At 43.7% G+C, this 72,089-nt stretch overlaps 2 long non-coding RNA genes across 23 annotated transcripts; one reads left to right on the forward strand and one right to left on the reverse strand.

The window, feature by feature from the left end:
- Positions 1-18,679: 18,679 nt before the first annotated feature.
- On the reverse strand, positions 18,680-22,089 carry LOC102546992 (uncharacterized). The gene is made up of 2 exons (XR_015625295.1): positions 21,955-22,089; positions 18,680-19,418 (listed from the first exon to the last, which is right to left on the reverse strand). It is a non-coding gene; the product is annotated as an uncharacterized LOC102546992 (long non-coding RNA).
- A 96-nt stretch (positions 22,090-22,185) lies between these two features.
- LOC100912143 (uncharacterized) lies at positions 22,186-48,499 on the forward strand. Of its 22 annotated transcripts, none has more exons than XR_015625293.1 (8): positions 22,186-22,341; positions 22,651-22,792; positions 24,167-24,255; positions 26,699-26,853; positions 37,474-37,768; positions 39,334-39,487; positions 46,766-46,844; positions 47,655-48,499. It is a non-coding gene; the product is annotated as an uncharacterized LOC100912143 (long non-coding RNA). The 22 variants fall into 22 exon arrangements; XR_015625279.1 differs by having other exon boundaries at positions 22,186-22,291; XR_015625281.1 differs by having other exon boundaries at positions 22,186-22,291; positions 22,654-22,792.
- Positions 48,500-72,089: the final 23,590 nt, after the last annotated feature.

Consider the following 72,089-nt stretch of genomic DNA (forward strand, 5'->3'; position numbering starts at 1 on the left):
TATGCAGGGAAGATAATGAAGACCAGAATAACTCTGAATTCACACCCTGCGAGCCCTCATCCGTAACGGTTATCACATTTATAATTTGCTTTGTGCCATCTAACTGGAACATCAGCTTCTTAGGGGACAGTGTCTCGTTCGTGTATTGGCTCATATGGCTAACATAAAGTGGTTTCAATAGCTGTATTTTTTTTCAAAACATAATGCTGTTCTGTTCCTTAATTGTAAGAAATTCAACTTTTTGAGTTCTGTATTTCTTTTTTCAGCAAACTAGCATCATCATAAAAACACTCAGATCCTAAAAGAAAAAAAACAGTGAAGGTTAACCACTAACCATTAATGTCACTGTATGTCATACACAGGCACCCGATAGCTGCCTAGACACCCGATAGCTTTTATTACAATTACAGAGATATCCACTCTGTATCTTTGCCTTAAAGTGATATTCTTGGCAAGTCATAAAAGGGAAATAAATTACACTGTGTTGTATATGATTGTAATTTATAGATTTCAAAGTATTGTGATTGTTTGCACACGATTTGGATTCTATTAAGAAGGAGTTTAAGGTACAGTTCAGCTGCGACGAAGAGGGCGTTTGCAAATGGCATGCTTCATACATTTCTCATTCGGTGACTGTCCTTTTAAAATGTAACAAGATGGCTGGAAGGTGGTGGCACATTCCTTTAATCCCAGTACTAAAAGGCAGAGGCAGGCAGATCTTGTGAGATTGAGTACATAGCAGGATAGCCATGGCTACAGGGCAAAACCTGTCTTGAAAAACCCAAAACAAACAAGCAAACGAAGGAATGAAATAATTTTTTTCTGTTTTCAAAACAGTCCTTACTTTTTCAGAGTCATTGTTTTCGTTCTCAAAATAGAGTTGTCAATGCCTTAAAAATAAATAGCTTTGCCACAGGTTTTATTTCATTTAGGTTTTGTAAAATTTCGTTCTGAAGAGCTGTCTCAGCCATTAAGAGCATGAACTGCTCTTCCAGAAGAACTCAAGTTCAATTCCCAGCATCCATGTCAGGTAGCTCACCACTGCCTGTGACTCCAGTTCCAGGGGATCTGAGGCATCTAGCCTCTACCGCCAGTGCGTCTGCACTCACAGACACACTTAGACAAATGGTTAAAGATACAAAATAGAAAAAAAATAGAAAAAAAGATACAAAATAGATATTTTTTAAAGACTCAAAATGAAAAAAGCAGCCTATCTCTGCTATAGAAAATTAGTAAATGCAGTTAGGCATAAAGAAGGGAAATGCAGATGTCTGTGATCCAGTGTCATCCAGAGGTAGCCCTATAGAGTCTCCCTAAAACTTCGTCAACGTGCGTTGTTTCACGATGATGAAGTTAGATCATAGTTTTCTTCTTTTGGAGTTGGTTTTTCACACAATTATCACAGATGTGATGATGTACTAATAAATACTCACCAACAATAATATTTTTAAAGATTGTATATTTATTTATGTAATATGTATATGTGTTTGCCTTCGCGAGTTTCTGGTGCACAGTGTGTGTAGGACCCTATGCAGGCCCGAAGAGGGCACCAGGTTACTAAGAACAAGTTCTTGACCACTGTAGCCTTCTAGTCCTACACAATAGTCGTCTTTCACGAAAGGATGTTGGAAGCATCACTCACTTGAGCTATCCCTATTGGAAGTTTAATATATTTCACACAACCCCATTGTTCATGATGCTGCTGGGCATACATGGAGAGATACAATGACTTCACTCAGGCCTTGGGAAGCAATCATTTATCAGTGTGTAGTAGTTCAGAGTACAACAGATTGTTATCTAAGCACTCTGCTACTTCTCTTGAATTTTTACTGAGTTCAGGACCATGTTGGAACATGGACAGGCGGTAGCAGGATCACACTGGGACAAGAACATTTGAGAAAAGGCTTCCCCATCTTCTTAATGGTAAATCTACAAACCAGGTCCCATAAACTTGCACCTGACTCCAAATAGCAAATAGCAAAGATGGAGAGTTCTGAAAACAAAGCCAGGGAGACAAAATGAAGTCCAGAAGCCCGTGCTTCTCATTCTCTGGGCCTACAGTGGCCAACTGTGCCTTGATGAACACATTCCCCCCTTCATTATATTTCTGGCACAATGAATCTATCACTGTCATTTCACAGATGCAGGCCTGGGAAGGCTGACTCAAGGGCCCATGGTCCTGTGGTGAACGAGTAGCTCAGGATCTGAGCGTTTGTGTCTTGGACCACAGTGAGGATGCTTTTCATGTTCTCATGGTTCTCCGTAATTCTGGAGATGACTAATTCTAGTCATGGTTAAGACTAGAGAGTAGGAGGCAACATATCAGGGAGACGAGGGGCAGTACGATTCTCCCCAGAGACAGTGCAGCGACACCTGGTAGCCATTCGACACATGCAGAATGTCTTCAGTAGCAATAAATTCTCTCCACCTCAGGGCAATCTGAGCATGACTGCTTATTGATTAATTTTTCCTTGTAAGAGCATGGGGATTTCAAAGGAAAAATGCTACTAATTAGAGTATTTTCTTATCTTCTTCTCTGAAAATGAGGGAAAAGGAGGTTTGGTTCTGTTGAAGGAGTTACTGGTAGATACAATACATTGTGGAGGGGGCGTTCAGGACAGGGTTTCTCTATGCATGTAGAGAATGTCATGGAATTCCCTCTGTAGACCATGCTGGCCTCGAACTCAGAGATCCACCTGCCTCTGCCTCCCAAGTGCTGAGATTAAAGGCCTGTGTCACCACCTCTTGCTGACAAGTATATTCTTTACTGGAAAGTCTACACTCATGAAATCCTTGAATAGAAGTGATATTAGACCAGACACACCTTGTGTGTGTGCATCTTACTAGACAGTAAGAGAAATTCTTAGCACTATGAGTTAAGAAACAAAAAGGCATCATTACAACACATGTTTATAAGGAGGAACGATTATAATTGCTCATGGTTTTGGGAATTTCTGTCCAAGGCCAGTTGGCTTAGTTGCTTTTTGGCCTGTGGTAGGATTGCACCACAGGGCATGCAGAACATGGTTTAGCAAAGTGATCACCATATCTTGGTCAGGAAATGGAAGAGGCAAGGCCTGGAGTTCCAGAACCCTTATTAAGGGCACCTGTCAATAACCCAAACATTTCCCACTAGCTCCTACCTCTTAAAGCTGCCACCACCTTCCAATAACACCAAGCCAGGGACCAGGCTTTTAATATGCTGCAGACCAAAATTACAACACATTGAAAACATCATGCTTTAATTGTACCCTTAATACACACAACCGCATTTACCAGCCTTCACTATAAGTTCACGGCAATGGTCTAAAGCCACAGTTTTAACCCAACCCATATCTGTGAGAACTCATTTGTCATTTTCAAACTCGGGAGTGAAATCATCCTCACAATCTTTTACCATACATATTTTAACACTGGTGAGTCTTTCCAAGGCATTTCAGGAAAATATGATTTGGTACTGTTATAATAACTCACTCTTTATACTCCTATGTCATTATGTAATTTTAATAGCGAGTAAATACAACATGGAGAATTCTGGCTTTGAAAAGACACAGAACTCAACTCTCGGTTGCAGGGCTATGTGGCAGAGGCAGAGTTGATGGGACACCCTGTGGGGGATGACTTGAGTCAGAGCACAAGGTTCATCGATGCCTCATACGTAGCTTGGATGCGCAGCCTGAGGGGGTGATATTCATGTTTGAAAGATGAAACCCACATGGGGCATCATGTGGGTGACCAAGAAGTTTGACATTTGGGACCAGTTCATGTTTTTAGACTTGGAGATCAAATAACTGTCCTGTAAATCAGTGGTTCTCAACCTTCCTAACACTGTGACAATTCCTAACAGTTCTTCACATTATGGTGACCTCCAAGCATAACATTATTTTTGTTGCTACTTCATAACTGAAATTCTTCTGCTGTTGTGGACTGTACTGTAAATATGTGATATGCAGGACATCTGATATTCAACCCCCATGCAAGGGTTGTTTGACCCCCAAAGGGTTTGCCTCCCACACATTGAGAACCATGGCTGTCATGCATGACGTTCATACAGCGCCCTTGCTTTAAATGTCCCTCCTCAGGCAAGGATCAACCCTTGATCTCTGTGACAGTAGCACATTCAGAAGGTTTTGCGTCAGAGGCAACGAAACAAGTTAACTTTAGTTGCCCACACATCTTTCTGGAATGGAGGTCAGCTATTTTATACACAGAGAACAAGACCAACTCATCACTGAACGTGAGGGAATGTCTAATTCGGCCACTTTATGCTGTGAAAGATGATCTACTTGGTCAGAGACCTTCGGTCATGTTATAGGAATAGTTCCTGTTTATTTTTACCCAGTGCTACAGGATGCATTCATTTGCTTTTACACGTGCTTGAGATGAATGCCTGAACGGACAGGTGTGAGCACAGGAGTTGGCCAAATATAAACTTGTCTGAGTTCATGAGTTCAACAATCAGCTCCTCCTCTCCCCTCCAAAAAAAAACAAAAAAACAAAAAACAAACCCTCTCACCCAGGAAGAATCTTCCAGCACACATGGCCACTGCCCTCTGAGTGATCTCTGTTCCTGCTCTGCCACATAAAACTGCTTTAGTTTAATTTAAGGGTGTTTTTTTTTTTAATCAGCTGGTAAGAGATTAAATAGAACTTACCACCTCCATAATGCTTCTCTGGTCTGGAGTCTGTTTTCCCTTTTATTGAAGGCTCAGTTTCATAATGTTGAGGATTTAAAAGAGAATCGAGATTACATTCTTCCTGAGAATTCTTATTTTTCTTGTTAACAAAGCAGAACAAAGACAAAAAGGCAAAAGTCCTGTGAGCTAGCTCACAGTAAATCTTATTATAAAGCATAAACCACCTCATAGGAATCTGGGGGCTCTACAGAAGGTGATGGATCTTTCACGGTTGGGTGAGCATTCTACTTGGTTACATTACTGTAGTCTGCTACTCAGTTTTCTGGAATGCATTTGAGAAAGGCTTCCGAGTTCTGATTTCCTCTTCTGTATTTTGACTCTTCTTTTGGGAGATGATTGAAGCAACTGTAGCCCAGGCTTGCCTCTAACTGCTATATAGCCTAGGATGTCCTTGAACTCCTGATGAAGATGATAAGCTTCTATGTACTTTTCCTGCCCTGTTGGTATTCTGCCTCATTCTGAGGAGCAGCAGCATTTGGGGGGACAGTCCCTACTCGATTCCCGAAGTGAAAGGCAAGTATTTGTTGCCTTGCTTGTTAGAAATGAATATTATATGTGTGATATATATATATATATATGACATATATATATCCTAATTGCCCTAATGCCAGTCTTCTAAGGAGTAAGAAATTTACTTGCTTGTTTGCCTGTCAAAGTGTCATACAGTTGGGGTTGGGGATTTAGCTCAGTGGTAGAGCGCTTGCCTAGGAAGCGCAAGGCCCTGGGTTCGGTCCCCAGCTCTGAAAAAAAAAGAACCAAAAAAAAAAAAAAAGTGTCATACAGTGCATTGTTGAAGTGTCCTGTAGTACAGAGGCACTGATCTCCACAGGTAGATTTGTGGAGCCTCTGTAAAGAGAACGAAAGGTAGATCAAGCTTGGGTTTCCTTCATCATTCACAGATAATGTCGTTTCTAAATAGGCTATCTTTGCATAACTAAGAAGAAGTTGATTTACTTAGTTTTTCCTTCTGAGAAAAAAATGGAGTAGAAATATTATTTTCATTGTGGTTCGCTTCCATCCAGAGTCTCAAATAGCCTAGGCTAAGCCTCAGTCTCTTTCTATAGCAGGGGATAAACCTGACTCCTGATCCTCCTCCCTCTATCTCCCCAGTGCTGGGATGATAGACATTGCTCACAACCCTGGGCAAATTGCAGCTTTTAAATGTTTAAATAAGTTCAACCAATTAAAGGCTGTTGCTGCAGTGGCCACATGAGTAAACTCGTTTTGATGAACATTTCTCATCGTTCTCCTTTTCCTCATGGAACTGGCTTACTTACCTAAGCTGACCAAACTTGTGCTTTTGCCATACACCCAAATGTGTAATAGCGCTACAGCCCCAGTCCACCCGAGCACGGGAAATTCAGAACTTTAAACATCAGCTGGTACCATTTTCTTCAATCTAATAGGACTATATCAGATCACCATTTTCAGGATAGCATGGGATTTAAATTAAATCTTACTTTTCAGGCTGTCCGATTAAATCATGTAGTTTTACATACTTTGACCTAGTATGTCATTGTGAGAAAATCTAAAGTTTAAAAGATATGACTACAAGTTTTTTTTTGTTTGTTTGTTTTGTTATGTGGATGTTTAAAATCTGTCATAATGGGCTCAATCCCCATTCTTTCTCTACACGGGGTGTTTGTAAAATTCAAATGGTGCGACCATCAAGGATGCTCTTTTAAAAACTCTAAACTGTGCCTTAAAAATAAACTTCAGGGCTAGAGAAATGGCTCAGTGGGAAAGGGATGGCTTTCCAAGAGTGAGGACCCAAGTTTGGAACTTAAATAGAATCTCCAACCTTCATGCTCACCTCTCATACCAGCACCGGCGAGCATGTGCGCGCGCGCACACACACACACACACACACACACACACACACACACACACACACACACAGACACGCACACACATGCACACACGCACACACACACAGTCATTTGTCTTCTCCGCATGAATAAGTATATGTACTCTATGAATACACGCACAGAGGGAGGGGGAGAGAGAAAGGAGGAAGATCTGAATAGATGGAAACATTTGTGTATCTTTGATATGCAAATATGTTCATTTCCCTCAAAAGTGGTCTATAAATACAATGTAATTTTAGAAAAATGATGACAGTTTTTTTTTTCTGGATCTCAATGTGCCTATTTTAAAATTTATATGAAGGAACGACACTAAATCTACTTAAAACAGAGAAACAAAAAGGAGGGACTCACCCTCCCACACACACTAGTTTGGAACTGGTAAAAAGTCAGACAGACCCAAGGAAAAGTGCCCGAAGCCAGAAATAGAGCCAAGTTTATCTGGGAGGCTGCTCTATAATATGGTACCATGTTCCAGGATGAAGGATGGATTGCCTCAAGCCATTGCTGTGAGCCTACTATGACAAAACCATAGATCTGTTTATGTTTTTACAATTACAGAAGTTACTAGCAATCAACTCAACCTACACATTGGTTTTGTTAGTTGACACTTGTCAAATAGTCCCAATTTCCCTTGACAGTCTGCTGTTGGCAAATTGTTTAGTTCAATCCGAATGACTAAGGACTGATGACTCAGTGGGTAGAAGTGCTTGCAATGCAAGCATAAGGACCAGAGTTCAAATCCCCAGACTGATATTAACTCTCAGGTTACACACTACCCATCATCCTTTAATTATATCTTTCTATACTGAATAAAAAGAGCTACAACAGGGCTGGAGAGGATGCAGGGTTCAGAGAGTTCAAAGAGACCATACTGATGTCAGGCAGGATGCTTATATATACACAGAGTTGCCTTGGGTGATTAGATGATATACTAACAAACGAGCTTGGGGAGCTGCGGGAAGGTAGCAGAGTACAGCTAGACTTCAGGGTTAAGCCAACCTGTGGAGGCGTGGTGTGGGGACAGGACGAAGGATGGAGAGTGAGAGGCAACAGAATCACGTGATGAATCCCAGGAATCCGACTTCCGGGACCAGCATCAGGCTGCATGCAGATCTGAGTTTATTACCCAGCCTATAAGCTTATATACAGTGTTTGAGCCAATCCCAAGTCCCTAAATCCTTAGCCAATCATATCTCGCCACACCATTACCATGCTCCAATGAAAGCCCTGCCTGATGAGGTAACTCAGAAAGAGCAGGGAGATCGTCTGTTACCTGTAAGAACTTCCTTGAAGATGAGGGGAGGCAGCCAATACTTTGGCCTCGGTTTCTTTTTGTGGGCTCACTGGTATTCTCGGAGCCATCTTAGATCTAATGCTGTGTATGGAAGATCAGGATTCTAAGGATTTGTAGGAGCTGTGGCATTGACTTCCACATTCCCCGCAGCATTGAACCTTGGGGATGGGTACACAGCCCTAGAGGTAAGGTGCAGAATCATAAGGCACAGGAAGGGGTCTGGATAGAGGAATGACTGGACAGATGGACAAAGATTTGAGTGGGCCATGTTAAGCAATGGGACCCAAGTACCGGTGAAGCCTTGGGTACAGTGGAAAGTTCTCTGCCTGTTCCTCCCATGATGAACACACTGAGGACAGGCTGGTACAGTCATTACTACCACAGTCACCTTGTCAGTCACCTTGTCAGTGCCCATTAAGTTCTTGTGCCAATTTTTTTCTGATATGGTTTTAACCCAACACGTGCTCCTGTGTGCCCCAGTTCACTTTGATAAACTTATCCGTGGCACCTGTCCACTTTTAGGAAGCTTGTTTACCACCCTGGGCTTCATGGGTGGTGTTTTTGCGCATGCCTGAGATGTAAAATCATTCTGCCTTTGTGTTTGTGCTCCAAATGAAGCCAGGAGCATTCAGGGCAAGGCACAGCCTGAAAGCTATTGCTTCATACAATCCTGGGGAAACCTAGGGCAGGGAGCAGCCCTGTTGGTGAAGGGGACAACAGTACATCATAGTTCTGTAGTTTTTCCAGTAGCTTGGGCCACGCCCCACCTCAGGGATACTAAGATCTGCCAATGCCCAAATCCCTAGTAAGAAATGGTATTCTGTGTGCATATAATAACCTGATCACATCTTCCGGTATACTCCAGACTATCTCTCAATTGCTTATAATACCTAAGTACATGCAATAAATATAATATGTAAAAACACAAGACAGTGCAAACATTACAAGCACTTTTTAGGAAGCAACGAGAAGAGCACAAGGTCTAACACACACACACACACACACACACACACACACACACACACACACACACACACAGTCCATGAGGTGACTCAGCAGTTAAGAGCAATGGCTGCTCTTACAGAGAATCCAGATTCGATTCCCAGAGCCCATGTGGCAGCTCACTATTGAACCTCCGGTTCCGGGGGATCTAATGCTCTCTTTGGCTTCCATGGGTGCTAGGTACACATGTGGTTCCCAGACATGCAGGCAAAATACCCACTCGCATAAAATAAAATAATATCATTTTTGTGGTGCATGCTTTTAATCCCAACACTTGGGAGGCAGAGTCAGGTGGATCTCTGTGAGTTCGAGGACAGCCTGGTCTACGGAGTGAGTTCAGGGACAGTCAGGGCTACACAGAGAAACCTTGTCTCAAAAATCCCAAAATTAAAATATAAAAATGAAAGCCTATTTGTGTGATCTTGGATGATTACAAGACAATATAGATTTCAGTGCAGATGAAAATTCCCCAGAGGTTCTGGGGCTATGCTTGGTTGTATCCTTAATTGACGAACCTGTGTAGAGAGAACTCACTTTCCATAAATCCAAACAGATTGGTCAGCTGTCTAAGAAATAAATCATTTGGTCCATTTCTTAGTGTGAGGTATGCTTTGAGTTCATTGGAGTTCCAGGTAAGCAGGAAGCAATAGACACTCTCTCTCCTAGCTGGCGGCTGACACATGTTTGGTTCAGAAAGCTTGAGAATTGTAAAGTTATAGCCTGTCTGTTTCATGACTGAGTTCATGATCAGAAAAAGGGGCAGTCCCCAGCCTCAAATTATCCATTTCATCTTTATGTCTTAAACCAGTAAGATGGGGAATCTGGGGAAGGGTCAAGTCTAGTCTTTGAGAAAAGAGGACATGATTTTCTCTAAATCGGGGACCTTAAGGACCATTGCTTTGTGTAAATGAGCACGCCGGCCGGTTTTGCCCTTTTTCTATGCCATGTCTCCTGGATTTGGATTGCCTTATTCCCCACCACTATATTTGCTTCACATGGCGAGAAAAGAAAAATCCAGTGCAGAAGTAGAATTCTGAAGCTGTTAGATGCCAAAAGTACTAAAGATACATCGTCAAGGCAAAAGTGGTTAAGTGGGCCTTCTCATAGATTTAACACTTTAAAAATTAAGACTGTTAAAGGACTGGGACCTTAGGTCCAGGTGATAAAAAGCCAATGGAAGATATTTATACCTTAATTCTACAAAGTATTAATGTTCAGAATGTGTACCCCAAATCCCAGTCTGTTGTTATAAGATAGGAATGACCATTATGATGTAAATAATAAGACAGTGAAGTGCTTGTCACAGAGCCTGACACATAGCTTGTGCTTACTGTTTCCTGGTACTCGTTTTTATCCCGTGATGAAACAAAGTGGTACTAAGCCATGGTTCACAGACCCCCACTCTCTGGTTTCTGTCTATCTCCATATTGCTGACTTCTGGAGCTACAGAGCAGTGCATATACAAAGGTCCCACCACTCCCAGTAGTCACAAACTCTCTTTGATCAACGTCCCTGAATAGATCCAAGGTTTCAAAACTGACAAGGAGGTGGGGACTACACAGCCTGTACCACTGTAGGGGAGGAAACCACTGCCAAGGACCGGCTGGGTGATGAAGCAAGATCACATTTCATGGCTTGAGGTGCGAATCTTGTGACTGTCACATTCCAGCCCTCCTGAGGCTGGGCCCCAAAGACACCCCATCCAGAGAACAGAGTGGAACCATAGTTTCCTCGTTAGCCCTTCATCCTGGTGTAATGTCTGATGAGGTGCATGGGAGAACCAGCCTTCTCCCTGCTTTCCAGAGGACTCCCGTGCCCACAGGCAGGCTAGCCACAGAGATGACTGCTCACGGCAGACCAAACCTGTGCTCTGAAAGCTTTGTCTTATCCTGGGTTATGACCTCAGCTTTGGGAGAGGCTCTGGCTTCCCATGTGTAGCTTTAAGACCTGCATGATGATGCACTAGGCAGAAGGTAACACGTTGAACTCTGTGTCGGTGACCTGAGCTGGGTTCATAACTTGGACTTGAAGGAGAGATAAACAAGTCATCTCGAGGGCCAAATGGCTGATAAGAAAGGGAGGGAAGTGAAAGAGAATTCTATTTGGTACTAGCAAACACACTGATTCCTGTCCCCAGCAGACCCGGGATGCACACATTCTATCTCAAGTCTACCGATGCAAAAACCGAAGCCCAAAGAAAGAATATTGCTTGCCCAACCTATTCATTTTATGAATGGCTCCTTGGGCTCTGAACTCTAGGTCTTGTGGACTCCAAAAACTATTACGTGTTTGTTCATGTGATCGGATGACTTTCGGTGCATTTTTTTTTTAATCTCTAGATGCAGACATAGGGAAGGATGAAGGTGGAGAAAAAAATCTAGATGGCTGAGCAGACTCTCTGGAGGCATACCTGTTCAGTTTCATCCTTACCTGGTCTTGGCCAGGTGACTTCCTACCACTGTGTTTGAACACTTGCTCCTTTGGTTGGGTTTGGTTTTGGTTTCTCAGAAGTCCTGTTCCCATGGGATGTTGGCATCCTTAAAGTACCGTCTCTTTTTGTCATTTGGGGAAGGCTGCTTTTCTAGGAAATACACTATACAACATGGGTGGGTCCTCTGTCCAGAAGGGACATCAGACAGGGCGTTCACAGCAGGAGACAGCTTGCTTTCTGGCTTGTCAGCCAGGTGGAATTTCATCTCCGAGCTGCTTGGAGCTTGTGCCTTGACAGACTGGTTTTATTAGCTATGAACAGAAACGCACTTGTCCAAACATCTGCAAATGGAGTGCGTGTATGTGTGTGTGTGTTTGTGTGTGTGTGTGTGTGTGTGCGTTCACACACATACACACACACACACACACACATGTTTAAGAGAATACAAGTAGTATTCTCCATTTCACCTTTGTTTCTACTTTATCCCCTCCAGATTCCACAAATGAGACAAAGCACTCAATACTCGTTTGTAACTCTGGCTTCTTTCACTTAGCACCATGTTCTCCCGTTCTATCGCTTCTCATGCGAACAATACGATTTCCTTCTTCTTCACGGATGAGTAACACTCCACCACCTATACCACCTGTTCTTTCTCCAATGATCTGTCGGTGAACACCAATCTAGCCATTACGAACAGCGTGTTGGTGTGGAGGCATTTCTTTGCTTCTTAAGCGTGAGCATCCTCATGTCTGCAGCAGGTCTATCTGAGACCAGGAGAACACATTTTGCTGCCAAAGTCCATGTCAGTTATTAAAAAGTTTCAACATCACATAGTGATCATAGCAACCATGCACAGTGCCTTGGGTCTGTGCTGGGCACAGCAGTAATCTCATTTTTTTTTTGTTGTTCCTACAGCACTCTCCTGTGTGTCATTTAACATGGTTGGACTGTAAGTAGCAGAGACCCCATTTTTGTGGCTTAAAATACTTCATAGGAAGTACTTCAGTGTGAGTTTTGGCCGCTTGCTGCCCTCAGTAGCCTTTCACAGAAGAATTTCTTTGTCACGTTTGCCACAGGCTATTTTATTTCATGTGTTGCCAGAAACGTCTAAGCACCAAGTAGGGACTGGGGAAAAGGCGAAGTGGAAAACTAACGAGGTAAATTCAGACTGAATATCCGCCTTCTAACAAGCTTTCTTAAAGCCTCCATGGTTCCTGGACTTGCGACTCACGTCCACACCTCCCTGCCTGACCATGGCCAGCCGGTAATCCAGGAGTGTTCACATGAGTTCCTTGGTTAGTAAGAAAGGGAGGGTGAGCGGATGCAGGCTGTTTAACCGGCACCGCCGACCTCAAATAGTTAATGCTTGTTTAAAATTTATGGACAAGGAAAGTGAAATTAGCGAACACGTTGCCAAAGGTCAGCTACGGAGGGAGTGCCCGGCATGTCTGAGTCTAAAGTCACCACTCTTACAGGTTGTTGCTGATGCTGGGCAAGGTTGGGCAGGAGAAAGCAGACTTCCTGGATTCTCTCAGACTCAGAGGGGGAGGCATTGACCTTTCGACCTCCGTTTCTTCCTCGGGCAATTGTGGGGCTGAATCTAGAGCTTGGCACATGCTAAGCCCTGTGCTCTTTCTTCGAGCTACACCCCCAGTGTTTCCTCAGCTTCTTAAGAAGAACACCAGGATCAGCATACAGAAGATACCAGAGGCTCAGTTTGATGTGGGCAAGGAAGCATTTGCTAACAGCCTGGAACCCAGTGTTAGATGGGTGAAGTATCAAAAGGCAACCAGGAATGTTTGTGTACGGCTGGGGCGCCCCTCAGAGGAGTTTCTTGAGAGCTCTAGGAGTTAGGGTCACTTGTGAGTTTAAGATGCTTTGGTGTATGAAACTAAAGTGTCTGTGCTAGGAACTCTTGAGGAGAGGAAGGCCGGATACAGCCCAAATAACTCTCCCTATTGGTCAGAGCCAGAGGACTATATAATTAATTTATGGGATTTTTGTTTTTGCTTTTAGGAGTAAAATAGGGTTTTACTAACAATTCTGTAGGATAAAAGGAGGACACCAGCAACCAGAAGCTGTAGCTATGCTAGCCATAGAAGAATATGAGGGGGCGTGGAGAGAGAGGGAGGGAAGGAGGGAGGGACAGAAGGAGGGAAGGAGAGAGAGAGGGAGGGAGAGAGAAGGAGGGAGGGAGGATGAGGGAGGGGGAAGGAGGGAGAGGGAGGGAGGGTGAGGGAGAGAGAGAGAGAGAGAGAGAGAGAGAGAGAGAGAGAAGAATGACCAGAAATAGTAGAACTCTATTCTAGACCATTCCACTTCTTAAAGCTAGACCTTCAAAGAGGTTCTGATTGTGACAGGTTTTGGTGACAGTTGTTGAAATCTAATGTGCAGGGACAATTCTTGACTCTTAAAGACAAGCATCTGGCACAGCCTGTGTACCTGGGTCTTCTCTATGTGATCCGTGTTTAAGAGTCGTGAGCCCAGCCCACCTCGGGCTGAAAACAGACCTGTGTTTGAAGGACACATTGAGCATTTTTCTCAACTTTTAAAAATGCTGTTCAGGTTTGCTCAGTGACCTTGGGAAAGTCACACTCTCTCAGTGTGGTTTGATTTTGGTTTTTTTTTTTTTTCCTTTGGCGGAGATAAAATTAGAAGTGAATAGTTATACGGGAGGGGAAAGGCGATTCAAGCTCTACCACAGACTCCTCACAGATCTGAGCGATACTACGTTTATGACTGTTATTAGCAGAGCTTGCCTCTTGTCCTTCCCGCCTCCCATTAGGCCATAGGGCACGACATAAACAGGTTTGGCCCATGACCGGTATTTGATGATACTGGCATGAGAATTGAAGGGCGGGGATTTCTCTTGGGCTTGTAGTTCACCATTAACCTGCTGTTGCCTGAATCTCAATGCCGTTTAGTAAGAAGCTGGAAACGAGGGGTGTCACAGGTACTGGTTCCACTCTATTCAGGAAGGACTGACTGAGCCCCTGTGTGCCAAGTCCTATTTCCCCACGGTAGAGCAAGATATAATAAGCATTGGGCCCCTTCGTGTCTATTAGAGCAAGGGCTCTGTGAGACTACGGGGTTTGGAGAGCTCATCTGTCACAATTTTGCGTCTCTCGCGGACACCCGACTGACAGAGATAAATGTCAAACTGCTGTCATATCCATTTCCAGAGGGAACGAGGCCAACAGCCTTAGATCGGCCCAGGGTTTGGTCAGGTTCACCTCTCTGTCTCATGTTGCACCACAGAGTCCTAGCTGTTTGGACTTTCCTACAGTGGCACACACATCTTGTTTTTCCATCCCTGTGGGCAATGGGTGGGCAGAGGCTTTCTGTGAAGCCACGGACCACACTTGTTCTATAGCATAAAACTCTCTGTTGTGCAGCTTCTCAGTGCTCTTGTTATCATGGGGAAGGTGCCATAAACAAAATGTAAATAACTGCGTAGAGATGTGTCCAAATAAAACTTTATTTATAAAAACAGCAAGGGTCCAGATTTGATGGTTAGTGCGTACTCTGCTGCGGTCTGTTCTAGACCTTTGCTGCTGCTTTGGGCTTCTACAAATTTGCATCAAACACTCCTTCCTCCCTACTCATCTGATGATCATTACTGGTCCAGTTATCACCAAAAGTTCCAACCCTTTTGCTGGGAAAGGAGTCTGGTATTATTTATTCCGACATCGAGAAAATCTCTGTGCCCTGCGAACTAGTTACCATCCGGGCACGGGCATTGCCATGAATATTGTAGAGAATCCTCCCCAGTTATCTCTGATTGGTTAATAGAATTCTGAACAGCCAATGACTGGGAAGAGGAGATAGAAAGGAAGGACTCCAATCCCAGCCAGCAATCCCAGAGAGAAGGTGTTCTCTACTGGGCAGGTGACAGTCCAGGAGAAGAAGGGCCACCAGGTAGAGGAAAAAATGGTCGCCTTGAGGATCAGCATGAGAAAAAGTAACCAAGGGAGTGCTCCATGAGAGCAGACAGCTACAGCAGAGCGAGCCAAGAGGAGAGTAAATATGGATTACTCAGGGGGTGTGGCTGGGAAGTAGCTAGATATCGTAGAGGGTTAGGAATACCAGCTCAGTTATTGTGCTTAAAACTTGTTGAATTAATCAGGCCTCCGACTCAATTATTTGGGAGCTGGCCAAGGTAGGAAAAAATTACCTCGTTAAAAATTCAACCTATACTCTTTGTCACTATTCCAGGTTGGGGACTAACTGGAAATAACAGTTATGCAAGAGGAAAAAAATGTATCTTGCTCTATACATGGGAAACAGAACCTGGCAAATGCAAGCTCTCGGTGACTATTAACTGAATAGAACATCCACGAACATCTAAAACATACATGGCGTTTTTAGAAAGTGTTTTTTTAAGGTTACTTCAGTAGACTGCTTCTGCTATATAACACACAGCTGTAATTCCTACTTGTTTCCAGTTCTGCCATTAACCTTATATTGTACATGACTCTCCACAGGTTTTAGAAAGTTCAGCTTATGCCTTCTTCCTTAACCCAATGGTAAGCTTCACTCAGCGACATTTTAATTTTTGTGGAGTACTTAGAAAGTCTGTCCCCTGCAAAAGAAGGAAAGATAGAGCTAAAACAAAGATGTCCATTGCCAAAGATATATTTGCCTCCTTGCTGTCAGTGTGGAGTGGTGAAGAAATCTTTTTCTTGACAGATACCAGAACCGCTGTTCTGCTGGGGTGCGGTCAGCAACTCTCTCCAGCCTTCCTGTCGCCTCATCTGGAATAGTTTGGAGACTCCCACAAGTCATTTGTTTTTACCTTTTTTTTTTTTTTTTTTATGCCAGGGTCACCTGATTTCTGGTGTCTTCTTGTGGTGGGACCAAAAATAGTTACACCCATTTCCCAACTTCCACCTGGACAGGTCATGTGACTTTGTGGGTCACCAATAGACATCGTGTAGAGTGCCTCTCTTCTTCTTCTTCTTCTTCTTCTTCTTCTTCTTCTTCTTCTTCTTCTTCTTCTTCTTCTTCTTCTTCTTCTTCTTCTTCTTCTCCTCCTCCCCCTCCCCCTCCCCCTCCTCCCCCTCCCCCTCCCCCTCCTCCCCCTCCCCCTCCCCCTCCTCCTCCCCTTCTCATCCTCCCCCTCCCCCTCTTCCTCCTCCTTCTTCTTTGCGTTTTTATGTTAAAAAAATAAATGTGTGGGTTTTTTGTTTTCTTCTTCTTTTTGTTCCCCCTACTCCCAATTCCTCCTTGAGAGAATTGTGCTCTCACAGGATGGGGATATTGAAGTAGTTTCCCTGCAGAGTCTAAACTTTTTTCTTTTAAGTATTTATTTCAGTTTATTTCTTTCTGCTTCTCTGTCTCTGTACCTCTCTGTCTTTTTCTCTGTCAGTCTCTTTGTCTCTCGATCTCTGTCTCCATCCCTCTGTCTCTGTCTTTCTATGTCTCTGTATCTTTCTGTCTGTCCTTTCCACTGTTTGTCTGTTTTTCACTGTCCCTGTTCCCATCCCCCAATTCTCTCTCTCTCTCTCTCTCTCTCTCTCTCTCTCTCTCTCTCTCTCTCTCTCTCTCTCCACAAGCACCAGAAGAGAATATTAGCTGCCCCTGAACTCGAGGACCTGAGCAGAGTATTAGGTCCCCCAGAGATGGAGGTTCAAGCAGCTCTGAGTGGACTCTGGTCCTGTGAAGGAGTAGCTAGCATTTGTTAAGGGGTGAGCCACCTCTCATTCAAACCTTGTTTTCTTAAAAAGCCAGACTCTGGTCCTTTGACAATCTTGCGGTTGCAACGGTGGGGTCACCAGACCATTGGAAGACATAGATATTTACATTACAATTCATATCAGCAAAACTACAATTATGAAGTAACAGTAAAAATAAGTTTATAGCTGGGGGTCATTACAACACGAGGAACTCTATTAAAGGGTCGCAGCATCAGGAAGGTTGAGAACCACTGTCTGGAGGCTTAGAACCCTTCTAAAGCAAGCAGAAGGGACTGATTTTCAATATGGGAGTAAAATGACCTCACTCACTTTCAACCTGGTAAGATGTAGCTTTTCTGTGGTAAGCCGGGAAGATAATGTGTTTATGTCAGCAGCGGAGAGAAGAAAATGGCTACATTTGGCTACAAAACAAACACCAAACCTGCACAGAACTTCTCATCTTACCTAAACAAATAGCAAAGACCGCAGGCTGGGGGCTGACCACAGTGTGTTGCATAAACACCAGGGAACCAAGAATGTTCAGGGTGTGCTCCCCTCCCCTGAAACCCTCAAGGTCTGGAAGGGATTCTGCTGCCTGAAGAGGGAGAGATTACCGGATCCGGTGGTCACTTACTCACCCATGTGGCTAACAAGAAACTGAAAATTCCCCTTGCCCATGTCCTCCTCACAAAAGTTTCAGTCCCTTGCTTGAGCCCAAGCTGCAAAGAGTGGCCACTGAGGGAAACAACAGAGAAATGACTACCTGTTTACGGAGGAGGGGGCAGGGTCCCAAGATGACTTTTGCTTGTAAAAGAAGGGTAAGAGATGCTAAGGACAGGGACCACAGATGTATAAAACTGAGAAGGCAAAAGTCAGTGTGTTGTATCAGTCAGCCGACCTACTGACAACAAGCACTCATGTGTTTTGGTGGTCAGAAACGTCTGCCCTGTTCCTAGTCAGTGAGATCTTGCAACAGCACGTTTTGAATTTACATACTGTGTGTGTGTGTGTATGTGTGTGTGTGTGTGTGTGTGTGTGTGTGGTGTTGTATGTAGTATGCATGTGTGTTGTGTTGTACATGTAGTGTGTGTGTATGTGCGTGCACGTTTAGGTAGGCAAGACTGACAAACGAGCTTCATAAATAGATGTGCTGATTGTGTGCCTGAACTATTAAAGTTTAAAATAAAATACTATCTTATTGTCTCCAGTCCTCTTCTTGGAAATAACACTTTGCTTTAACCGTTTGTATCAAAAGTCAAGTGTTGTTTGTCCTCAGTGCATAACCGAATCTGATCTCTAGGTCCTTTGACTCTGCGATTTCACTTTAAGGAATTGCTCTCCCAGTCCTAGTCATACAAAAGAATGTTAAAAAAAAAAAGGAAAGCAACCATTGTCTGTCAGAAGGGGCGAGATAGATGATGAGATTCATACACAGTGAAGATTGAGACACAGTGAGTGAGGACGCGTCACAACGCTTCACAGCGTATTAAGCACCACTAAGGAATCCAAGGATACCGGGAAGGGGTGGGCCTAGGTAGACACAGGATTACACTATATCCATAGATTGCTTCTAGGAAGTTACCCCAAAAATGTAACACTGCATGTCTCTGTGCCCAAGACAAGAAGACAGGCTTCTAGATGCCTCCAGAAGGTTGCCTTTCACTCCCCTACTGTTTTTTTCACTGTTTGAGAATCCTGATTGACCAGGTGTGTAAACATTTTCTAAAAGAATTTTAATGAAAATGTCACTCTTCCCAATTAATTGGGGTTTTTTTCTCCCAGTGGCACTGGCGTTCTATGGACTAGATGACATAATCCTGATTTTTCCCACCGACAGTCTGGACACTTGGATAGCTGCATTGGGAACCCGGCCTCTCTCTCCTTCAGGAAACCACACCAAAGGCCTTTTCGAATGGAGGGGTTGCTCTGCCTCTCGCCTCCTGTTTATTTCAATTCCTCAGCTCTCAGGTGTCATCAGTGCCTCCTCTTTACCCATGGAAGATGAATGTTTGGAGGGATAAACACATACTGATTGATTTACAGTAAATAATACTCTGCTCCCTCTCAGTGGCCTTTAGAGAGCAGTCACGTGACAATGACCTAGCAATGTTTGTTTGATATCAAGCTTTCGGGCAGAACAGTGTCAAGGAGAGGCCAAAACATTTTTTTTTTTCTTTTGTGAGACTTGCCACTCATTCAGCACTGGATGTCTAGAAAAAGGAACACGGAAGATGTCCACATTTAACAGTTTGCTATCCTGGCCTTTCTCCTGTAATGCTTGGTTCATTGTAACTGAATCTTCCACTTGCCAAAGTCTTCTGTCTTCTCTCTGTTCAGACTGGGAACTCCTTAGGTCAGATGTGGTGGCACATGTCTTTAATCCCAGCTCTCTGGAGACGGAGACAGGTGGATCTCTCCCAGTTCCAGGTCTTCCTGGTCTTGACTTCCAGCCTGGATAGAAATACATAATGAGATTTTGTCACAAAAAAGCAAATACCACTAAAACACCAAAGGCTGGATAAGTGTAAGACCAGTGTCATCTATCTATGCATGAACGCATCCATTCATGCATGCAGCTATCCATCCGTCCATGCATGCATGCACCCATCCATCCATCCATTCACCCACCCACCCATGCAGCCATCCATACATGCACCCATCTGTGCATGCATGCATCAATCCATGCATGCACGAATCATGCATCTATTTATGTATCCGTCCATGCATGCATGCATCATCTACCCATGCATGCATCTATTCATCTATGTATCCATCTATGCATCCATCCATCCATGCATTCATCCACCCATCCATGAATCCATGCATCCATCAATTCATTCATTCACTTACGGAACAAATACTTAATGTTTGCGCATGTGCAGTGTTTTGCTATGTTCTAGGGATGCAAACAGGAGTAAGATACATCCCTTGCTTTCAAGATGTTCTCGACCTTCTAGTATCTTTGAAGTGAGCTGATCTTTACAATAATATGTGTCTCCCTAAGTGCTGAACACAGAAGAGATTCATGAAGGTGAGGAGAAAAGGTGGGCAGCCCGAGAGAGTGCTCCGGCCGTGAACCTGAGTGGTTGGCATGGTGCTGTGGCTTGTGTTCCAGTTTTTGCTGAAGGGTGTTTAGAAGAAGCACCAGTTTCTCAAGACCTTTTAGCGGTAGCTTTCAGGAAGGCAGTTCCTTTCTTTCTTAGAATGGAACTTTCTGGACCCGGAACCTCTCTCTCCTAAGGGTGACCCCGAAGACAGTACTTGTTCTGGTTTCACAACGGTCTGGGCTACCTTCTCTTCAGGAAACAGGTTCACTTTTTGCATGGACAAATGACCACTCACTGAGAGGGGACGTAGAAAGAGGGCAAGAAACTGGGGGAGGTAATGTTTCCTGGGTGCAGCTGAGGGCCTGGAACTTCGCACACTTCCCTCACGTAGTGAGCAATTACTCAGAGGTATTGGAGGTTAGTAGGCGATCCCCACCTTGTGTGCTTTTATAATTTTAAATTAAATGATTTCTAAAACACTGAGTCCTAAGCTGGTTCCCCAAAGAAGCACGACCCAGTCATTTCCCTCACAGAGACAAAGAAAAAAAAAATTAAACACACACCAAGTCAGACAATCACTGAAAAATAGAATAACAATAATGGAAAGGATTTTAGGGCCCCAGAGTTTCCTAGGATGCACTCCAAGGATTCCAAGTGAGCTGACCTAAAGACAGCCTAAAGGAATGCATTGTGAAGCACCAAGGATAGGAAGAGGACACAACGTGGAGTCTAAGTGTTATTTGAATGGTCTGAGACTCAGGGGCCGAGAAATGACGTTTTGTTTTTTTGTTTTGTTTTTGTTTTTGTTTTTGTTTTTTTTCTCCAGGAGACAGAGATGTTATGTTACCCATGCTCAGAAGAGATCAGAGACCAGAACCTGGGTCACCTGACTTTGCCCCAACATCCTTGTTCAACTTCCTACTCTGGGGAAGAGGAAACAGCGGCTTGGCTAATTAGCCATCTGTTTTGGACAGAGACTCCCGTGAGAATCTAGCAGCAAAGTAAGACAGCACAGACTTGATTTAGTGTAAAAGTCAGCACTTACAAGAGTGCTTACCGTGTGCCTCAGTCTTACACGGAGATGTCACGCATATTAATGCATGCTAATCCCCAAACATCCAGGTAGGTGCTATTAGGCAATGAGACATTTCCATTGTCTTTCTTTTCACGGGAGACAAATGAAGGAATGAAGATGGTTATGGATTGTGTATGCTTGGCCCAGGGAGTGGCCCTATTAGAAGGTGTGGCCTTGCTGGAGTGGGTGTGGCCTTGCTGGAGTGGGTGTGGCCTTGGAGTGGGTGTGGCCTTGCTGGAGTGGGTGTGTCACTGTGGCTCTCAGACCCTCATCCTACCTACCTGGAAGCCAGTATTCTGCTAGCAGCCTTCAGATGAAGATGTAGAACTCTCAGCTCCTCCTGCACCATGCCTGCCTGGATGCTGCCATGCTCCCACCTTGATGATAATGGACTGAACCTCTGAATCTGTAGGCCAGCCCCAATTAAATGCTGTCCTTTATAAGAGTTGCCTTGGTCATGGTGTCTCTTCACAGCAGTAAAACCCTCACCAAGACAAAGATCAAGTGCTTTTTAAGCCTTAACTTGCTGAGCTGAGATCTGAACCTACCTAGGCCAGCTCTTGAATGTGTCCCCTTAACCACTACACACTCAGATCACAAATACATGAGGGGGTAATGGAGGCGTCTCCATCTCTGATGGGATTGGAACGATTCTACTCAGTGTGGGACCTCCTCTCCGTTCCCCACCTCGAACTCACCAATCAGCCCTAGTTCATTCTGTAGAAGACATAATTTTTTTTTGGCCGTCCACTTTTCTTTTTCAGCAAGCTTCCGCTCCATAGCCCGGCCCCAGGCTGTCCTGGAACTCTTGATTCTCCTGTAAATGCTGGAATTGCAGAAACCCCCCAGAAAGAACCATGCTTACCATCGTTTCATGGGAATTTCCATCCCCAGGAAATCCATGCGCAATTGCATTTCACCATATGCAGTGATGCAAAGAAAGACCTCCAAGGCTGAGAGGGACAGCACCACAATCTGCGGGCAGCATAGTGTGAGTCACATGGGTTCATGGCAAACCTGCCGGACGGGGTAGAGGCCCAGGGCACTATGGGTAGTCACCGGGTGCCGCAGAAGCCCTGCCCGCCTGCTGCTTGGTGTTTAGCACAACACCCGGTGCCAAGCAGGTGTTCAGAGCTGAGAACGGTTGGAAAACTGGATGGAAACAGCCGGGCCTCGAAGTGGGCAGTGGTGTGGCGATTGAGGTGAGAGGGCAGCTGACACGAGTTTGACCTACTTTATTATCTTGCTCCAGGTAAGCTAGGAGCAAAGCAGAGGGCCAAGTTCCCAGCCCACGGGGAAGAGAACAATGCCCGGAGCGCGCAACATGGCTAGCGTTTCCAGGCTTAGAGGGAAAGATTCTTTCGCCCTTGTCCTCCGTTGGAGCAGGCTTCTGGCTTCTGCCTCCTTAGACGAAGGGACCTTGTTCTCCCCCATATAGGGTGTTTGGTTGGGGAGGGGGAGGCCATCTGGGTCCTGTCACTGGCCTCCTCGGTATTGGTGCTCAAAGAGGATCAGCCTATGGGTGCTTTTTTTTTTTTTTTTTTTTTTTTTATCTCCCCAGCAGGTGCTGACAGCTGAGCCATTCCACACACCTTTGGGGCAAAGAAGTGCCGGAAGCCAGGGCCAAGGTCAAAGACCAAACATTCTTTCCAAGGCGACCAGAAGCACCCTGGAGGGCTGGCTCCTAGTTACATAAACCGCAGGTTAGCAGGTCCCCCACTGATGAACTCAGCCTGAGCCTCCCGGACTTACTTACGCAACTGTTACGCAGAAGCACTTGTTTCAGTGTGGCAACAGATGTTGTGTTGCTATCAAATACGTGGTGTCTCCGCCCATCCTCACTTAGACAACACTAAAGCTCTTCACCACCAGGTGGTTAAGGCTGTCTGATCGGGCTGGCAGGAGGGAAAGGCATGACTTACTGTAGCTCTTGGCCCAGGCCACCGAACACTCAGTACCTTGTACCCCGTTAGCCTTGGGCAGTAAACCCTCTGATAAAATGTTCTTTTTTGGTGTTTGTTTTTCCTGGCAGTCTCATTTTGGGATATAAATGGTTCATTATTTCCATCCCATAGATTCATTCTTGCTTCTGGAAAAAAAAAATGGAAAGATTGGTTAAAAAAAAAAAAGCATCATTGGGGCGACCTCTCCTCTTCCCAAATGTTCTGACCTTGAACAGGGGCCTAGTTTCCACACGGCTCCAGCCATCTACAGCTGAGCCAGTGTGGGAGAGGTTGACTTAGGGAAGGCAGCCGTGAACAGGGGATATAAATATATTACACCAAAGCGCTTGATGCTATTAAATGCCAGGAAGTGGTGCAGACCTTTACCCCCGCTGGAACCCCTGCAACCTTTTCAGAGGACACTGGGCGAGCATCAGCGGTTAGGAAGTTGGAACAGGGTCCCTCCCTCTCCAGCTAGGTCATTTTCCCTGCAGGGCAGCCTGGAGGCAAATTTTATTAAGGATCAAGTAGCTGGCCCAAAGCAGTATAAATAGTGAGAGAGCATATGACAGCCTTAGCAATGAATGTGGCTGGAGCTCAGGCGAAAGGAACCTACTGTGTTTGCTGCTGCTCTGAAACTTATGTGAAGCCCTCCTCCCAGAAGGCGACCAGGGAAGTTGGACACAGACTTGCTAAAGCTTACTATTCAAAAATTATTCAAAGTGACTTCTCCTTACTTTTGGAAATCAGCGGGCCACACAGTTAACTCAGGAAAGGAACCTAAGGCTGGAGGAGATTAAGTTTGGAAGCAGAGGCTGTCCCTGATTGAGGTTCCCCAAGTCATTGAGGTACTACTAAGGGCAAAACCTTGAAGCACCTCTAAATACTGTGTAGGAACTAACATGTCAGAAGCAGACCAGAAAGACCTCAAAGTTGAGTTTTACAAGGACAGCTGGGGTGAGTTTAAGCTGCCCCACCCCCACCCCATTGGTTTCTTCTACTGATGTCTCCCTTTGCTTTAGGGTAGACCCTGAGAGTAAACCAAGCTTTAGTGAAACAGATCAAGACCTGAACAACTGAGAGATGGGAATCACTATTACAGAACAGTTTCTTAAACTAGCTGTCTTTCGGCAGTCCCGTCCCACTGTCCCAGAGCTGTTGAGGAGACGCTGAGGATTGAAAAGGTGCAGACCGTTCCTGCTCGTCTCCGACACATTTCCCAGGTACCCCTGGCTTCTGAGACAACACATCTGCTTCATTCTGACCTAACTTCTCAATGTACTCCGAGAGACGACAGTACATTGTACATTACACATTGTACAGTACAGGCGTCCTACCCTTCTGGAAAGGACAGTAGCCACCTGAACGTGCCATGTTAAAAACCAGCATCTCTATCTCTACTTTCAAGGGCATTGATCACGAGGGGCCAATGCCTTCAGAATCATCCCCCCCCCCAGAGGGTATGAGGACATGAGGGAGGCTCTGTTGCCTTCTTCCTGACTCCCTCTCATTCTGGCAAAGACATTGACCCCTTAGTCAATATTTACTCTATTTTTTTTCCCTCTGTAAAAACAATTTTAACATGGCAAAATTCCTGGCTAAGAGATGACATTTCCCAAACTCTCTCATAGTAAGAATGTCACAGGGCAGGGTGCTTACATAAATTTGAATTCTGGGAAACAAATAATTTTTAGTTACGCACGCGCGTGCATGTGCGTGTGCGTGTGTGTGCGTGTGTGTGTGTGTGTGTGAGTGTGCCTGTGCCTATGTGTGTGTGTACTTGTTATAGTAGTTTTATATTTTTATTTATTTATTTTTGTTTTATGTGCAGTAGTGTTTTGCCTGCATGCATGTGCGTGCATACATTGATAACCATGGAGGCTAGAAGAGGGTGTTAGGTCCCCTAGAACTGGAGTTACCGACTGTTGTCAATTGCCACGTGTACACTGGGAGCTGAACTCAGGTCCTCTGCAAGAGCAGTCAATACTCCTAACCACTGAGCCATCTCTCCAGCCCCCAATGTTTTTGTACTTTTTAATTTCCAAATATGGCAGCTCTTTGCACAGGGCTTTTGGAATGAACATACATGTTCTCTTTGCCCTCCGTTCTCTCCTAGAGGGTAACTGAGAAAGCTGGAATTTCGGCAGCCACCTGGAGATATGTTTAGGAGGAACAGAAGTAAAGGACTCGGGTCTCCAGTGACTGTATACTTTCAGAGCTCCTTTTGTGTGAGGACAAGCCATTGGTCCACATTAGCTGCCATGCTGTCTCTGCGATTTGTACCTAACAAATGCTAGATATCGTAGATATTCATAGGATATGGCCTTAACATAGCTTAGAGTAGTGTTACTTTTGTGCCTGGCAGAGTCTGTCTTACTGTGTACCATTTGCTTTGGCTTTTGTTTATCATACACAATTATCTCTATTATCTCTCTGTCTACATATACACTGTATTTATTATATTATGAAAATAATATACTCATATACATTATTTATCACTACTATATATTAAATATACACTATACTGCGTGCACACACACACGTGCACACACACACACTCGCACACACGCGCACACACACACACACACACACAATGTATCCCAGAGTGGCCCTGAACCCTCTGCATATCCAAGGCTGGCCTCGAACTCATGATCCTCCTGCCTCTGCCTCCTAAGTGTTGGGATATGGCTATGCACCACCACACCCAGCTTAGTCACTCTACATGTAAGGTCTCTGAGGGAAGTGGAGAGCATTCCTTCCATCCTTTGGAAAGGCAGCATGAAACCCACACACCGCTGGTGCCCGTCTGCCTTACATGCTGCCTTTGTGCATTCTGAGCACTTGCTCCGGATCATAACATTTCTAAAGCAATATGATTTTTCTTTTTAACCTTCACACAAGCATTCTGCCCTAAACTCAACTCATCTACACTGATGAGTCAAAACCTCAGAGTCTTATTTCAAAAAGTTATTGACAGATTCCCTCGTATGCCACAAAGGTTAGCTAGGGACAGTCATGCGTTCAGACAAGGCTTATTCATTTATAAAGCACATCGATAACTTAGAAAGCAGGTGTCATATTCCTATATTGTCAGCACTCAGGAGGCGGAGGCAGGAGGACGTCAGTTTTAAGGACAGGCTAGGGGATATAGCGAGTTCGAGGCTGGCTGTAGCTATGTGGTGGGAACACAAAGCAACAACGACAAAATCAGGAGCGATATAAAATACACCTCTTTCAGCAGGCCATGACCTTGAAAACCCACTGCTCGGCATTCTAGTAAAGAGAAGGGGTCAAGGGCGAGAGCATCTAGCTTGGCTGCGAACTGTACGAACAGTTGGCTCCCTTTTTTCAGTGACATCTTCTGAACGTTATGTGGTAGAATATTACCAGCCATGTTCTCTCACATTAGCTGCCTTAACTTTTCTCCAAAAGAATTCCATGCTTGCCCTCTGTGGAGACGAAGCACCATGCAAAGAGAAGAGAGCAGTATTTCCTTACAGGACTCCCTCTTCAAACACTCGTGAAACAAGATCAGGCCTGGTCCGGCTGTCACAGACAGCCCTGAGGAGGTGGCTAGACTTTGTGATGTGGTGAGGGCTGAGGGCTAGAATTTAGCAGGAGAGAGAGTGAGAGGCCTCTCACACCATTTTGTATGTTTCTATACAGGACCCCCAGCTCCGCCTGTCAGCAAGGAAGGGTGCGATCAGGGGTACTTGGGAGCAGGGGAGCCAAGCCTCTAGACACAGGCAATGTCAATAACAGCAACGGATAACCAAGAGGAATAAGCCAAACACGGACGGAGAAGGATCAGGATCAGTCCGGTGAGAGGTTGTGACGTCATCACTGGCAGCCCCAGGGAGATGACGGATGAGCCGTCTGTATGCATCGAAACTACAGACATAAATAAAAGTTGTACAGACTTGAGTTAGGCAGATAAAACCACATCACGCGTTAATTGGTATTTTCCTTATCGTGGAGAGGGAACATATCTTCCAGACATTCAGGACCAGACACATGACACACACTTCAGCAGGCTGAGAGGCAGGAAGATCATGAGTTCGAGGCCAGCCTGAGCTATAAAGTGAGTTTCGGGCCAGTTTGGATTATATGGTGAGTGTCCGTCTCGGAATACAACACAACACAACACAACACAACACAACACAACACAGCACTCAGGTCCATTGATTGAACATTTTTTAGGTGCCAGGCCTTGTTGTCAGGGTCGCATCCAGTTTTATAGTGCTATTGAGGCAGGGTACCAATGCCTTTCAACTTCCCAAGAATGAAAACTTCCCAAGCTCCTTTGCTTCCCTGCTGTAAGACCGTAGCTGAAGCCAGCTGCCTCCTCTGTACTGTGATCTCTTTGATGACCATTGTTTTAACCCAAGGGCAGAAACATGCTGGTAGGCAAGTTTATGAAATACTCCTAGTTTTAAAACAGGCTTACGGTAAGACCTCTCATAAAAATCAGCAGACTGCCTTATGTTCAGTTTTCCTCTGCTACTAAATCATCTTTTCTTTCCTTTCTTTACAACTAAGCTTAGACATTTACCAAACAAGCTTCAGAAAGCAGGACGGGAGACTGAGTGGCTCCTGGGTTCACATAGGCAGGGAGCAGAGGCCAAGATCCGCTTCCCTAGAGCCCTTCAAACCGAATGGACTTGCACTTGTTGCTAAAGTGTCTTGAGGCCTCTGTTTCCACATCTGAGAAATGGGGAAATTGTGGTATTTGTTGTGAAGATAATTCGATTTAAAGATTGGGTAACTGGGTCACTGAAGGCCACAAAATGCCCCAGCAAAGGTAGCTTCTTCGTGTGTGTGTGTGTGTGTGTGTGTGTGTGTGTTTGTGTGCGTGCATGTGAGTGTGCGTATGTGTGTGCATGTGCGCGCGCGCCTGTTTTTGTATGTGTGTGTGTGCGTGTGTGTGTGAGTGTGTGTGTGTGAGTGTGTGTGTATGTTTGTGTGTGTGTCTGTGTGTGTTTGTATGTGTGCGTGTGTGTGTGTGTGTGTGTGTGTGTGTGTGTAGCTATTGATAGATCCACAGTCTAGTCAGACTAGGGTGGTTGAGCATTAGAGGCAGGCGCCTAAGGGATGGTGACCCAGTGAGTCATTGGAAAGCCTGATAGGCCTGACACCTCCCTCGGCTCCATCCAGAGCCTCTATCTTTGCAGCCGATGATGCATTGTGCGGCCCATCTGTCTGGTATCTACTGACTTGCCTTCATACTTACGTGTCACTTGTGGATGTTTTCTCGGTACTCTGAGAGGTGGTCTATTAGTTGGTTGCCCTTAACAACTCATACCTTAAGTAAACAATCCCATGACACTTCTTTACTTCTCTATGGCTGTCCCCACCTCCACCGAATGTTGTTTACATACTTCTGTGGGTTGCCACATCAGACAGGAAGCTCTTCTTGATTGCATTTTTCTGTTTTCTCAACTGTGTTGTGAGTACCTGGAGTCGAGGACCGGGCCTTCTCTTGCCGAGTGACTTGAATACAGGCTTGTACAGTTTTGACAGGTGACGTTTTTGCCACTATTTCTCAATTACCTGATTCATCCTACAAACCTGTCTGTGATTGCTCCATTGTGTACAGGAACCCAGCAGTGGCCCTCACAACATCGCTGTCTGACAGAGACAGAGATGAGCTGGTGGTGCCATCTGCTCTTCCTGTAGGAGGAGAAGCCTCTCTGTTCCATTTCCTGTCCTTCTCCCTGTCTGCTCAGTATCAGGATAGACAGCCTAAAAAGCAGAAGCTGCCATAATGAAAACTTAAACATGGACAGGAGACAACTTTCACACACTTATTCATTTTAGAGATCTGTGTGGCGAGGTCAGGGTGGAGGACCTGCGTGTTGAGGGTCAGGTAGAGGGCCAAGGACAACTTGGGAGAGTCATTTCTTTCCTGTAGCCATTCTTTACTTCCTGAACCATCTCATTGGTCGGATCCAGGAACTTGTGTTTATCACCCATTTGACAGGAGTTTCTCAGTGTGGAACTCCAGCCCCTACCTCATTTCTCTTCCCGTTTACTTTCTTAGCTTTCTCATCGGCTGATGAACTCATCTGGTGTTCCTTAGACCAACACCTCTAGTCCCATTTCACAGAGTCCAAATCACAAAGGGGGAAATGGTATTTATTTGGCGAATTCCATATTGAAGGTATTGCGCTGGGCACAATAGATACATTGAAGAAGCCCCGCTTAGGAAGCTGAGGTGGAAGATGGCAACTTTGATGCCAGCATGGTCCTGACTGCCTGTCTGAGACTGGGGAAGAGGCTGAGGGAGGAGAAGGAGGAAGAAGGGGAAGGATAAGTTGCTATTTTTGCTGGTATGTTTTTATTTTTCCACCAATAAAGTGGCAAGTCTTTTAAGGAAGAAAACATCTAGTGTTTCTTTATGTCATGACTTTTCCCTCTTGTATTTTGGTTAGAACAAGTAACTCTTATCACAGGATAAGAGCTCTGGTCATTGCCTCCCCCAACACCCTTCCCCCACTGAGGTCAAGCAAGCCACAATGCCTGGGCTTGCAGCCCAGTCAGCCTACAGCACTAAACCTTTCTATGACGCTCTTACAGAAACGTGGTCTGCACCAGTGACCCTGTGGTCTGCACAGCTCACCACTCTGTTTTCTACACAATTCATTAAGCTGTGCCTGCTAACGCCCCGAGTGACTACTAGCCAGTAGCCACATCTGGCGTGTGGCCTCTAGTCCTTTACTTGTTTACCTATTCATCTTTATCACCATCACCATCACCACCACCACCACCACCACCACCACCACCATCATCATCATCATTATAATCATCATGGTTTTACATTGCCCCACACCCTGCTTCTAAATCCCATTACAATACCCCTTTCTCTTATCGTCTGCTGAAATGAGATCATTCCCCCAGCACCCCGACTTGACTCTATCATTCTATACTTGGTTGCCAGGAAGTCTCTTCTGTGGTCATGTCTTCAGCTGTAACCCATATTCTGTAGTTAGGACAGCAATCTTGATCACTCCATGAGAGCAGAGACCTCATGATCTAGTCATCCCGGAAGTGGCTCACTTTTCAATGCCGCTGCACTGGAGAGTGTCTTTGGTTGTTTTCTGTTGCTATAATTGGATGCTAGAGACTTGGTAACCTGTAAAAGAAACAAGTTTATGCTGGCCCACCATCCCATAGTCCAAAAGTTGAAATATTGGTCTGTCTGACTTCCATGCAGGGCCTCCTGATGCTTGAACGCATGACTGAAAGCAGAAATAGGAAACGGTACTCGTGGGATACAGAAAGGGGAGCCGAATACATGAGTGTAGACAGACAGACAGACATACAGACAGACAGAAACACGCACACACAGGCCTTTCTGCCCTGACAGAAGCTTCTTATTCCTATTATTCTGGATGTGTGTTAAATGAATGTTCTAGAACGAGAATGCATTCTTTCATTTTAGGAAGCACTTAATGCATCTATGATGTTTTTAACCCTGGAAACAATACAGCATAACAAGGCTAGAGAGATGGCTTCGTGGGGAAAGTGCTTACTACAAAAATCCAATGACCCGAGTTCCATCCCTGGGACCCGTGTGGTAGGAGGAGAGAACTGATACCCATACGTTGTCCTTTGACCTCCACAGGAGTGTTGTGGCATGCTCAAACCAGCATACCGCACACACACACACACACACACACACACACACACACACACACACACACGCAGACACACACAGAATAAATAAATTACATTAAAACATGGTATATTTTTCCTAAAGCACACAAATTTTACGTGCTCACCTTAATGAATTCTTATGTATGTGTCCATCTAGGTATATCAGTGCTATTGTGATATGCAAATTTGAAGTATGTTTCCTTTGTACATGTAACTAACAACCTATGTCCTTAATGTTGTGTTATGGTTTATATATGTTTGGCCCAGGAATGGCACTATTAGGTGTGGCTCTCCGCCCATTGATGCCAAATAAGGCCATCCTCTGCCACCTATTCGGCTGGTCCATTCCTATGTACTCTTGGGATGGTGGTTTAGTCCCTGGAAGCATTGGGGGGGGGTCTTGTTGGTTGATATTGTTGTTGCTCTTATGGAGTTGCAAACCCCTTCAGCTCCTTCAGCCCTTTCTCTCCTCCATGGGGGACCCCATTCTCAGTTCAATGGTTGGCTGTGAGCATCCTCATCTGTATTTGTCAGGCTCTGGCAGAGCCTCTCAGGAAACAGCTCTATCAGGCTCCTGTCAGCATGCACTTCTTGGCATCTGCAATAATGTCTGGGTTTGGTGACTGTATATTGGATGGATGCCCCAGGTGGGGCAGTCTCTGGATGGCCTTTCCTTCAGTCTCTGATCCACACTTTTTTTTTTTTTTTTTTTGGTTCTTTTTTTCGGAGCTGGGGACCGAACCCAGGGCCTTGCGCTTCCTAGGCAAGCGCTCTACCACTGAGCTAAATCCCCAACCCTTCTGATCCACACTTTATATCCATTTTTCCTCCCGTGAGTATTTTGTTCCCTCTTCTAAGAAGGACTGAAGTATCCGCAGTTTAGTCATCCTACTTCTTGAACGTCGTGTGGCCTATAAATTATATCTTGGGATTTCCAAGCTTTTGGGCTAATATTCACTTATCAGTGAGTGCATACCATGTGTGTGCTTTTGTGATGAGGTTACCTCACTCAGGATGATATTTTCTAGTCCTATCCATTTGCCCAAGAATTTCATGAAGTCATTGTTTGTAATAGCTGAGTAGTACTCCATTGTGTAAATGTACACTTTCTGTATCCATTCCTCTGTTGAAGGACATCTGGGTTCTTCCAGCTTCTGGCTATTATAAATAAGGCTGCGATGAACATAGTGGAGCATGTGTCCTTGTTATATGTTGGAACATCATTTGGGTGTATGTCCAGGAGTGGTACAGCATGGGTCCCTAGGTAGTACTATGTCCAATTTTCTGAGGAACCTCCAGACTGATTTCCAAAGTGGTTGTATCAGCTCGCAATCCCACCAACAATGGAGGAGTGTTCCTCTTTCTCCACATCCTCGCCAGCATCTGTTGTCACCTGAGTTTTTGATCTTAGCCATTCTGACTGCTGTGAGGTGGAATCTCAGGGTTGTTTTGATTTGCAGTTCCCTGATGACTAAGGATGTTGAACATTTTTTAGGTGCTTCTCAGCCAGTCAATATTCTTCAGTTGAGAATTCTTTGTTTAGCTCTGTACCTCATTTTTAATAGGGTTATTTGGCTCTCTGGAGTCTAACTTCTTAACTTCTTCGTATATATTGGATATTAGCCTTCTATTGGATGTAGGATTGGTAAAGATCTTTTCCCAATCTGTTGGTTGCCATTTTGTCCTAATGACAATGTCCTTCACCTTACAGAAGCTTTGCAGTTTTATGAGGTCTCATTTGTCGATTCTTGATCTTAGAGCATAAGCCATTGGTGTTATGCTTAGGAAATTTTACCCTGTGCCCACATGTTCAAGGCTCTTTCCACTTTTTCTTCTATTAGGTTGAGTGTATCTGGTTTTACGTGGAAGTCCTTGATCCACTTGAACTTGAGCTTTGTACAAGGCAATAAGAATAGGTCAGTTTGCCTTCTTTTACATGCTGACCTCCAGTTGAACCAGCACCATTTGTTGAAAATGCTGTCTTTTTTTCCACTGGATACTTTTAGCTCCTTTGTCAAAGATCAAGTGACCATAGGTGTGGGGGTTCATTTCTGGGTCTTCAATTCTATTCCACTGGTCTATCTGCCTGTCTCTGTACCAATACCATACAGTTTTTATCACTATTGCTCTGTAATACACCTTGAGGTCAGGGACGGTGATTTCCCCAGAAGTTCTTTTATTGTTGAGAATTGTTTTTGCTATCCTGGGCTTTTGTTATTCCAGATGAATTTGCAAATTGCTATTTCTAACTCTGTGAAGAATTGAGTTGAAATTTTGATGGGAATTGTATTGAGTCTGTAGATTGCTTTGGGCAAAATGGCCATCTTTACTATATTAATTTTCCCAATCCATGAGCATGGGAGATCTTCCCATCTCCTAGATCTTCTTCAATTTCTTTCTCCAGAGACTTGAAGTTCTTGTCATACAGATCTTTCACTTGCTTGGTTAGAGTCACACCAAGGTATTTTATATTATTTGTGATTACTGTGAAAGGTGTTGTTCCCCTAATTTTTTTCTCAGCCTGTTTATCCTTTGTTTAGAGGAAGGCTACTGATTTGTTTGAGTTAATTTTATATCCAGCTACTTTGCTAAAGTTGTTTATCAGCTGTAGGAGTTCTCTGGTATAATATTTGGGGTCACTTAAGTATCTATCAGATCATCTGCAAATAGTGATATTTTGACTTCCTCTTTTCCAATTTGTATCCCTTTGACCTCCTTTTGTTGTCTGTTTGCTCTGGCTAGGACTTCGAGTACTATATTGAATAAATAGGGAAAGAGTGGGAAACCTTGTCTAGTCCCTGATTTTAGTGGGATTGCTTCAAGTTTCTCTCTATTTAGTTTGATGCTGGCTACTGGTTTGCTGTATATTGCTTTTACTATGTTTAGGTATGGGCCTTGAATTCCTGATCTTTCCAAGACTTTTAACATGAAGGGGTGTTGATTTTTGTCAAATGCTTTTTCAGAATCTAATGAGATGATCATGTGGGTTTTCCCCTCCTCTTTGAGATTGTTTATATAGTGGATTACATTGATGGATTTCCATATATTGAAACATCCCTGCATCCCTGGGATGAAGCCTACTTGGTCATGATGGATGATCATTTTGATGTGTTTGATGGTTTCATTGAGTATTTTTGGATCGATATTCATAAGGGAATCTGTTCTGAAGTTCTCTTTTGTTGGATATTTGTGTGGTTTAGGTATAAGTGTAATTGTGGCTCCATAGAACGAATTGGGTAGGGTTCCTCCTGTTTCTATTTTGTGGAATACTTTGGAGAGTATTGGTATGAGGTCTTCTATGAAGGTCTGACAGAACTGAGCACTAAACCCATCTGGTCCTGGGCTTTTTTTGGTTGGGAGACTTTTAATGACTGCTTTTATTTCTTTAGGGACTTTGGGACTGTTTAGATGGTTGATCTGATCCTGATTTAACTTTGGTACCTGGTATCTGTCTAGAAAATTGTTCATTTCCTCCAGATTTTCCAGTTTTGTTGAGTATAGGCTTTTGTAAAAGGATCTGATGAATTTTTGAATTTCCTCAGATTCTGTTTTGTCTCCCTCTTCATTTCTGACTTTGTTAATTTGGATACTCTCTCTGTGCCCTCTGTTTAGTCTGGCTAAGTGTTTATCTATCTTGTTGATATTCTCAAAGACTCAGCTCCTGGTTTTGTTGACTCTTTTTGTTCCTACTTGGTTGATTTCAGCCCTGAGTTTGATTATTTCCTGCCTTCTACTCCTCTTGGGTGTATTTGCTTCTTTTTGTTCTAGAGCTTTCAGGTGTGCTGTGAAGCTGCTAGTGTATGCTCTCTCCTGTTTCTTTTGGAGGCCCTCAGACCTATGAGTTTTCCTTTTAGCACTGCTTTCATTGTATCGCATAAGTTTGGGTATGTTGTGCTTTCATTTTCATAAAACTCTAAAAAGTTTTTAATTTCTTTATTTCTTTCTTGACCAAGTTATCATTGAGTAGATCTTTGTTCAGATTTCATGTGTATTTGGGCTTTCTGTAAATTTTGTTAGTTCATGGTGATACAATACATGGGATTGTTTCAATATTCTTGTATCTGTTTAGGCCTGTTTTGTGACCAATTTTATGGTCAACTTGGAGAAGGTACCATGAGGTGCTGAGAAGAAAGTATATTCTTTTATTTTAGGATGAAATGTTCTATAGATACCTGTTAAATCCATTTGGTTCATAACTTCTGTTTCACTGTGTCTGTTTACTTTCTGTTTCCATGATCTCTCCTTTGATGGGAGTGGGGTGTTGAAATCTCCCACTATTATTGTGTGAGGTGCAATGTGTGCTTTGAGCTTTAGTAAGGTTTCTTTTATGAATGTGGGTGTCCTTGCATTTGGAGCATAAATATTCAGAATTGAGAATTCATCCTGATGGATTTTTTTCTTTGACGAGTATGAAGTGTCTGTCCTTACCTTTTTTGATAACTTTTCGTTGAAAGTCTATTTTATTTGATAATAGAATGGCTACTTCAACTTGTTTCTTGGGACCATTTGCTTGGAAAAATTTTTCCTAGCCTTTTACTTCGAGGAAGTGTCTGTCTATGTCACTGAGGCATGTTTCCTGTATGTACCAAAATGCTGGGTCCTGTTTACATATCCAGTCTGTTAGTCTATGTCTTTTTACTGGAGAATTGAGTCCATTGATGTTGAGAGATATTAGGGTCCCATGATTATTGTTTCCTGTTATTTTTGTTGTTAGAGGTAGAATTATGTTTTTGTGGCTATCTTCTTTTGGGTTAGTTGAAAGAAGATTACTTTCTTGCTTTTGTGTAGGGTGTAGTTTCCCTCCTTGTCTTGGAATTTTTCCATCTATTATCCTTTGTAGGGCTGGATTTGTGGAAAGATATTGTGTAAATTTGGTTTTGTCATGGAATATCTTGGTTTCTCCACTTATGTTAATTGAGAGTTTTGCTGGCTATAGTAGCCTGGCCTGGCATTTGTGTTCTCTTAGTGTCTGTATGACATCTGCCCAGGATCTTTTAGCTTTCACAGTCTCTGTTGAGAAGTCTGATGTAATTCTGATAGGTCTGCCTTTATATATTACTTTACCTTTTTTCCATACATTTTTAATATTCTGTCTTTGTTTTGTGCATGTGGTATTTTGACTATTATTTGACAGGAGGAATTTCTTTTCTGGTCCACTCTATTTGAAGTTCTGTATGCTTCTTGTATGTTTATGGGCATCTCTTTCTTTTGGTTAGGGAAGTTTTCTTTTATAATTTTGTTGAAGATATTTACTTGCCCTTTAAGTTTGGAATCTTCACTCTCTTCTATACCTATTATCCTTAGTTTTGATCTTCTCATTGTGTCCTGGATTTCTTGGATGTTTTGAGTTAGGAGCCTTTTGCGTTTTGCATTATCTTTGACATTTGTGTCAATGTTTTCTGTGGTATCTTCTGCCCCTGAGATTCTCTCTTCTATCTCTTGTATTCTATTGGTGATACTTGCATCTATGACTCATGATCTCTTTCCTAGGTTTTCTATCTCCAGGGTTGTCTCCCTTTGTGCTTTCCTTATTGTTTCTATGTCCACTTTTAAATCCTGGATGGTTTTGTTCAATTCCTTCACCTGTTTGGTTGTGTTTTCCTGTAATTCTTTAAAGGATTTCTGTGTTTCCTCTTTAAGGACTTCTACTTGTTTACCTGTGTTGTCCTGTATTTCTTATATTTTTGGTTGTGAGCCTAGCCTTTAACAGCTGAGCCATCTCTCCAGCCCTGTCCTGTATTTCTTTAAGCAAGTTATTTATGTCCTTCTTAAAGTCATCTAATATCATCATGAGATGTGATTTTAAATCAGAATTGTGCTTTTCTGGTATGTTGGGGTATCCAGAACTTGCTGTGGTGGGAGAACTGGGTTCTGATGATGCCAAGTGGCCTTGGTTTCTGTTGCTTAGGTTCTTGCACTTGCCTCTCGACATCTGCTTATCTCTGGTGTTAGCTGGTCTTGCTGTCTCTGACAGTGGCTTGACCTTCCCGTAAGCCTGTGTGTCAGCACTCCTGGGAGATGAGATGAGCTCTATCCCTGTGGGATCTGGGTACAAAGAGCTGTGGCACTGGGTCAGCTCCAGGCGCAGACAGAAACTGGAAGGATCCTGTCCCAGACTGCTCCTGTGTCCTGAAGGCTTTAGGTGGGTCCCTCTGAACAGAAGTGGTGATCTCATCTGTGTTCTCAGGTGTGTCAGCACTCCTGGGAGACCAGCTCTCTCCTGGCGGGATCTGAGTACAGAGGGCTGTGGAACAGGTTCAGCTCAGGGTGCAGGCAGAAACCGGAAAAGATTACGTTAACTTTTAATTCCACCTTGCAACCCTCTAGTTCAAAATTCTGTTCTTGTTTCTATCAGGACACTGAATCTGAGTGCTGAGAGGAAGAAAGGTGGGTAGTGACCCAGTGTTACTCTGGGGTACAGGTTCCTCCCTAAGGTGAACATAAGAGTCAACCATAGTATCCTCACTTTATAGATGAAGAAATTGAGTTTCAAATGTATTCTGTCCTTGGTTCTACAGTTAGACAGAGTTTGAAACTCTGTCTCTGTGGTACCAAGTCTTTATTCTTTCTTTTAGACTATTGGCAAGATGTTATGATGTATTTTCTTTATTTTAGTTTTCCTGAAAGCAAAGCCTGAGGTATTTTATCTGGAAAGTGATCCTAGAGAATAAGAGCGGGGAGCAAGGGGTATGAGACAGAAAAGCCAGGAAGCCCATACATGGATGACCTCTTGGTTTGGCTATAACTGAGGTCAGCTTCTGTCCTTTCTTCTCAACTCTTCTTAGGCGACTCAGGAGGTGTGTCATAACACCATCCATCTAGAAGACCCAAGGAGAACGGGATATCTAGTAGTTTTCATCATCCAGTGGCCAAAGGCACCACAATGTTAGATGTCTTCTGATTTCTGGGTTGTAATGTGTTGGTATCAAGGAGACTCTCCTTCCCTTTATACCTCACAATGGTCCAAGACAAGACCTGATACAGAAGAAAAGGAGTCAAGGTGAAGGCCCCCGTAAGACACAGTCAAAGTGCTATTAGGTGAAACTGGACCAAGATGACATGTAGCTGAATGCTACCATGGTGGGTATAAGAGGAGGTGGGGCTGGGCATAGGCAACATGGTTGGGGTGTGTGTGGGAGGGGTTGGAGTTGGGGGAATAGCTGAATGAAAAAAAATAATAAAAAGGAAAGGAAAGGACAGGAAAGGGCATGACTGTTCCTAGGTACAGTGGAGGAGAAAGTTTATTACAGATATTTGGGAGAGTGTAGTCAGAGTCAGGGATGTTGGGAGAGTTCAGAGTGGACATAACGTTGAGTCATGTGAGGGGAGGGGAGAAGAGAGAGGAGAGAGGGTAGAGAGGGGAACCAGGTACGGCAGCCAGGAGGCCCAAAAGAGAGGGTAACCAAAATGGCAGATTATATAGAGAAGGGCACCTGGGAGAGGGGCAACTCAGCCACTGGGCTGGAGAAGTTTTGGGTAGGGGGCAGGGTATGCCAGCTATGTCAGCTATAATGACCCTATAACAGGTAGGGACTAAGGAATGCTCAGAGAACCTAGCAGCCATGTCTGCTTTGATATGTTATATAGGCATCTCAACCTTTTGTCCCGGGCTTGGGAGCTAATAATAACCCAGTAGTAGCTTGTACATGGACTGAGAATAACTGGGTAATGCAGATCGAGAATGAGAAACAATTTGCCAGTAACATGCCTCTTCTTGTGGTGGAGATTTCAACCTCGACCAAGGTCTTTTCTGTTAGAGTTCAATTCCAGGCACATTTGAAAAGCTGATGGGGTAGACTAAGATGATATTTGTATGCATTTAGTTGCATGAGTCCTCCTTTCTCAGGGTATATAATTTATCCATATACTTTTACATGTATACATATTTATATGTATTTAAGAGAACAGAGAAAGAAGATAGCAGTGTGAGACAAAAGGACCACGCATGGGAACAAGACCTGAAGTCAATGAGAAGAGAAGCTCGGGGGGAAGAGAGGCGGCTTTATGAGAGCCAGTACCTCAATACCCAGCAGGACACACTCTTTAAAGGCCTGGTGATGAAGTGTGATCTAGACTGAGGGCATTTGGGCATCCTTCCCATTTCTTCATTAGGCAGAGAAGATCAAATGTTTACAATCCAATAAACACAGTACAGACGCTCCCCGGGATGCTGCTCCCCGTGGCCTGGTTATCTTGTGTGTTTAGAGACTGTAGAAGTAATTTTAGAGGTATTAGCTCATATTTGGAGATTAGCTGACAAAGACTGGAATCTGAACCAGCTTTCGGAGATGATGTGGAGTGGTCTAAGCAGGTAGATGATAGAAGGAAGGATTTGTGAATGAACTGAGGATGATCAGGACCTTGGCATTGCTAGCCCTGGTGATGGTGACCATTCTGTGAGAGCCTGGGGAGAGAGAGAGAGGTGGGGAGGAGGGAGGAAGAGGGAGGGAGGGAGACTTATAAGGCAACAGGGTCAGAATCCAATTACTGAAAATAACCAGCTTGGAGGCTGACTGGTGTTAGGCTCTACTTCCTCTGCCTGGCCTATGTCTGAGAGGTAAAGCACCTATTTGCTACCTAAGCTGCCAAGTGAGTCAAACAAGTCTTCACTGTTGAGTTATTATCATTATTACTTTTTTTTCCAGGGCTGAGGATGCAACGCTGGGTCTTGTGCTTAGCTGGTGCTCTAATCCCTGAGCTGTATTCCCTAGGCTGTACTTGAATTATCAGTAACTCTCAGATGTCTGAACCCATGAATAATGAAAGAGTTCATGGATAAAATCTGTTTGCCACAGAAAGGTAGGGTCTTTGTCTGCCTAGTATCTTTGCCCTGTTCTCCATACAGAACTACCTTAAAATTTTTTATTGCATTTATTTATTTACTATATGTGTGCATGTATGTGTGTGAGCATGCACACACGTGTGCATATGTATCATGGCACATGTGTTGAGATAGCAACTTGTGGGAATTGGTTCTTTCCTTTCCTTATATGGGTCTCAGGAATCAAACTCAGGTCATTGGCCATCCATCTGGGTTTAGAGCAAGCACTCTTACCTGCCCAGCCATCTTGTGAGCCCCAGAACTACTTTCTTTTAAATGAAGGAATTTCCTAGCTTACCAGAGTCTTACCAACATAACTAAGTCCACTTAAATCAGACTAATCAATTCCCTTGGCTAGGCATAAGTATGGAATGTTAAAGAGGCCAATATAACTTTCATGAGATTTGATATTTATGTGTTTACTGAGGAGGAATGTCTCTCCACTCTCCATAAATTTCAGATCATAAACTATACAGGCGATATAAACTGGAGTTGCTTGCTTGCTTCCTCTTCCTCCTCCTCCTCCCCCTCTTCCTCCTCCTCTTCCTCCTCTTCCTCCTCTCCCCCTCCTCCTCTCCCTCTTCCTTCTCCCCACCTCCTCTTCTTTCTTTTCTTCTTTTGGAGTTACTTTCTCTTACCTTTGCAGACTTCGTGGAGAGAGCTATGAGTCTTAAGCTAACAGAGAAGCACAATGAAGAAAGGTGGGGGTGGATGGAGAGTCAGGATCCTAAGATCATCATTTGGACCTTGAATCCTGCTATTTCTGAAGACAAACACAATCTTTTGTACACACTGAGTTTCCATCCAATTTCATTTTGAGGTCTTAAAAGCTGCAGAGTAAGGAGATCAGATGAATGCATGTGTTTGTTATTAGCAATAAACATCTGTGGTGTCCCAGCTGGACTTATTTTATCCTGGAAATGTCTGCTCAGTTCTGTTCCCCATGAGGACACACTGGCCAGTTCTGCCGGACAGAGGACTTGGTGACACAACACATCATGCTTTTCACACAGTGGGTGAAATCCTCAGCCCCATCCATTTTGAATCCAACCTACAGCTTGATTCTGGCCTTCTGAAATCAATATGCCTGTGAGGATTCAGTGATCAGCTCACATTTGACAGTGATAGCATGGTACCCAGCAGCCTCCTGGTCCTCCTGGTATCATGGTCCATGGTGCCAATCATAGTTTCTGAAGGCAATCAGACCAGGGCATCTCCAAATATGCCACTTTGGTACGATGACTACTTTGAGCATTGGAAATAGCAGAAGCAGGACGAGTTTTATCACCTCCTCTCTTCTACCTGAAATAGACCACAAAGCTTCCCACTCGCCAGATATTCTCCCTAAACCAGCAAGGAAAGAACATCTTTATCACCAGACACTGTGAACTGACTCTAAAATGGAGCTGTACAGATTAACCCACTGAGAGGATCCTCATCCTGTTTTAGTTCATCACTCTCATATGCATCCCTAGTGACTTTGCCAGAGTTCATTTGAGTTAGTCACAGACCTGGAAAGAACATACAGGAGATTTTCTATTTCTTTCCTAATAAGCCCTTAAAGATCCCAAATGGTTTGGGCCACATTTCTTCTCCTTGTTCTTTATGCATGCTAAGTCATAGGGGTTTGATGCCCTTCCTTTTACTGTTAACACACAGTGAGGTGTTGAGGGGTAGCACAAAAGATACACAACGTGTCTGTGATTCAGAGAGTGCATTATAGTATAGGAGGAGAATGCTGAATGCTAAAACAGGGATAGTTAAGGGAGAGTTGCAGGGACCTAAGCAAAGACTTAGTTCACTCAGGTTATGGGAATCAAGGAAGATTCATGGGAGATTTTCAATAGTCCATGTAGGAGGAATGAAATGGAGTCAAAGACCAATGAATTGAAGTGTTCTTGGATGACAACTTCAGATTCCTTGAGCAGAGGAGCAGGTAGAGTGGGCCAGCTTAGGAAGACACCATGAGCTAATTTCAAAAGTCACTAATGGATTTCTTTGTTATTTTTCCAAACTATGGAGTTAGAAAACTCAAACATCAGCGTTCCCAGCTTCCCTTGCAGCTACGCATTACTGAACTCTAAGAAAGTACAGAGGGTGTAATAGATGGAAGTCATAGATGGCATGTGTAGATATACTTACCTTGGGTTTCCCATCTTCTACTTCTTATATGGTAATGCACAAGAGTATTGAAGGGCATACAAGCCATAGTAATACCAAGAAAGAGACTACATTCACAAAATGGCAGAGAAGAAAGGCAGAAAGAACTTATTTCCTCAGGCACAACACCTGGTTACTATGAAACTCTAGACCACTTTCCTGAATATTCTTTAATATGTGTGACCAATAATAACAATAATAATTCTAAGTTAGTGGAGCTGCTCTATTGGTTGAGAGCCTTCTTAGCACACGTTAAGGTCTGGGTTCAGTTCCCAGAACCCCAGCACCCCATTCCAGGTACACACCTGTAATCCCAGCACTTGGGAGATAGAGGAAGAAGGATCAGAAGTTCAAGGTAGCTTTGGTTACACAGTAAGTTTGAGGCCAGTCTAGGGTACATAAGACTTTATTTTAAAGAAAAAAATTCTTATTTTAGTGAAGTCTTAGGTTTTCCATTATCTCCAGCTGATCAAGCTATATGCTGAAAATAACTATGTTACTGAAAAAACTGAAGTTTACTCAAAGTCCTTTCTGCATGGAGGCAGGGGAATGTCTGTCATTCTGGGAAAAGTGTCCCCGGTAGCTTTTTACTGTTTACACTCATCAAGGCTCAGTTGAGAGCTGACTTCTTTGTAGACGCTTTGACCTCTGTCTTGGTCTTCTCTAGACTCACTAGTTGGCTGTTGGTCAATTTGTAAGTATAAATACATGATATGTATTGATGCTGATTCTTGGTAGATAAGTTTTATTCAGCTCTAATCATACTTTAAATACAGTTATCCAGTACTGTTACCAATTCTTCATGCATTTATGCTAGGAATCCCCAGGAGGAAGATAAGTACCTTGTAGGAGGTGACTATGCTTTACATTTTCTCAAAATGCCCAGTCTGGGTAGCCATACTGTGAATGACAAGTATCAGAGTCACAGGTTTGAATCCTGGCCCCTTCACCAAATATTTGAAGACTTTAGACAAGTTTCCTAACCTTTATATGCTTCAATTTCCTTACCTGAAGAATGGAAGTTTATAAAAAAAATGTACCCTTAAAGTTATTATGAAATGAAAATGAAACATTTTCATAAATTGACTAGCACTGTTTTTATTATCATTGCATGTGCAGAAGATAGACTATGCTAACAACCATCCCTGTATCCATGGGCTTTTCAGTGTGATATCGCAGCCCTTCCCATTGTGAAATGGACTCCATTGTCTTACTCCTCAATCTACATGGGTCTTGTGGCATTCTCTGGACGATAAAGTATGGAAAAATAATACTGGATTTCATCTCAATCTAGACCTCAAGAGACCTTGTACATACCCATTTTCCAACTCGAGACCCTGTCCTTGCCATAAGAACAATCTAGAACACTGTCTGCCAGAGGATACAAGTCTTTGTGGTGCCAAGTGGCTATGTGCACCTTCTCAGTCCTAGATGCATATGAATGAGTCCAGCCAAGATCAGGGAACTCTTTCATTAATGAGCAACAATAAATGGTTCTGTTGTTGCTGTTGTTGTTGTTATTTTGAGCCATTACCTCGAACTCACCACTTAAAGGAGAATGATTTTCTGAAACTCCTGTCTCCTGCTGGTATCACCATGCCCTGTTTTAGTAAGTGGTGCTGGGTTATTGTGTGTGACAGGTAAGTGGTGCTGGGTTATTGTGTGTGACAGGCAAACACTCAGCCGGCCACCTGAGCTATATCATCAGACTGGTGCTAATTATTTGAAGTTAGTACATTTTTGGAAGTGTGGCTATATGGTGGGAACTAACCAATGTTCGACCTAACAGACAGAAGGGTTTTCACCTGTTCCATTCACCGCTTTATTTGAAAGACTTTGAACAATGTGTGACATAAGCAAGTTCTAGCACATATATGGCTGGCACTCCTGAATATTTAAGTATTTGAGGAATGGATGAAATAACAGGTGGGAATTGCTTCAGGCGTTTGGTGATGTTCAATAAACATTAGCACTCAACGGGGTGACAATGCTTATTAATGGATTGACATCTTTTTCTTCATATAAAACTAGGCAATTTATGTAAAACTAGGAATGTAACCTTAAGATCAGTTAATGAAGCAATCCTGACTTTCAGAAAACCCAACATGGGCTAGAGAGATGGCTCAGCAGTTAAGAGCACTGACCGCTCTTCCAGAGGTCCTGAGTTTGATTCCCAGCAACCACATGGTGGCTCACAACCATCTGCAATAGGATGCTCTCTTCTGAAGTGTCTGAAGATACCTACAGTGTACTCACATATAAATAAAATAAATAAATCCTTGAAAAAACCCAATACTAACAACAGTTTGCTTTTGGCTTAACCATAAAATAAAAATGAATAAATAACTAAAGCCACAGATGAACTTCTCCAGGAAACCTGGAGAGTTCAATAAAAATGCCCCTACCCTGAAGTGTAGAGGCGAAGACATTATCCTCAGATCAACCACCAGCGTTGTTCTGGTTTCCTTTCGTCTGCTACTTTCTCAGCACCATGCAACATGAGGTGAGTCCCAAGTCCTCTCAGTGTTTGGCTTTCTCACTTTAGGTGGGGCATTTGTATCCCGTTCAGGAAAACCTCTTCTTTGTGTCAATGCCCACAAGCAGGGCGGGAGTAGGGGGTGAGGGTGCCGCTCAGTGTTCCTTCTGTGACTGTGTCATCCACTGCTCCTGTTCTCCCACTGTAGAAAGAGGTGTTAGCATTTTCACCCAGCAGAGGCCTCGCTATCTGTCAGCTCTTGGTGACCTCATTAGTTTCCAAATTATATTTGGCCCGCTAGAAAGATGAACACACTGTACCTTCTCTGCGAGACTCATTATTTCCATTCTGGAGACTGTCATTTATGAAATTCTGACTGTCTTTCATCCCGTATTTACACGAAGCAGAGCTAAGAATATTGTAATTGTCTGCGATGTTTTGGAAACATTTGTCACAAACTGAAGCCAAATGCTGATTAATGTTAAATGTTATTAAAGAGCTCAGCTTTTAGCTCGTTAGCTGGACTCAAATGGCATCACCCATCAGCTTCAAGTTCCGATAATTGCACAGACTGGTGCTGGTTTAGTAATAACGATGCTAACAGATTTTTATGTTTCCCTTTCAGTGAACGTTATGCATGTGTGAAGGCCAATGTGAATGCCTTTAGTTAGGAGACCGGGCCCCGATTTGCTATAATGAGACCATGGGCAAATCTCTTCCCCGTGTCTCTGTTTCCATATCTATAAAACAAGGGCTTTAGGCTGGATGATCTTCAGTATCTTTCTGCACTGGAATTCTGTGCCGTTGACATCACACAACTTGGTTTTTAAGGACATGTAAAACAGAGCTTCATTCAGGCCCATCCTATTGCTGAGTAACATGGGTATGAATGGGGGCTGGGCAAAGTTGCCAGTGTATTCCCCTCCTTTTCTGCATTTCTCCCTTATAGTCATAGAGAAAGAAACGCTCTCCATTGGCTTGCAGGTTTAAGCCCATAATCAAATGCTCCATATCATCTGTTTGAGGAAGTTTTGGGTAGGTCATTCTTAAGTGGCTATAATCACCGTGGAATCCGAAACCATTTCCTGTTATCCTGTCTGATTTCTGAAGCAGACAGGAGATTGTCTAGCTGTGCAAACCCCGCACAGAGCAGTCAGAGTGCAAGGAAGAGAGGCTTGTTTTGAGGGTTCGTGTTTCAAAACTGCTTGTTGAATCTGCTTGTCTTTTTCTTCCCAGTTCTTAAAGGTTGCGTCTCGGCCTCCCTTCCTCATTTCTGCCCACTCTCTTCCTATCTGTTCTGCTCCTTAGAATATTTATTTGAGAATTTCAACATACAAATTGAAAAATTTTAATCTTGGCTTCGGAAGAGGGCAGCTTCAGGGATGTTCATGATTGGTTCATGAACACATTGATGGCCCATGCCATCAATGCTCGATTTTCATGAAGACTGATCGTATGATGCCTATTAAGAACCCCTTATGGTATAGGTTTCTTACCTGCTCTCCAGCAGGTGTTCTAATCCAGGTCCTTGTCCTGTTCTCTGTGACCCTCTGGATTTATTTTTCTCTAATTAAAAAAATATTTATTTATTTTTATGTATATGAGTGCTCTATCTGCATGTACACCTGTGTGTCAGAAGTAGGCATCAGATCCCATTATAGATGCTTGTGAGCCACCATGTGGTTGTTGGGATTTGAACTCAGGACCTCTGGAAGAGCAGTCAGTGCTCTTAACCACTGAGCCATCTCTCCAGTCCCTTATTTCTCTCAGTTGAAGACTGTGAAAATGACCTCTTAAAGTCTGCCTTTCACCAGGCATGGTTGGTGCACATTTGGAATCTTGGAGCTTAGGGGACAGAGGCAGGATGATTGCCATTAAGCTTGAGGGTCCCTGGTCTATTCGTGAGTTCATGGTCAGCCAGGGCTCCAGAATGAGATCCTGTCTCCCATATGGGGGGAGGGAGAGCTGTTGAGAAGGAGTGGTGGATCAAAGTGCTTGCTGTGCAGACAAGAGGACCTGATTTGAGTCCCTAACACCTATGTAAACCCAATCCTGGTCAATTATGTCTGTGACTCTAGTACTGGCCATAGAGACAGGCCTATCTTTAGAGCTTGCTAGCCAGCCAGTCTAGCCTAAGTGAATAGGTAGCTACAGGTTCAGTGAGGGACATTATCTTAGGAAGTAAATTAGAGATCAACTTAGGAAGACACCTGATACTCTCCTGCAGCTCTCATATATTGTACATATAGTCAGCCACACTTACTGCTTATATATACACGTGCGTGAGCACACACACACACACACACACACACACTCAGGCTCAGGCGCACACACACTGTGTATTTATATTGATGTATCTTTATCTTCTATCTCTCTATCTATTATCTATCTATCTATATCTATCTATTATCTATCTATCTATATCTATCTATTATCTATCTATCTATCTATCTATCTATCTATCTATCTATCTATCTATCTATCTATCTATCTATGTCTAAACCTACCAACCTACCTATCAAGCTATCTTTCTTTTCAATACACAACATACTTTCTGTAAATGCTCCTTTCTCTTGCAGTGCCTGGCTTACCTTCAACATGCCATCTTTTTCTATTTCAGACACCGGGATCACTGTCTGAAACCACTGGCCACCCTCTGCAGGCTGGAGAGGTGGTGACAGCTGAGCCATGATGGAGATGTGAGTCCGTGGGTTAGGTTACCTGGGCATGGGAATCCCCGTATAGCCACTGCCTTCCTGGGTATTAAGTGTCAGGTAAACACAGCTCCTCAACTGCTACCCTGTGAATGTGTGTCATCACCTGCTGGAAGCCGATGCCATGTGCTGTTTACTTGGTATAGAGAGTAGAAACTATATCTTTCTGGAGCATTTCAGATTCTAAGGTCTAATCCTGGACAGCGAGGTCACCGCAATGTCTGGATCTCATAAAGAATGTCGATGGGCACATAACCTCCTAGGACTCACCTTGCGCAGCCAAACGCTGCAGGAACCAGCAAGGCTTGGGTTGCAGCCATGCAGGTTGCCTTTTCATGGTCACAGAAAGGTCTTAGGGTCTGGTCTTTTGTCTTGTAGTCTTCTTTGTGTGTGGGGGGGGGAAAAGCTATCCTTTACACTAGAGCCTGTAGAAAGAGGAAAGGATCTAGAGACATTGAGCTGTAGATCAACCCCAAGGTCATTTGAAAAGTCTTGTGGGAATGGGAAATAAACCTAAGATTTCATTTCTAATTCAGCTTTCTTTCTTTACCTTTTTAAAACATAGAGAGAAAGCAGGGTGTAGCTAAGTTACCGTACTTGCCTAGCATGTGCAAGGCCCTGGATTCAGGCCCCAGTACCACAAAGTAATAGCACCAGTGGAACCAAAGTCAAATAGACAAAAGTCTTGACTGCTGACCAGAGGTTCATCTTTCTAGTCTTTAGCTTGGCTTTCTCGATGCTGGGACAAAGAAGTTCCTTGTTTTGGCTTATCGTTTTGTTGTGTCTTTCTCTTAGGAGGAAGTTACATTATTTCCTGGCCCTGACCACTAGCTGGAGTCAATACTTGGATGGTGCTCCATGCAGATGGTCCCTGCCAAGCAGAATGAGTCTCCAGCATATGGTTAACAGTAGCAACTATGACTCTGACGTCATCTCATGTGCAGGGGGTGTAGGGAGAGACAGGAGCTGCACTCTGAAGCTAGAATACTGAGTTCAAATCCCAACGTTGTTCCTCATGACCATCAACAAGTTCCTTAGCTTCTCTGTGGCTCAATTTCCTGCTTTTTAAAAGGAATTTAATGTATTGCTTAAAAGTAAGTGACTTCAGAAGGCATCTGTGACATCAAACAGTATTTGTGACATTTTGTGAGGTTCTTCTTCACCCTCCTCTGGTTTTGATTTTTGTTTTTTGTCTTTTTTTTTTTTTTTGAGACAGGATTCTTCTGTGTAGCCTTGGCTGTCCTGGAGCTCCTCTGTAGCCTAGGCTGGCCTTGAACTCACAGAGATCTGCTTGCCTCTACCTCCTGAGTGCTAAGATTAAAGGCGATCACCATCACCACCTAGCTCTGTTTCTTACTTTACATGCATGATGAACTCAACAGTCATTAAAAAAAAGCGTTCTGTAAGCTAGGTGGTGGTGGCACACACGTTTAATCCCAGTCCTGGAGGCAGAGGCAGAGGACAGCCTGGGCTATACAGTAAAAATTCCAGGACAACCAGGACTACACAGAGAAACCCTGCCTCAAAAACAAACAAATAAACAAAATGTTGTAGTGTTGTATATATGAAAATGTCACAGTGTCACCCATTACTATGTATAATTAATTTTTGCTAATAAAATGTCACGCCTATCATATGGAGATCTTTGGCTTAATTTCTATGTGCGTGTTTGGGGGAGGTCATGAGACCAGAAAAGAGACTGAGAAAGGAAGAAGAAATCCAAAGAATTGGGTTTGGGGGCAACAAAGATGTAAAATGCATGGATTTGAACAGGGCCCATGAAAGGGTAGACTTTAGTCCAACAAGAGGGGTGGGGGACAGGAAAAGGGTGGGAACGTGGAACCAATAAGAACAGAGCTTATGTGAAAATGCCCTAAGGAAGCCATTGCTTTATGTGCTAAGCCAACAAGCGCATGAAAAGGTAGTTGACAGTGGGAAGGGCTTCGTGTTTACTCTGAGCCAAGTGAGGGAAAGAATTGGCAAAAGCTAGCTGTTTAGGATTAATGTTGCCACATGTTAAATACCAATGTCCCATTCACGGCTCCCAATCGATGAGTGGGTGGAAGAAAGCTCGTGTTCTTGGTGTGCAGACACAGGATGGGACAGCACTCCTGGTTTCTGCAGAAGCTCTGAGATGCAAGGAGTCCCACAAGGTCATGCATAAAGGCGATGTTGACCCCATATTTCTTCCACCACTAGGATGTGGAATCTGAAAGGGGGAAACATCCTTGATAGGAAAATATGCAATGGCCTTTCAACACTAATTATGCTAGAGTTGCACTCTTTGGTGCATGAAGCACCTACCCTCCCATAGGAGCTTCATGGCTGAGAATTTAATACACTTAAAAATATAGCCCCTAGAGTAGACTGTTGGCCTTTAAATGCAGTCAGTTTGAAATGGCGCTTGCAATGCACAGAATTTGAAGGCATTACATTATACTATAATTCTGTTTCCTTGTTTGTCTTTTGTATACCAAAAGCAAACTTTGCTTACCTGCTTTATGGGCCACCAAAGACGCTAATTACAATCTTTCTATGCATAGAGAGACTGGTGTGGGGAGGAGAAGAGAGTAGATAAAAAGCCTGTTGTATAACCTTGCTCTCAAGGGGCATGAGGCTGGCCAGTCCTTATACTTAGCATCCCAAGTAAAGCTGGCCAGGGAAATGTCTCCCTCTGTCAACATATGACTTGCAAAGTTAATGGGAAGCCACTGATGTTCCTCCCCAGAATAGAATCCTGGGTTATTGAAAACAAGTAGGTATTCCTCCCAGATGTCAGAAAAGAAAATGGAAATGTCCTCACTCTTATTTTAAAAGCTGTAGATTAGGAAAAACTAGTTTAAAATCTAGATGGTAATTGGACATTAATTTCTGGCAGAAAACATAGGCCCTCCTTTCTGAATCTGTTACAAGAGTTAGAGCCTCTCCCCTGGGCTCTGCTGTGCCAAGTTCTCACTACTATTTAGATGGGGCTTACGGTATCCGTGCAGTTCTGGCCATGGGAGGTGATACTGTGTCCATCAACTCTGTTGATGGATATATTAAACATCATCAGAATAGTCAAGCATTCCATTTAGTCGCACTGCCCCCAGCTTACTAACCAAGTGTTGCGTAAGAGAGAGGAAAAGGATGTTCTCAATGTGCTGTCAGTAGGATGTGAGTCTCCACGTGACTTTCTTCTTTCGTAAAAATATTATCTTATTTCATGCATTTTCCTGCATGTACACACACACACACACACACACACACACACACACACACACCCCCCCCACATGTGTGCAGTTCCTAAGGAGGCCAGGCAGGAGAGGGCATTATCAGATCCCATGGAGATTACAGACCGCTGGGAGCTGCCATGTGGGTGCTGGGAACTGAATCAGGTCTTCTGCGGGAGTAACAAGTTTTCTTAACTGAGCAGCCACTTTTCCAGCCCCTTTGAGCTGCATTTCTCAAATGGACCCTACTTAGATATTTATTCATTCCCTCAGTTCTCCAACTTACATAGATGCCGACCACAGTTCAGATTCTATACTCGAGGCTGTGTTTCATGGGTTAGTGTGATGCCACAGCTATTCTCGATGACTAACAGTGTAAGCAAGGTTCCTTTGGGTCTTTGAATCTATACTGTACGTGAAGTTGGGCATAGGGGGTTTAGAAATTCCTTGAAATTAAATACAGTCACGGATCTGGATGCACATAAGAACATTTTCTAGAAACAACGATTTCTATCTTTCATCATATTGTTAAGGAACTTGGGATCCAAGGATGATTAAAGATTATTGATGTATAAGGGAAGAAAACCCAAGCTATCTATCTATCTATCTGTCTGTCTGTCTATCTATCTATCTGGTGAGAGACAGAGAGAGACAGACAGAGGGAGGGAGAGAAAGGGAGAGAAAGAGAAGAAGGAGGAGTAGGATGAGGAGGAGGAGGAGGAGGAAGAGGAGGAGGGAGAGAAGGAGGAGGAGGGAGAGGAGGAAGAGGAAGAGGAAGAGGAGGAGGAGGAAGAGGAAGAGGAGGAGGAGGAGGAGAGGAGAGAAGAGAAGAGAAGAGAAGAGAAGAGAAGAGAAGAGAAGAGAAGAGAAGAGAAGAGAAGAGAAGAGAAGAGAAGAGAAGAGAAGAGAACCCTAATCCTTCTGCCCTGAGTTTGAATTGGGTTGAAAACCAGAGAGACAGAATTCTGGCTCTAACTCCCATCTCTTACTGGTTGTATAAGCTTGGGACATCAATGCTTGCTTAGAGTTATAGTCTTTTTAATTTAAAATGAGGATATTAAATTCATTCTGCTTCAGTATGTGCTTGTCAGAAGGACTAAATAAGATATAATACATGTGAAAATGCTTCACTGTAAATTTCTAAAGGAAAACAAGGCTTGCAGAAATTACTGCTTTAGTTTCGGGCATTACTGGGAGAACAAAACCATTCATTAGTGACACTGCACTATTTCCTATCATTAAATACGTTGTTTGTCCTCTCAAGGTCCTTTTGTGTGGATTAAAAATAAGTCTGTTATCTATTTCGTTTCAAAGGGCATCTGATAAGGCTTTAAAAGTTTAAAACTATAAACCGAATAGTAAAAGGACCAGTTAAAAGTTAATGGAGCAGGACCCATCAGGAGAGAGAGACTATGTATTGAATTTGAGATAACAACCATCTCATTTGCAAGGAGGAAATTTCTAACCCTCAGAATTATGCTAGAAATTTCCCAAGGGGTTGATTGGTACCATGCCCATGGTTTGATTAAATTCTTCATAGGACTTTTGACCATGGGCACCCAAGGTTCCGGAACAATTATGATTAAAATAATTTACTCAGGCCAAGCCCATTATATGAGCAAGAGCTTCTGCCCCAAGTTTAGACTGGTAGAATAATATCTGTGACTTGGCCTTTCACATAGCAAAGCAGCAAGATCTTCCTTTGGGGTCCTTTGACATACTGTGCATCTAGATTATTAGGCTACTGATGCGTAAACAGTTCATCATCTTGAGTATTTCTGAACTGTTTGCTTCTACTGTCATGGTTAGGGTTAGGACTAGGGTTAGGGTTAGGGCTAGGGTTAAGGTAAGGGTGAGGTGAGGGTTAGGGTTAGCATTAGGGTTAGGGTTAGCATTAGGGTTAGGGTTAGCATTAGGGTTAGGGTTAGGGTTAGGGTTAGGGCTAGGGTTAGTGTTAGGGTTAGGGTTTGTTTAGGGTTGGGGTTAGCGCTAGCGTTAGGGTTAGCAGGGGGATGTAAGATCCTTTAGAGTGAAAAACTCATATACATAAAATACTTACAGTCCTGCAGTGGTTGGTCTGGAAGCTGTTGTGGCCTCACTAAGGAGGACAAGAAGCACCTATTCAGTTTCCCTTTCTGGCTTTTAAATTAAGAGCGAGATCCACTGTCAGCGCCAGCACCGACACGGTGCCGAGAATCGGGCGAAAGCCTGCGGGATGAAAGAAGCACACACACACAGGTTATTCGTGTCAAGCCAGAAGAGGAAGAGAGCCTCCGGTTTCTTTATTGACCAAACTATATATCCAAAGAACACCACTTAGCAGGTATCTGTCAAGCACAGTGGGGAACCCTGGCTGAGACTTCGGTAACAAAGGACCTACTATGTGGCCTGAATAAATTAGGGAAATAACCAGGAAGGCCAGCCTAATTCTGACTCAGGTGAGAAGTACCTGGCCAGACTGTTCCCAGTTGGGGACAAAAGGCTTCCACAAGTAAGGGCAGGGCTCAGCAGGGGTCAAACCTTGCTGGAGACCCAGAAGGGTCTGGCTCAGGCTGACAACATTCTGTGAATGTAAACTTCTTGTGCCACACAGTGACAAAGCAACCAGGCCCAAATCCAATACAGCTCCCACAATCCACCATGGTGGGTTTGTGTCTGTTGGGAAGAAATGGTTAATTTGATTGCTCAACTTCGGATCTTATGAAGCCATCAGGATGGATGTTGATGAGTATATCTGAGGCCCATTATGAGATTATTATCCAGTTTTAGAAATAAGAGGATACAACCCTGCCTTCACCCCAACGCCCCAAGCTATATTCATGACCCATTTCTTATCTCCGGTGTTGGAGCTAATGTTCAACCAGCTAATGTGTGTAAAATTCCTGGGCTCTTGAGATGAGAGCCTTGGATCTGAATCTTAGCTTTTTCACTCCTGACTAGCCATAACCTGGTTCAAACTAATTTTGCTGAGGTTCCAATTTATAATCAGTACAATGAGCACAATGTCAACACCCTTTAGTAGAGGGTGTTGTGAAGACTGAAAAAGGCAGAGGGCTCTCGGGTAAAGTGCTAACAGGGGGCCTGGAGCCTGAAGTGTGATCAGTGCCTTTGTAGCATTTGACATTAGCCAAGAGAAGGGTGTAGGACCAGTTCCAGCCTGCAGTGGATTTGATGTGCTTGGAATCAGCCCATCTCTGGGGCTCTGAGCTGAGTCTTTCTCTATGCTCTATTATCTACTGCAGACTGTCATTCTCTGTTTAAATTTCAAGAACAGCTGCCTAATGAAGGTCTCTTTCTTTACCCTGAGTTGGAGTTGGGTTCCTATATCTGGACTGTGTGTCAGAATGATTCTGGATGACACAGGGGTTGGAGGCAGAGGGCACAAGCCCCTCAGAGACAAGAGACTCTTTTTTCTTTTTTTCGCTGGCGTTGCAAACTGAAAAATAAATTCCCAGCCACCCTCGCCTCACGCTGCAGCGGAGGCTCAGACATTGTGGTGTAATCATTTCATGCCCAGAGCTATGCGGCAGAAGGCAATTTACTGTTGGATCCTGAAATGGCTCCATGAAATGAATGCCTTTTGATTTAATAATCATTAGCGTCGCACAAGACGCTGACTCTAAGTATGGGCTTGGGGGAGAAGTGAAGCCAGGAATACACTTTTCGCGCTCTGCTCTGTGTTTTGGAGGTAGGCTTCTGTCTGAACTGACGTCTCTTAAGCCAGCTCGAAGGGAGTGTGCTTTTTGTTGCCTTCGAGACCATGCACTTCACAAGAGGGCTGCCTTTTGTTTGGGTTGGTGTGCTACCGTGAGTAAATACATGGTATGCCAGAGTCTCACTGTGGACTGAGAGGTTCCCATTGAGCTGGGTTTATTGGACCAGCTAGCATGCTGGGGAGCGGGGAGGGTGAATTACTTCCGGAATACTTGTAAGGAAGCCTGGTTCTAGTCAGAGGACCCTTGCTGCACTAGAAGAGGGCGTAGCTCTCTTTAGCTGAGGTCATGATTTCGCTTGGGTTCCTGACTTCTGCCTGTCTTCCCCCAGCCTGGTTGTATTTGAGTCCAGGAGTTAGAGTCATACCCTATCCATTCAATCAGTGGCATACATTTGCCACAGAGAATGAGGAGTCTCCAAGCAATGAGGATTTCAGTGTAGCTTGAAATGTAAATATAGTTCAATGTTTAGTTTTTGAAACAGGCACTTAGAAGCTTTGGCTGTTAAAAAGCATTGAGTCCTCCCTTGGCTCAAAAGGCCAATGACACGAATGTCTGGTTCTTCTGGTTCTATTTCTTGTTATCTCTCTATCTCCTTCCCTTTAACTGAAAGCTCAGATAGAGTATTGCTTTGGGGTTTTTTTTTGTTTTTTTGGTTTTTTTTGTTTTGTTTTGTTTGAGACAGGGTTTCTCTGTGGAGCCCTGGTTGTCCTGGAACTCAACTCTGTAGACCAGGCTGACCTCGAACTCAGAGAGTTTACCCACCTCTGTCTCCCATGTGCTGGGATTAAAAGCCTGAGCGACCATCACCTGCTTGCTCTTAACCTTTCCTCTTAAGTCATGTTGGACTCCTGGAGCAGCAGAACTATACAGGACAGAGCGCTCTCCAGATGAAGTCTGTTATCCGGGAAAGAGAGGTGGCATCACAGAACAGGTCATCCAAGGCATGGCAGGGATAGCCAAGACAGTGGTCAACCAGAACATCCCGCTTAGTAAGTCACACTCTTGTCTCTGTGCCGAGTTCTTCCTCTGCTCAGAAAACCTCATGTCAGCAGCCAACACTGGACTTGGGGGTCACTGGGCCCCTGCATTTGTCCCTCTTTCCAATGTGGCCACATTGGATAAACCCCTCTCTGCTTCGCACTGCTACTCATCTCGTTGATTGACATACTTGGGATGGGTGGCTGAGTTCAGCCAGTTTGGGCCACTGAATCCTGGGCCTTTGCTGTAAAATCTCCAACTAGACCCATCTTAGTTAGGGGTTTATCACTGTGAAGAAAAGCCATAGCCACAGCAACTTTTTTTTTTTTACTTTTTTTTTTCAGAGCTGGGGACTGAACCCAGGGCCTTGCGCTTGCTAAGCAAGTGCTCTACCACTGAGCCAAATTCCCAACCCCCACAGCAACTCTTAGAAAGGGAAACATTTAGGTGTTATCTTAGTCAGGGTTTGTATTCCTGTACAAAACATCATGACCAAAAAGCAAGTTGGGAAGGAAAGGGTCTACTCAGCTTACACTTTCATATCATCACCAAAGGAGGTCAGGACAGGAACTCACACAGACCAGGAACTTGGAGGCAGGAGCTGATGCAGAGGTCATGGATGGGTGCTGCTTACTGGCTTGCTTCCCCTGGCTTGCTCAGCTTGCTTTCTAATAAAACCCAAGACTATTAGCCCAGGGATGGCACCACCCACAATGGGCTAGGCTCTCTCCACATGATCACTAATTAAGAAACAGCTGGATCTCGTGGAGGCATTTTCTCAACAAAGGCTCCTTTCTCTGTGATAATTCCAGCTTGTGTCAAGTTGACACACAAAAACAGCCAGTACACTTGGGGCTGGCTTACAGTTTGGAGGTTCAGTCCGTTATTACCAGAGCAGGAGCATGGTGGCATGCAGCCAGACACTGTGCTGGACAAGTTCTACATCTGCATCAGCAGGCAACAGGAAGGAAGAATGACACTAGGCCTGGACTGAGCTTCTGAAAACCTCAAAGCCCATCCCCAGTGACATACTTCCCTCCAACAAAACCATACCCACTCTAATAAGGCCATACTTCCTAATAGTGTCACTCCCTATGAGCCTACGGGGTGGCGGGGGGACATTCTCATTGAAACCACCCCAGCCTCCATACTCATATTATGGGGAACAGTGTTAATTGGATTCAATGAATTAAAAACAAAGACATGGTGGTAGATAGAAAGGGGGCTTGTCTGGAGGTCGTCAGATACAATGTCTACATATAATAATAAAGAAGAATTAAGTTATTAAAAAATATTTTCCAGATATACTTCTTTCAAAGTATGGTTGCTTACTGTGTTCTGACCTACCACATTTGGGCAAAGGGAGATCCATTGTACTATTAGTTGAGAGAGTGACTGCACAGATGAAGCATGTCTAATGGGTTATCAGGAAGACTCTATAGTATATGTTTAGTGGGAGAGTAGGGAAGGGAATGAAATGGCTTTCAGTAAGGACTGTGTGTGTTAGGGGAAGATAAGGAAGGAAGATGGTAACTGTAGCACATTTGGTAAAACGGAGGGAGTCATTACTAAAGACCACGGGAGATGTTTTTTTTTTTCTAGACAAAAAATTCTTTGTGTTAAAAAAAAAAAAGATTCTCTAACATCACGGATATTTCTTTCCCGAGTCAAAATGTTTTTGTCTCCGTTTCAAAATAGTTCTTTCATCTGCGTGCTAGATTCTGAGCACATTCATATCCTATGGGAAGGCCGTGGGCGAGCAGATGTTCTTTCTGCTGACAGCGTCTCACCTTTTTGTGTCTGATCATTAGAAGCGAGGTTTCCGAAGTGACATATTCAGGCCATCCCATAATAGACTTCCCTAGAAGCAAGTATGCAAATGAGGGTTTGAGGTAAATTTGATCCTTGAGTCTCACCAGCTCTAATGTTTTTACAAGAATTTCACTACGTTCTCATAAAGAATCTCTTGGCTCGGAGTGACTTCTTCAAGATCACAAGAGACATTAAGCCTTCATTGACGGTGGCCCTTGAAGATTTTGCGTCAAAACCGTCAATTACTTTCAGTCATGCCTTAGAAGTATTAGGTGAAAGCTATCAGGCAATGCTCATAATTACAGATTGAAAGTGCTGACCAGGCCCCTCATAGGGCCTTTCGAAGGCGCCAGGAGCTTGCTTTATTTCACGAGGCAACTGGGGGAATCGTACAGCCAACAGGGTGAAAATAATCCTTGGAAACAGGTGGGGGATAGACAGAAAGTTAGTGACTAGAATACGTTTTGATTTGTAGATCCTCTCCTAGCTGTTCCAAGAGACACTTGCCAGTGAAAAGTCTATACGGTCAAGTTGAACGATACTCAGAAGTCTATTTCTGTACCAAACTTAGGATATGGAGCAGAGAAGTTCAACTCTACCAGGGAAAAGAGCGGAGGCTAGTTAGCGAAGATTCAGGAGGACTAGTTAGCGAATGTTCATATGGGAGTTAGTTTCAGTATGACGGATTAACAATGACACCCAAGAACATGCCTGTGAACACATGGAAAGCTCACTACAGCTTCATCAGGTGGTATTTTTTTTTTTTAATTTCTGGCACCCTCAATAAGAAGCACGTGGTTTTCCACACACACAGTCTAGAATCGAGCACACAACAGTGTATGGAAGGTTTCTGTGCACAAGGTGCTTTAATAGGGCAGGTACATGCTAGCCTCACCCTCATCCAGTCCAGGCCTAAGGGGAGGAGGGAGGAGAATAAATAGGAAATGAAGATGCTTGTAAGTGGGATCGGATCATAGGAGAGGGAAAAGAGACAGCAAGTAAAGAGATATTTAGTTTGTGTGGACACTGGTCTCCTGCTTGGGATGAGAGAGACTAGACAGCAGTAGTTAGGTCAGGACCTTATCTCTTTATACTTATTTATGTTTTGATAAAGCACGAACTATTTAATAAGTCACCCTACCCAGAAAAAACTTGCCCTGAGGTCAGCGGCCCGCACATCAGTAAACACAGTAATGTGGTTCCCACCCTCAGGGAGCCGGGGAGGTATTGGTGAGCAGGAATGATGGGAAGTCTTCCCCCAGGCTGAGTGACTGTAAAGGAACTGTGGTGCACTTGAAAGGGAAAACCCACTGAATTCTAAACCATCAGGAGCTGATCATAAAGTCAGACAAACAAGAAAACAAGACAAAACAACAACAACATCATCAAACCCCAAACAAACCCAAAACCCCCAAACAAACGACAACAAACCATCAAAGACCAAAAACTTAAAAAGCACTCACTTTTATAGCGTTCTTTCCCCCTTGTGACCCCAGTATGCTCTAAGGGTTCTCAATGGCGTGCATCTTTCCATGCAGCGACAGCAGACAGTAGGATTTAAGGTGTTCTTGGTTTGTGCCCAAATTCCTCAAACTGTCACTGTTGGTTTTGAAATTCTACCTTAGTGGGAGAAAATATAGACGGGGTAGGGGGAAGCTGCCTTGTTCCTAGTAAGTGTTTGAGGACAAGAGGAAGGACAAGAAAGCAGCCCCGTCTCAATGTATCAGATGCTTCTTGGCATTAATGAAGGGCGGGCTTTTTTTTTTTTTTTAATGAATGGTTTAGTTAATTCATTTCGAGTCTCATGCTGTACCAACTGAGCCTGCAGGAACCCATCTACAAATGAGTGTTTTGCCTGAATGTACGTCTGTGCAGAACAAGCCTACCTGGCGTCTAGGTCGAGCATGGAGAGAGCATCAGCTCCCCTGGAACTGGTGAGATAGCTCAGTGGTTAAGGCATTAATTACACAAATCTGACAGCCTGAGCTTGAACCCTGGCACCTAAGTGGACAGAGAGAACTGACTCTGCAAAGTTGGATCATCTCCACATGCATGCCTGCACACACACACACACACACACACACACACACACACACACACACACACACACTATACAGACATACATCACACACACACTATACAGACATACATCACACACACACACACACACTATACAGACATACATCACACACAGAGACACATGGTATACACATACTTCATACACACATCACACACATAGAAAGACACATCACACATATATATCACCCACATATATCGCACACAGAGATATACCATACACACACAGAGAGAAACATCATACATATAAGACCTCTCTCTTTCTCTCTCACTCACACAGACACACTACATACATACTACACATACATATATCACACACAGAGACACATCACATACACACACTTCACGCACATACATCACACATATAGAATGACAAATCACATACACCAAATACCTCTCTCTCTAACACACACACACACACACACACACACACACACACCATAAAATGACAGTAACTATCTATTTTCTTAAATGGTGGCTTTTTCATTCTCTGGAAATCTTAGCCTTCTTTCTCTGTCCCTCCCCAATTGTCCCACCTCTTCCCATTTGTTTCTTCCTTCCTATTTTTCTTACAAGATGCACATATGTTCATCTTACGTGTAATACTGTTTTGCCTACATGTATATACCACTACATATGCACGCCTAACACCCATGGAAGCGGAGGAGAGCAGTGGCTCCCCTGGCACTGGAGTTATGGTTGCTGTGAGACATCACACACATGCTGGGAACAGAGCCCAGATCCTCTGGAAAAGCAGCCAGTGCTCTTAACCTCTGAGCCATCTCTCCAGCCCCTACGCTACTTTTTATTCATTTATTTTCTGTTTTCTGTATATGGGCGTTTTGTCTGCATGTGCGTCTGTGCACCACATGCATACCAGGTACCCAGAGAGAGGAGGAGAAGGCATCAGATCCCCTGGAACTGGAGTTACAAATGGTTGTGAGTTGCCATGTAGGTGCCGGGAACTGAACCAGGCCTCTGCCAGGGCAATGGACTCTAACTACTTAATCTATTTTTCAGTCAGATTATTTTGTCATAGACATTCCTTATATAATTATACATTCTAGAAATTAATTCCTTGTCAGATCAATACTTGGCAAGTAATCTCCCCCTGCTCAGTGGTCCGTCTTTCGCTTTCCTGGTTATTCCCTTGGTTGTTCAAAAGCTTTTTAGCTGATATGAAAAGGATAATTCAAGTACACTGGCAGGAATACATCCTTTTTTAGTAATATCTTCTAAATGTATACACTTTTCATGGTTAAACATAGTATTTCAAGATTTAAGATACAGTAAAAATTGTGCTCCTAGAGGTTTTTGATGCCTTCTCAAAATTGCTTATGATCGGTTAATATTATTAATGATAGAACCTAGTTACCTGTACTGAGCAGCGTTGTAAATTAAAGGAAGGGTAGGAGAGACGGCTGCATAATCTGGAGTCAGTGGGGAGCATAAGATATTTTTTAAAAGAATGCAATTTGGCATGTTTATTATTACCTTGGTGGGTTAAGGCTGCTCCTACTGGCTTTCTAGAACCAAATGCTACATTTCCCCCCAGAATGTTTCAAGCTAGTTATTAAATATAACCATTATTAAAAATTAAATTTGAAGCTTGATACATGCCTTTAATCCTAGAGCTTGGGAGGCAGAGGTAAGTAGATCATCAAAGTTCAAAGCCAGGCTTACATGGAGTTCCAGGCTAGCCAGAAGTATGCAAGCAGGCCCTGTCTCAAACAAAAGAAAGCATAATTGGCTATTGTCTTAGTTAGAGTTTACTGCTGTGAACAGACACCATGACCAAGGCAAGTCTTATAAAAGACAACATTTAATCGGGGCTGGCTTACAGGTTCAGAGGTTCAGTCCATTATCATCAAGGTGGGAACATGGCAGCATCCAAGCAGGCATGGTGCAGGAGGAGCTGAGAGTTCTACATCTTCATCTGAAGGCAGCTAGCAGAATACTGGCTTCCAGGCTGCTAGGGTGAGGGCCTTAAAGCACACGGCCATGCCCACAGTGACACACCTACTCCAACAAGGCCATATTGCCAAATAGCGCCACTCCCTGGGCCAAGCATATTTAAACCGGGACAGCTACATAAACTTAAATGTAAATAAATTATAAGAACAAAACAATACATCGCTCTTGAGTTCATCAGTTCTGTGTGACTGCATCTATCTTATTTTGCTATTGCCTCTGACCCTTAGTCAGTGTCTGGCTGTAGGACATCCTGTAGGTGTGCTAGAGTGTATCTTCTTTCAGTTGCATCCAGAAGCATCTTCACAAGCTGAAATAGGCCACTGGGGGTGTATGAACACCACAGACTGACAAACTGTAGCTAGCAAACAAGACTGCCTTCTCTCCACCAGGGTCAGTTATCAAACATTCCACCCGAGTATCAAATCAGGACTGCCTTTGCCCAAAGGAGAGGGGATCACCCCAGCTTTGCTTTGAAGCAAAACTTGTTTGTTTTTCAATGTGGGCCAGGGATATTTAGGACAAGTCACAGAAGATATGTATGCCCCTGAAGTGTTTTATGCAGGCGAATTAGAATATTCAAAGGAGAAGCAATGCAGTTTTTAAAAGTGATAGTAAGGTGGAGGTGCGTGCATGTGTTTATGTGTATGCATTTGTGTGTGTGAGTGGTGGGTAAGTGTGCATTCACGTGTGTGTGTGTGAGTCAGTGTGTGATGCATGTGTGCATGTGTGTCTCTGTGTGTATTCTTGTGTGTGTGTGTGTGTGTGTATGTGAGAGAGAGAGAGAGGAGAAAGAGAGAGAGAAAGAGAGAGGGGGGTAAGTGTGCATTCGTGGGGGGGCATGTGTGCATGTGTTTCTATGTGTGCACTTCTGTGTGTGTGAGTGGGGGGTAAATGGGCATTCGTGGGGGGGTGAGTATGGGATGCATGTGTACATGCATGTCTGTGTGTACGTGTGTCTGTGTGTATATTTGTGTGTATGTATGTGTGTGTGTGTGTGAGTGAGTGAGTGAGTGAGTGAGTGGGGGCTAAGTGTGCATTTGTGTGTGTGTGTGAGTGTGGGATGCATGTATGCATGTGTGTCTGTGTGTGCATGTTTGAGTGTGTGTGTGTGGGGGGGGTGAGTGTGGGATGCATGTGTACATGTGTATCTGTGTGTGTTTGTGTCTGTGTGTATATTTGTGTGTGTGTATGTGTGTGGGTGTGTGAGTGAATGGGGGTAAGTATGCATTTGTGTCTTGTGTTTTCATGTGTGTGTGTCTGTGTCTGTGTGTGTGCATGTGCAAGCTTATGTGTGACAATGGGGTGTAGGACAGTCTATCCCCTCTGGCTGAGATGATTAGTAACTTTTGTGACTTCTAAGGAAGAGTTAAAGGCTCTTCTGTATTTTACCAGCCAGTTGCTGAAGCCCAAGGGACGGTGTTCTTTGATCTAGCTGTATGGCTGTAAAAGAAGAAGAAAAAAGAGATGGTTTAGAGGCAGGCTAATAGAAAAGTTGTGCCTATGTGGCTTCCTGGACTTGGGGGCGGGATGAGCTTTGAACTAGCAGCACTTTGTAGAATGAGTCTTTTCTGCTCCAAATCACCAAAGGCCTTTAAATCCTTCCAGAGGCAGGGAAAAATAATGAGCAGTGATGTTTAAAATTCACAAAAAAAGTGAGGTGTATTTCATCGCCACAAACTATTCTGCTGTAAAAAGTGGTTAGAGTGGTAGGTTTTGCTACATATATAGCAGCAAAACTTAAAACAGACATATTAAAAGTAACCTCTGCATCCTCACAATCAATACATAAAAATCATCTGAAGAAAACATGGTCAATGTTATTCAATCAAGAAATGTATTGCATATATGTTATATATGGTATATCCATATGTATCACTATAATAACAGTAGAAACAAAGTGGCCAGAGCAGGGTCTGGAAGATGAGGAACCTTAAGGTAAGGACAGGATTTCATCAGAGGCCACTGCTCCTTTAGTCCAGTGGAGGTTGTCACAAGTCAGGACTGGGAGGACCATTGTGGAGCACCAGGAGTGGAAGCCAAAGAAGACAAAGGAAGGCGGCTCCCAGAACAGGATCTCATTGGTCACTCGGGGTACAGCAGAGGCTCTAGGAAGGCCCACACTGACATCATATCTCACCAAGGCCCACTGTTTACAGATGAACATCTCTGAGGTCAGGACACATCCTAGGTTGCTGGTTTCAAGTCACTGTCATGAGGGAGGTGTCATTGCTGGGCATGAGCAGTCTGGAATGCAGATGTTAACACTGTGGCTCTGTGCTATTTAAATAAATATTTGTATCACTTAAGTCGAACACAGAAAGAAATAAAACTTTCTAATGAGAACGAGTGGTGTCATGGCTTAACGAGTGTTTTTCTTGAATGAATCATGGTGTGTCTTATAATCGATGATACCTTAGTGCATAGGTATCCAAATTAACTATCGATATGGGTCCTCTTTGCCACCAGCTTGGGTGGGGTCATTTTCATCTAGCATTTCTGCTGAATCAGAAATATGCCTTTATGTTGATCAAAGCAAGTGCCCAGCACTCATAACTGTGCATTCAGCAATGGCCAGCTGCATACTGAATTTGCTTATTCATGGGTGACACATATCCAGCCCGGTTGGAGATGAAGCACACTTAAAATCCTAGAACTTGGAAGCCCCAGGCAAGAGAATGCTGGGTTTAAAGCTAGCTGGAGCTGCACAGTGAGTTCAGGGCCAGCTTCTCTGGGCTGCAATGTGCCTTTAATCTATGCTCTTCCGAGGCAGAGGTGGGTGGATCTCTGAGTTCAGGGCCAGCCTGGTTTATAGATTGAGTTCCAAGACAGCCAGGAATACTCCGAGAAAACCTGTCTCTAAAAACCAAAAGCCAACCAACCAAACCAAATCGACACAATGTAATGACAAAACCTCTAAAACAAAACAAGATCTTTAAAATAAATAAACAAATTGAAATAAATAGATAAACGTACCCATGCCCAGAGACTATTTTCCAAGGTACAGATATCTGCTTAAGGCTATACAAAAATGTGAGTAAATGAGTTTCTGGATTTGCACTCACACGTTCAGGTTACCATCAATGGGTAGCGTGCTCGCTGACGTTCACGGGCAAATCCGTGTGACGAGTCTTTTGTTAAATGGAATCAGTAGGCTGAGGAGGGAACTGGAAGCTAACAAGCACTGATGCGAAGTTCTTGACAAGTTTCCTCAAAAGGACGGCTTCTGCTCTAGCTGCCCAGCAGTATCGCCCAATCCCTTTCACAGCTGGGGCCTCTTTCCATTCTGACAGACAGAGGTGGAACAGCATTGGTGAGGCAGGGGTGAAGAGAACTAGCCCTAGGTCATTTATGTCCCTTTCACTGAGGCCCTGAAAAAATATAAATGAAGGGTTTCAATGCAATCTTTACATCTCTCTCTCTCTCTCTCTCTCTCTCTCTCTCTCTCTCTCTCTCTCTGTTTCTTTCTCTCTTTCTCTCAAAAAAAGGAAGAAAGAAAGAAAAGAAGGAAGAAAGAAAAGCTGAAGTAGCAATGGTATTAACTTTTTACTGTGTTTCGCTCTTGAGGAGGTAATATAGTTTTAACTATGGATTCCTAACTCTGGGAGTTTTATGGTTGTGAAAATCCCATTCAGCCATTCAGCATGTGTTCCATTTTCTCTTTTATGAAATGCACTGTGGGTAAGGGGGTGGGGGGTGTCAGTGTCTTTAAAAGACCCAAGCTGAGCTGAAGCTATGACTTTCCCAAAGTCATTATCCACTGTGACAAGCTGGGTGTTGCTATAATTTTTTTTTTACCCTCCTTTGATGAATAGAGTTGTTGGCAAAGACCAGATGCTCCGTGGCTCACTGGAGTCTGGAGGCACTGTGCAACTGAAAGCCAATAACATCAAGCCAGTGGGAGTTTTTATTAGGTGGAAGTAATCATGGGAGTAATGACAGTCATTAAAATGTTGCAAATGGCCTTGGGCCCTCAGACCACAGTTGGCTCAGAATGTACAAAGAGTGTGTAACTCCTAAAACTTGTCTAGAAAGGGTTACCCAACCCTCACTCTTCTTCCAAAAAGTCAAGAGTAGATGTTGGGTCTCTTGCATTCAAAGTGATGCCTTGCGTGTTTCCAGGTCTTCTCTGGGTGACAATCAGAGGGGACTAATCCTTAGGAAGGCATTAGACATTCTTGAGGTTCTCCACATCAGTTCAACGTGTAGAATGTTTGTTTGCAGTAACCGGCTGCAACCATGGTGTTTAAAAATCACAAGCAGTTTGGAGAGTAGGGTAATTACTCTTCCACAGCACCCTAACCCCGGATAGGAAGCATTTTTAGTCACAGGAGCTCTGTGGTGTCAGGCAACATGTTATACATGTGCCACAGGAGGACTGCATGGGGAAAGGGGCCTGCCTCATGCTAAAACCATTTGAAAATATATACCCAGAGAACAGAGAAAAAGAAATACATGAATTAAGCATTTCTGTAGGTTTCTCCAAAGGGATTTTAAATGAGTCATAAGGTCTGAAGGATACTTGGCTGGAGTGATCCTCCAAAGGACAGGCACAAGAACACAAAGAGGTTTAAACCCTGCAGAGCTTGAATTTTTTTTTTTAAGAGTCTGGCATGGTGGTGCATGTAAGTAATCCCAGCACTGGGGAGGCAGAGGCAGGAGGATTGCTGGGGCTTGCTGGTCAGCCAATATAGCCTGTTGGTTGAATTCCTGGCAAATGAAAGATGCTGTCTCAAAATACAAGGAGAAAAGGACATGAAAGTCTACTCTGGGGTTGCTCTCTGACCTCTCAATGCACTAGCACACACATGTAAACTTATCCCAGCACACACAAAACCACATATGCATGCACACACATTAAAAAATAATTACTTAAGATTACCCAAGAACGTATAACTATTTGCTACATCTAGTTGAAAATTTTGGATTTTCAAGAAAACCCCAAGCGCTAGGCAAGACTGTTGAGAAGAAGCCAGAGATAAAGAATGCCAGGAGGGTGGAGGGGCAGCATGCAAACGAGCCCAGCGGTATAGGACAGTGCTTTTATTTCTGCTGGAGCATAGGGCTGTGCCAGAGTTTATATGCAAGTACGTGCATTGTGGTGCATGTATGGGTGCGTGTTTAGGGACTGTATGCATACATCCTTCTTTTCCTCTACAACAGTCCTTTCAAAATATTAAGAAACTCCACAGCAATAGACAGATTATTTCTCGGGTTGTTGTATACAGAGACCCTTGCACAGGGGAAGAAAAATGGAAGAAAAGACCATTCTCAGGTAATTTTTTTAAAAAAAGATTTTTATATTTCTTGAGTCCGTGTGTCACAACTCAGACAACAACTCAAGAACAAACCAAAAATCGATCGGTAGGGGCTGGGGATTTAGCTCAGTGGTAGAGCGCTTACCTAGGAAGCGCAAGGCCCTGGGTTCAGTCCCCAGCTCCGGAAAAAAAAGAACAAAAAAAAAAAAAATCGATCGGTAGATTCTTTAACTCAGGGAAAATGTTATTGATAATCGATGGTCTTAGTGCCTCAAATACTCACAGTTGGGTGTCAACCCATAGACTCTGCCCACAGAAGCACAAACATTTGTTAAAATAAAACGTAAGAAAATAAATGGACAGCATACAGTTAAATTAAGTGACGCTTTTTAGAAAGCGGCGATCTATTTAGTTCTTTGTTGCCTACAGAGTGCCTTTTTCATTGCTTGGCTGTGTGTTCTCCACTAACCTGGGAGTCAAGCGTTGGTGAGTACCTGATGCGTGGTGACAGGCAATTTGCTGTGGAAACTGCAACCAACAGGTGTTGGAATTTGGACCTCGAGTCTAGATTCTCCTGTCAAAGTCCTTCTATGCCCAGTGCCTTGAGATCAAGCCAGGAACCAAATTCTCTAATTTTTGTTTTGCAGAAAAAGGTTCAGGTAGATGGTAAGATTCAGTCTAAGATCCTTAGGTAAGGGCTAGGCCACACCTCCATCCAACTTCTTGCCTTATGCTCTTTCTCTAATGCCAAGTCATTAGAGTTCACCAGCTTTGAACAGAAAGCATGGTAAGATTCTTCCATAGATGGCCGAGAACACATAGCCAGCAAACGGTAGGCTGGCTACAACTCATATAAGAAGACCCGTTCCTGGGGCTGGGGATTTAGCTCAGTGGTAGAGCGCTTACCTAGGAAGCGCAAGGCCCTGGGTTCGGTCCCCAGCTCCGAAAAAAAGAACCAAAAAAAAAAAAAAAAAAAAAAAAAAGAAGAAGAAAAGAAGACCCGTTCCTGCACTTGAAAATGATGCCAAAAGAGACAAACTATTTGTGTGGAAACGGAGCTCCATTGGCTTAGAAAGGCCTTTTAACAACTCAACAAGTCGGAGGTAGCATAAGGACAGAAATGTTCAGGCCAACCGAGGCAATAAATAATGAATGTCTGTCCGTGTTCATCATTTCACTCGCTGGCTAAGTGCACGCATCTACTGTGTGTTTCCCAAGACCACAGCAGCCTTGAAGTTGACATGTTATGACATCCTTAAAAACACAGTCTGGCTTGTATGAAATTGTCAAAGAATGGGCTGGGGGAGGCTCAGACGGAATGAAAGGGGGAGAAGCCAATTAGTGCAGGCATAGGCCTTCTCTGTCTGTCTGTCTGTCTGTCTGTCTGTCTGTCTGTCTCTCTCTCTCTCTCTCTCTCTCACACACACACACACACACACACCATCACACCATCACACCACCACCGTCATCCCATCTCTCCTTCCTGGCCACCACATCGTGAGTCCCTCTGCTTTGCAGTGCCTTTCCACAAGAATGGACTAACACCTCAGAATCCATGAGCCAAAATGGATCTTCCCTCTCTGATGTCGTTTGTGTCAGATGCTCGGCCACAGCCTTGGGAAGCATAGCAGCGACTCCTTCCATTCCTCAGGGTGATGATAGTGATCTGTTTTTGTAATTACATCGCAGTCAGGTCGGACAGTGTTCGAGCAAGTCCATGGGGCTTGTTCAGAGACCGTTCAGGCTTAGCTTCTTCTTATGAAAAAATCTTTGCTAATTAAACCAACAGCACACATAGTGAGTAAACAGGCTCTCTGGAGACCAAGTGTTGTGTTTCCATACGCCGTCTTTCCAGATCTCTGCGTTTGTGAGAGATTCGGCTTCCTCGGATGTGCAGCTTAGGGAAGTACTCAGGAGTTCTTGAAGACATGCAAATAGGCAGCCAGTTAGGACCAGCGGTCTCTGTACTTTCAGCTTTTATTCCCCCCTCCCCGTAAGTGTGGATTCCAGCAACAACCAGCTCCCAAACCACAGGAAGCCTGAAGTTGTGCTTTACTGGTACTCCCTGCCTCCCAGTACTGGACATTAGACCCAGAGCCTCATACATGGGAGGCAAGTGCTCTCCTACTGAGCTTTTACCCAGGCTGAAGGTTTTCTTTTGCTTTATAATAGTTTGCCAAAGTTAATTTTGAAAGGTTCAGGAACATTGGATTTTCTAGTTACTTCCATTTTATCTTCCAAAGTAAATGAACAAGGATAACACTGTTAGGTCACTGGCTATTTAGTCTCTGATGTGTATCAGAACCATGATTTCAGAACTATTGATCTCAGTTGCAGAAAGTAGGCGTTCCTATCTTGATCACTCTGATATCTGCCATCATCATGACGTAGGGACTTTGGATTTAGAACTGAGACCACCTATGTCAATATGACTTAACTATCTACACCATGAAAATCTGCTGAAGAACGATAAAACTATTTTTGTTTGCTCCTGGAAATTCCCGTTTATCCAGTGTCTGAGATAGTCTGTTCCCACACCAGTTCTAAGCACCTTCTCTCTTTAATTCATTAGATGCCAACAATCCTCTAAGCAGGATAGTATTATCACGGTCACATGGTTTCTTGGGAGGATGAAGGGTACTCTTTGGTTAAGACTAACATATATACAAGGGACAACTCATCTTCTAAAAGCCCACACAGTCAGGCAAGCAGCCCCTTGGTGAAGGGAGAGAACATTACCAGTCTCCCGACACCCTCATCCCTCCACCACCCTCGGTGAGGATTCCAAGGCTAATGATTTTCACAGGCTTTCTAATGTCTGTCCTCCACTGAAGTCACACAGCACTGACTGTATTGTAGATAATCACTCTGTTCGACCCTAGATTTGTAGAAAAAAAATCTTATTTTAAAGTAGTATTTTATATATATATGTACACATACAACATATATGTCTACACAAACATATATGTGTACATATACTCATATATGTATATTGTGTGCATTTGTATATATGTATATATATGTGTGCACATATATGTGTGTATAAATATGTACATACACACATATATACACATGCACACATGTGTGTCACAAAGATATCTCTCTATATGACAATGCTCACTAGTGTTTGCATTTTAAAATTTATAATTCACTGTACTAAGCACTTAGTGGTTCTTGAACATCCCAATTTCTCACTGCTAGAACTTTGTCAACAAGTCAAGCAGAAACTTTTCTTTTTTTCTTTTTTTTTTTATTGGATATTTTCTATTTACATTTCAAATGTTATTCCCTTTCCTGGTTTCCCAGCCATAAGCCCCCTATCCCATCCCCCCCTTCTTCTATAAGGTGTTACTCCTGCCCAAGTCCCCCTACCCTCGACATTCCCCTACACTGGGAGGTCCAGCCTTGGCGGAATCAAGGGCTAAGCAGAAACTTTTCTGTTCATTAAGCAACCACTCCTCATTTCCTCCCCCATTCCCCAGCCCCCAGAACCTCTGTCCTGCTTCCCATCTCTGTGACCTTGCAGGTTTCGAGCTGCTTACATACATGAGCGCCTAGGGTATTGTCCATTTCTGCTTGGCCATTGACACCCTCATTCTATAGATAAGCAGAGAAGGCTGAAGCAAGAGAAGCAAAGAGGACAGCAAGGCTTTATGCACAGGCAGCCTGGACCCAGAGCTGAGCACAGCAGAAGCCTTGGCCTATGGGTCTCTCACATTTAGTCAAGTATTCAAAGCGCAGGCCATGGGGAGGCATCCCCTGTTCCTCCATAGGCTCCCTACCCAGAGCACGGCTTGAAATCACATTTCTTTCCATGTTGTAAAGAGGCCTTTTGTGCCCAGCCGACGGGGCAGACTTTCCCTTTCAGACGTCCTCTTAGGTTGGTTGTGCTGCAGCCGCTGCAGTTTGCCCTCTCCTGTGATTGCACCTTTCTCATTCCTGACACTGACTTCTGGCAGGCTCCCCAGAGCCACCATTTGGCTGCCTCACAGTTCCTATTGGTAAAACTCATCATCCTGTGGCTCCTGACACTGTACGGGTTGCTCAAATTATCAGTTTAGTGCAGAGCCTGCTGTCACTTTGCAAACCAGAACAATCCCTCTGGAACCAGATGTCAGAGAGACTCTTGTCAGGAGTGGTGAGGGGACACCTGAAGGGCATATACCAACAGGACAGTCTATAGTGGATCTGTGAGGACAGACACACTGCCCCGGCTTCTGTCTTTCAGCAGCCAAGGGACACAGGGCTATACACACTTACAAACCGTTGACACATGTTTGGCTTATCTTGGGCTAAAGTACTGAGTTCAAGCACCTCAGGAAACAGGATGCAAAGAGAAGGCAGGCCGCCATGGTGGTCTTGACTGCCGTGATTCCGCAGCACTGGCTATTCTGAAAATGCCAACACCATGATATGCCAGTACGAACACAGGGACATTTTTTATTTTTAGTTTGGCAATTAAAAGTAAGATAGAAATGTGTGTGTGCCTCTCTCTCTCTCTCTCTCTCTCTCTCTCTCTCTCTCTCTCTCTCTCTCTCTCTCTCTGTGTGTGTGTGTGTGTGTGTGTGTGAAAGAGAAAGAGATAAAAAAGTTTATTTCCAGTTTAAGGAAATGACCAATCCTTTGCCAACGGGCTGCTTTCCTTCATGTAACACGTCACTTTCTGTTTCTGACTTTGTTGCGATCTAGGGTAAAAAACCCACCAACACAAACCTGCCTCTTCCTCTTCTAATTCTTATAGTTTCCACTCAGGCTCATCTAGGTTTTCTTTTTGCCCATGTGATCCCATTCATCCCAATATCATGGGAACAGGAGTAGTCAGGCATTTGGTTGTTATTATTAGTATCAGACTCTGAGCCAACTCTCTCAAACAGTATTTCTTGGTCCACATAATATGAGGTCTACTTCAGAACTGATGATGTCATGTTTCTCTCTCAGCGCCTCTCTCCCTCTGTTAGTTGAATTTTATTTATTGTTGTTGCTGTTGCTGATTATTATTATTATTATTATTATTATTATTATTATTATTATTATTATTGTGTTAGCCTCATTTTAATTAGACTGTGATGCCAAGATGGAGAGGAAAAGAACCAAGTAAACTCAAGCTTCCACTGAACCAAGTTCCTCTTTATTTCTGCTTGTTCCATCGAGAGGCCTTTGGTAGGGCCCAGATGGCTTGCTGCTATTCAGAGGACCTTAGTTCAATTCCCAGCACCCAAGTCAGTGTCTTATAACCACCTGTCACTCAGCTTCAGGGGAACTAGCTCCTTCCTCTGGCTTCTGAGAACATATGAGCACACACATGGACACACACACACACACACACACACACACACACACACACACAATGAATAATACACTAAATCACAAAAATTGCCAATAGCTATTATTCTGTTCCTAAGGATGACACACTTAGAGGTTTCTGTCTCATACAACTACAGGCAGAAGCTGGTTTTCTCAGGTCTAGTTCCAGACCCCCTGCACGAACATACGATCTGTACCCCTAACATGGGTGCAGTTCCTCAACTGCAGGCTTCAAATGTGTAAATGTGCTAGGTAGTTGGGGTTTTTGCTTGTTTCGTTGTTACTGGTCTGTTTTGTTTTGTTGGTTTTTACTTGTTTGCTTGCATTTCTGTATCATGTGTGAGTTCCCAGGAGGCCACAGTCTGCTTGGCCTGGAGTAACAGATGCCTGTCTTAGTAGAATTCCCAAGACAAGAAATTCCTTTTCCATCTATAATGGTTATTGTTTGTGTGTGAGTACTGTCTGGGACAGCTATCACGGGATCTTTACAAGAGACTACCTTAAAAAGATAAACCATTGTACGGGCGAGGGTGGAGAGACAAACCGTGAGAACTGTGTGTCCTGGCCACATCACAGAGATGCTCAATTCCCAAGCTCTGATTCCCCTATTTCTACATGTCCTGCCATATAAGATAGTAAATCTCACTTTTAAGCTCCTTTAAGTTTTCTATTACTGGCAATTGGTAGCATCCAGAAACCATGCGTTCTGTAAATTTTAATAGAGATGTTTGAGACAGGGAAAGTTCTAAGCATTTTGCTTTCTCTTTGAGACTGAGTCTCAAGTAACTTGGACTGGCTTTGAGCTCACTGTGTAGCAAAGGATGACAAGAGTTCCTAGTCTTCTTGCTTCTACCACCACCCCTGGTTTATTTAATACCGGTGATTAAACCCAAGACATGCTAG

The sequence above is a fragment of the Rattus norvegicus genome, chromosome 7 (assembly GCF_021556685.1).
Source record: "Rattus norvegicus strain SHRSP/BbbUtx chromosome 7, alternate assembly SHRSP_T2T, whole genome shotgun sequence".
NCBI lineage: Eukaryota > Metazoa > Chordata > Mammalia > Rodentia > Muridae > Rattus > Rattus norvegicus.